Source organism: Crinia signifera, chromosome 11 (assembly GCF_055691185.1).
Source record: "Crinia signifera chromosome 11, ASM5569118v1, whole genome shotgun sequence".
Lineage (NCBI taxonomy): Eukaryota > Metazoa > Chordata > Amphibia > Anura > Myobatrachidae > Crinia > Crinia signifera.
Genome location: NC_139227.1, coordinates 22,111,935 through 22,184,023, shown reverse-complemented (window position 1 = coordinate 22,184,023; position 72,089 = coordinate 22,111,935).

The window sequence follows — 72,089 nt, the reverse complement described above, 5'->3', positions numbered from 1 at the left end:
CAGTAATACATTTTGGATGTGTACCTAGAGTTTAAAGCAGAAAAACAGGAACTTTTAGAATTTTCATTTTTTGACCAAAACGACAGCCCCGGGGGTTATAAACATGTTGATATGGATGTGATTTTTTTTCTGACTGCGGTTTCAAAACCATGCACCAGAATCCACTTCTTTCAACTCAGTAATACATTTTGGATGTGTACCTAGAGTTTAAAGCAGAAAAACAGGAACTTTTAGAATTTTTATTTTTTGACCAAAACGACAGCCCCGGGAGTTATAAAAATGTTGATATATATGTGATTTTTTTTTCTGACTGCGGTTTCAAAACCATGCACCAGAATCCACTTCTTTCAAGTCAGTAATACATTTTGGATGTGTACCTAGAGTTTAAAGCAGAAAAAACTGAACTTTTAGAATTTAAATTTTTTGACCAAAACGACAGCCCCGGGGGTTATAAAAATGTTGATATGGATGTGATTTTTTTTCTGACTGCGGTTTCAAAACCATGCACCAGAATCCACTTCTTTCAACTCAGTTATACATTTTGGATGTGTACCTAGAGTTTAAAGCAGAAAAACAGGAACTTTTAGAATTTTCATTTTTTGACCAAAACGACAGCCCCGGGGGTTATAAACATGTTGATATGGTTGTGATTTTTTTTCTGACTGCGGTTTCAAAACCATGCACCAGAATGCACTTCTTTCAAGTCAGTAATACATTTTGGATGTGTACCTAGAGTTTAAAGCAGAAAAACAGGAACTTTTAGAATTTTCAATTTTTTGACCAGAACGACAGCCCCGGGGGTTATAAACATGTTGATATGGATGTGATTTTTTTTCTGACTGCGGTTTCAAAACCATGCACCAGAATCCACTTCTTTCAACTAAGTAATATATTTTGGATGTGTAGAAAAGAGGGGGTTGGAGTAAATTGCGCTGCTGTTTAAATAGTTTCAATATCTGTAACACATTGGCTGTCTAAAAAGAAACGACTTGTGGACACACTGTTGCTTTTAAAAAAATGTTTTATCACAAATAAGTAAATAAAATACAATACATATAAATATACAGCATCTAAAAAACAAGACAATTATTAAAAAGAAGAGAATGGGATCCCAATCAATTAATTATAATCTCATTGGTGTATTTATCAATGATAATTCTTTGCTGATGGAATTAATGAACATCAATCTCCTGCCAAATAGAAAATATATTAGAAAGAAATCGGGCAAAGTTCCGGTTTTAGATGAAATAGTATCTCATTATTAGCTGGCTGGTGGCTTACAATTGGAAACAGTCACAAAATATATATTATGCTCACCCGTATAGCAGACCTCAATCCCCTAGATGTAGTGTGGGGAGAGGCAGATAGTATCCAGCAGCTGGTGGCCGGCAGCTCAGATGGAGGGAGAGCTGCTCTTCAGCTGGGGTGTATAGTAATTCAGCAGATGAAATTTAACGGTGGGCATACACTTGTGGCAATCTATCATGCGATTCTCGATCCCTTTGAGGTGGATGGGGAGAGAAGCAGGGTATAGTTGCTGATGTCCGGCGGCTCAAGGTGATAGAAAGCCGCACTTCAGCAGAATAATGTAAATGTACCTGTCCAGTCGCTGGTAATAATATGCCACAAGGTCTCGATCCCTTTAGCACAGTGTGGGGGGAGAGACGATGCAAACCCGCTGATGTCCGGCGGCACGCAGAATTGGAGAGCCGCGCTTCAGCGGGGCGGTAAATATATAACTGTTGGGTAACTTGCAGCAAGGTGCCGCAGAGGTCTCAATCCCCTCGGTGTAGTATGGGGAGAGGTGCCAGGTGACGCGGCTGATGTCCGGCGGCTCGGGAGATGGGAGAGCCGCGCTTCAGCAAGCGGGTGAGCGTACACCTGTCGGGGAGCGAGAAGGTGTTTCTATTCAGCCTGGTAGTGTAAAGCGGCTGGTTGTCGGTATTTAGCGAAATCCCAAATTTTTGCGGGGAGGCAGGAGGCAGATGAAAGTTCTGTAGATGGGATCTCCGTCTCAGGTAGGTTGATTACGTCAACGCGTTTCGTTCCGTAATGAAGCTGGGAACTTTATCAAGACGAGTGACTGTGTTCACTGAACAGACTTTATTTATAGGGCTGTGATGAATTGACTCATTAATTGATTAATTAAATGATTCTAATAACCTGTGTCAGCTTGCGCTGTATGTCTCACATTATCAAACAGATAGTACTTTCCTTTAAAATACATTTAAATTAAGCATAGCACAGTGTGTCCAGTAAGAGCTTTAATCTGGACTAGTACATATATATACGCAAAATTGAACTTGTATAACTAAATATCAAAGAGTAGGATTCAAGTGAGGAGTCTTTGTTTGTTTTATAAATATCAAATAACCAAATATATTGGATTCTTATGCGCTCAATGTGGCGCCTATATTAAACCAAAAATATCCATGAACAGGCTTAGTGTATTTAGTTTTGTATGCTTAAATAAGCATCCAAAAAAATACACATATCTGAACATGCATATCCTAAATTTAACGATAAAAAAATATATATATATATAATAATATTAAACATAAAAAATAATATACATAATAAGAAAATACACATGTTAGTCGATCTCAATTGAGCAGATATATTGCATGCAAAGTCTCAAGGAGTATATGCGTATTAATATCTGCACACGTCCGTAAGGTGTGTCAAAAATATAAACATATATATAATACTAAATATTATAAGGAATATATAATTAAATAAATAAATATATAAATAATAACAGAGGGAGAAAAATAATTAGATCATTTGATTATTTATTATTTCTAATATAGTTGAATAGCAATGAATTTATAAAAAAATAGAGGGCAAAGTTGTATGAAAATTTTATACAATTAATAATAGACCAAAAGAGAGCCGATAAAGAACAATTAGATACATATATTTTTTGTAAATATGGATAACAGATTTATTTCAACTCTTTGTGAGATCAATTACTATGAAATCCTTTTTTATTATTATTAAACTCAAATTTCTCATTTTAATTGTATTTGTAATTTTTAATTTTTATATTTTTATTGTTAGTAAATGGTGTCAACTTCTAATATAAAGTTATCTTTTCGTATTTACTATCACCAATATTCCCGGAAATGTTTTTTTATTATTTATTGTTATTATTATATTCAATGGATGAATTAGTATTTATGATATGAAGAGAAAGGGAGGGGGGGGGGGGGGAAAGGGGAAAGAGTATAAGTATATATGGGTATATCTCCCACATACAAAGATATATGTCCCATAAAATATAAAGGATAAAAATAAATATAAATATATACATATACATATAAATATAGATGGATGAATGGCTCTCAGGGGGTGGGGGGAGAGTGGTCTGCAAATCCGGGATGTCGCAATAAAATTACGCACGCCGGATAGATCACTGTCTCTCCAACCCGTGAGAGAAATGGTGTGTATTAATCTAATGAATTTTTAGTCCAGACATGAAAAATCTAGAGCTTCATTTAGTCCTTGGGGGTTTAGGGTGTCCAATTTGAAAATCCAGGCTGATTCTGCCAAACACAGTTTTCTAAATCGATCACCCCCTCTTTTTGTATTCTGGATTTGTTCAATTCCTGTCACTGTTAGGCCACTAGGGTCACCACCATGTTTTGTCAGAAAATGGCGTGGGACACTGTGATTGTGTACTTTTTTCAAGATATTGTTCCTATGTTCTCTAAATCTGCTTTTTAGGCTCCTAATTGTTCGTCCCACGTACTGGAGTTTACATGGGCACTCCAGCACGTAGACACAATAGGTTGTTTCACAATTAATAAAATGTTTTATTGGAAAAGTTTGTTTATTATGAGTAGAGCTAATGGTTTTCATTTTATTGGATGTGTATTGACATGTTAGACAGATTTTTTTATTACATTTAAAGTTACCGTTCGGTTTGGGGGGAATCCAAGTAGATACTGTGTTATTAATTGATGGTAGCAAGCTAGGGGCTATATGATCTTTAAGGCTTCTATTCCTTCTAAAGGTAATCTTAGGCTTAGTTAGTATATTTCTTAGGATTTTATCATGAGAGAGTAATTTGAAATTTTCTAGAATAATTTTCTTTATTTGTTGAGATTTATTGTTAAATTTTGAAATAAATGCGATTTGATTTGATATTTGGTTATCTTTTATTGTATGTTCTTTTGGTTCTAGAAGGCTAGTTCTTTTTATTTTATTTACCTGTACTAGGGCATCCTGCAAAATTTCCTTAGGATATCCTCTTCTCTCAAAATTTTTTATCATTATTTCTGACTGTTTTTTGTATTCTGAATCAAGTGAACAATTTCGACGAATCCGCAATAACTGATTTTTAGGGATATTGTTTATCCAGGGTTTATAGTGTCCACTGGTAAAATGTAGATAGTTGTTAGTTCCCACTGGTTTAATATAGTTAGCAGAGATTAATGAGCCATTGGAGGTGGAGAATGCGATATCCAGAAAGTTTACCGATGTGTAACTAAAAGTGTGAGTAAATTTTAAATTAAAAGTGTTTAGATTAAGAAAATTAACAAAAGCGAGTGCCAAATCGTGTCCCCCTTCCCAAATAATAAACAAATCGTCAATGAAACGGCCATAGAGGACCAGATTCTCTCTATATGGACCGCCCCATATAAGTTGTTCCTCTAGGCGGCCCATATAGAGGTTCGCGAAACTTGGCGCAAATCTGGTCCCCATGGCCGTTCCAAGGCGCTGTAAATAGTGGTGATCTTCAAAAATAAAATAATTGTGAGTGAGAATAAAAAGTATAGAATCTAAAATAAATTTCTTACGTGATGGTGAGATTTGTGTATCTAACTCTAAATAGTGACTAACTGCCCCCACACCCTTATCGTGCGGAATATTAGTGTACAGTGCCTGGACATCAAGGGTTAAGAATCCCCAACCCTTGTTCCAGGATAAATCTAAAGTTTTGTTTAAAATATGTGTCGTGTCTTTAATATGTGAAGAAAGTGAAATAACAAATTTTTGAAGGTGAGAATCAACAAAATGTGACAAATTAGAGGTGAGGGACCCAACACCCGAAATAATGGGTCTCCCTGGTGGTGAAGTGAGGTCTTTGTGAATTTTGGGTAAAAAGTAAAATGTGGGGGTGATAGGGTGATAGGGAAACAAAAATTGTGATTCCTCTCTGGATATCGCACCCTCCACCTCCGCGCAGTCTAACAGGTCTCTAAATTGAGTATGGAAAAGGGGGGTAGGGTTCGATGGTAGTTTAATATAATAGTCAACATTGTTAAGTTGTTTATAGGCTTCCAACAGGTATGCCTCTCTTTCCATCAGGACCACTCCCCCCCCCTTATCCGCCTGTTTAACCACTATGGCTAGGTCTTTCTTCAAGTTTTTAAGTTCGGCACGTTCTAATTTAGTTAGATTGTCCACTTGATATTTTTTCTTTTTGGTACATAGGTCTCTAAACTCATCCAAAGTTTTATTGTAAAAGATGGTAATGGCTGGGCTTTTTTGTTCAAGGGGAAAAAAGTTCGATTTTTTCTTAAACCGGGGTTGTGTTGTAGGGGTGTTAGTTAAATTTAGATTAAATAGTTCTATTTCCTCTGCACTATTTTCATCCAGTAAGGATTGGAGTGTCACTATACCTATTTCATCTGAACTGTCCAAAACAATGGGGCTACTTTCATCTGTGCAGTTTGTTCTTTTTAGATCCTTATTAGCAAAAAAACGTTTTCTGCACAAATCTCTAGTGAATTTATTTAAATCTGTAAACAGGTCAAAAATATTAGGGTCACTTTGTGGTGCAAAATTAAGTCCTTTACACAATAAGGACTTCTGGGCATCAGTTAATTGATGGGATGTTAAATTAAAAATGCCAGTGGTGTTTAATTCAGTCTGGGTTTTCTTTGCTCTCTTTCCCCTTCCTCTTCTCCCTCTCGGTCTCTGAACCTTTTTGGTGTATGATTTGTAAGGTTTGTATACGGGTTGTAATCCTGCCACGTTCGGGATTGAAAAACCTGGTCACTTTTTGTTCTGGTATTAGCTATTACATCAGTGGTTGGCTGTTGGGATGAACGGGTGGGGCTTCGTTCTCTCATATTAGGTTTATTATAATTTGGTCTATATTCAGAGTTATAAGTATTATTTCTATTTGGAGAGACAGTGATCTATCCGGCGTGCGTAATTTTATTGCGACATCCCGGATTTGCAGACCACTCTCCCCCCACCCCCTGAGAGCCATTCATCCATCTATATTTATATGTATATGTATATATTTATATTTATTTTTATCCTTTATATTTTATGGGACATATATCTTTGTATGTGGGAGATATACCCATATATACTTATACTCTTTCCCCTTTCCCCCCCCCCCCTCCCTTTCTCTTCATATCATAAATACTAATTCATCCATTGAATATAATAATAACAATAAATAATAAAAAAACATTTCCGGGAATATTGGTGATAGTAAATACGAAAAGATAACTTTATATTAGAAGTTGACACCATTTACTAACAATAAAAATATAAAAATTAAAAATTACAAATACAATTAAAATGAGAAATTTGAGTTTAATAATAATAAAAAAGGATTTCATAGTAATTGATCTCACAAAGAGTTGAAATAAATCTGTTATCCATATTTACAAAAAATATATGTATCTAATTGTTCTTTATCGGCTCTCTTTTGGTCTATTATTAATTGTATAAAATTTTCATACAACTTTGCCCTCTATTTTTTTATAAATTCATTGCTATTCAACTATATTAGAAATAATAAATAATCAAATGATCTAATTATTTTTCTCCCTCTGTTATTATTTATATATTTATTTATTTAATTATATATTCCTTATAATATTTAGTATTATATATATGTTTATATTTTTGACACACCTTACGGACGTGTGCAGATATTAATACGCATATACTCCTTGAGACTTTGCATGCAATATATCTGCTCAATTGAGATCGACTAACATGTGTATTTTCTTATTATGTATATTATTTTTTATGTTTAATATTATTATATATATATATATTTTTTTATCGTTAAATTTAGGATATGCATGTTCAGATATGTGTATTTTTTTGGATGCTTATTTAAGCATACAAAACTAAATACACTAAGCCTGTTCATGGATATTTTTGGTTTAATATAGGCGCCACATTGAGCGCATAAGAATCCAATATATTTGGTTATTTGATATTTATAAAACAAACAAAGACTCCTCACTTGAATCCTACTCTTTGATATTTAGTTATACAAGTTCAATTTTGCGTATATATATGTACTAGTCCAGATTAAAGCTCTTACTGGACACACTGTGCTATGCTTAATTTAAATGTATTTTAAAGGAAAGTACTATCTGTTTGATAATGTGAGACATACAGCGCAAGCTGACACAGGTTATTAGAATCATTTAATTAATCAATTAATGAGTCAATTCATCACAGCCCTATAAATAAAGTCTGTTCAGTGAACACAGTCACTCGTCTTGATAAAGTTCCCAGCTTCATTACGGAACGAAACGCGTTGACGTAATCAACCTACCTGAGACGGAGATCCCATCTACAGAACTTTCATCTGCCTCCTGCCTCCCCGCAAAAATTTGGGATTTCGCTAAATACCGACAACCAGCCGCTTTACACTACCAGGCTGAATAGAAACACCTTCTCGCTCCCCGACAGGTGTACGCTCACCCGCTTGCTGAAGCGCGGCTCTCCCATCTCCCGAGCCGCCGGACATCAGCCGCGTCACCTGGCACCTCTCCCCATACTACACCGAGGGGATTGAGACCTCTGCGGCACCTTGCTGCAAGTTACCCAACAGTTATATATTTACCGCCCCGCTGAAGCGCGGCTCTCCAATTCTGCGTGCCGCCGGACATCAGCGGGTTTGCATCGTCTCTCCCCCCACACTGTGCTAAAGGGATCGAGACCTTGTGGCATATTATTACCAGCGACTGGACAGGTACATTTACATTATTCTGCTGAAGTGCGGCTTTCTATCACCTTGAGCCGCCGGACATCAGCAACTATACCCTGCTTCTCTCCCCATCCACCTCAAAGGGATCGAGAATCGCATGATAGATTGCCACAAGTGTATGCCCACCGTTAAATTTCATCTGCTGAATTACTATACACCCCAGCTGAAGAGCAGCTCTCCCTCCATCTGAGCTGCCGGCCACCAGCTGCTGGATACTATCTGCCTCTCCCCACACTACATCTAGGGGATTGAGGTCTGCTATACGGGTGAGCATAATATATATTTTGTGACTGTTTCCAATTGTAAGCCACCAGCCAGCTAATAATGAGATACTATTTCATCTAAAACCGGAACTTTGCCCGATTTCTTTCTAATATATTTTCTATTTGGCAGGAGATTGATGTTCATTAATTCCATCAGCAAAGAATTATCATTGATAAATACACCAATGAGATTATAATTAATTGATTGGGATCCCATTCTCTTCTTTTTAATAATTGTCTTGTTTTTTAGATGCTGTATATTTATATGTATTGTATTTTATTTACTTATTTGTGATAAAACATTTTTTTAAAAGCAACAGTGTGTCCACAAGTCGTTTCTTTTTAGACAGCCAATGTGTTACAGATATTGAAACTATTTAAACAGCAGCGCAATTTACTCCAACCCCCTCTTTTCTAGTCTTCTTTTATTTGTGGGTCTGACGGGCCCACAGGAGTTACTGCAGAAGCTGTAGCAAAATTTGCCAGTTAATTATACATACCTTGGAAGTATTGATTCTTGACTGCAGAGCGCCGGGAGTTGTGTCCCAGAGAGCACCATCCTTGGTGCTACTCTGTCACGCAATAAACCCCATTGCATATTTTGGATGTGTACCTAGAGTTTAAAGCAGAAAAACAGGAACTTTTAGAATTTTCATTTTTTTGACCAAAACGACAGCGCCGGGGGTTATAAACATGTTGATATGGATGTGATTTTTTTTCTGACTGCGGTTTTAAAACCATGCACCAGAATCCACTTCTTTCAACTCAGTAATACATTTTGGATGTGTACCTAGAGTTTAAAGCAGAAAAACAGGAACTTTTAGAATTTTCATTTTTTGACCAAAACGACAGCCCCGGGGGTTATAAACATGTTGATATGGATGTGATTTTTTTTCTGACTGCGGTTTCAAAACCATGCACCAGAATCCACTTCTTTCAACTCAGTAATACATTTTGGATGTGTACCTAGAGTTTAAAGCAGAAAAACAGGAACTTTTAGAATTTTCATTTTTTGACCAAAACGACAGCGCCGGGGGTTATAAACATGTTGATATGGATGTGATTTTTTTTCTGACTGCGGTTTCAAAACCATGCACCAGAATCCACTTCTTTCAACTCAGTAATACATTTTGGATGTGTACCTAGAGTTTAAAGCAGAAAAACAGGAACTTTTAGAATTTTCATTTTTTGACCAAAACGACAGCCCCGGGAGTTATAAAAATGTTGATATATATGTGATTTTTTTTTCTGACTGCGGTTTCAAAACCATGCACCAGAATCCACTTCTTTCAACTCAGTAATACATTTTGGATGTGTACCTAGAGTTTAAAGCAGAAAAACAGGAACTTTTAGAATTTTCATTTTTTGACCAAAACGACAGCCCCGGGGGTTATAAACATGTTGATATGGATGTGATTTTTTTTCTGACTGCGGTTTCAAAACCATGCACCAGAATCCACTTCTTTCAACTCAGTAATACATTTTGGATGTGTACCTAGAGTTTAAAGCAGAAAAACAGGAACTTTTAGAATTTTCATTTTTTGACCAAAACGACAGCCCCGGGGGTTATAAACATGTTGATATGGATGTGATTTTTTTTCTGACTGCGGTTTCAAAACCATGCACCAGAATCCACTTCTTTCAACTCAGTAATACATTTTGGATGTGTACCTAGAGTTTAAAGCAGAAAAACAGGAACTTTTAGAATTTTCATTTTTTGACCACAACGACAGCCCCGGGGGTTATAAACATATTGATATGGATGTGATTTTTTTTCTGACTGCGGTTTCAAAACCATGCACCAGAATCCACTTCTTTCAACTCAGTAATACATTTTGGATGTGTACCTAGAGTTTAAAGCAGAAAAACAGGAACTTTTAGAATTTTCATTTTTTGACCAAAACGACAGCCCCGGGGGTTATAAACATGTTGATATGGATGTGATTTTTTTTCTGACTGCGGTTTCAAAACCATGCACCAGAATCCACTTCTTTCAACTCAGTAATACATTTTGGATGTGTACCTAGAGTTTAAAGCAGAAAAACAGGAACTTTTAGAATTTTCATTTTTTGACCAAAACGACAGCCCCGGGAGTTATAAAAATGTTGATATATATGTGATTTTTTTTTCTGACTGCGGTTTCAAAACCATGCACCAGAATCCACTTCTTTCAAGTCAGTAATACATTTTGGATGTGTACCTAGAGTTTAAAGCAGAAAAAACTGAACTTTTAGAATTTTAATTTTTTGACCAAAACGACAGCCCCGGGGGTTATAAAAATGTTGATATGGATGTGATTTTTTTTCTGACTGCGGTTTCAAAACCATGCACCAGAATCCACTTCTTTCAACTCAGTTATACATTTTGGATGTGTACCTAGAGTTTAAAGCAGAAAAACAGGAACTTTTAGAATTTTCATTTTTTGACCAAAACGACAGCCCCGGGGGTTATAAACATGTTGATATGGTTGTGATTTTTTGTCTGACTGCGGTTTCAAAACCATGCACCAGAATCCACTTCTTTCAACTAAGTAATATATTTTGGATGTGTACCTAGAGTTTAAAGCAGAAAAACAGGAACTTTTAGAATTTTAATTTTTTGACCAAAACGACAGCGCCGGGGGTTATAAACATGTTGATATGGATGTGATTTTTTTTCTGACTGCGGTTTCAAAACCATGCACCAGAATCCACTTCTTTCAACTCAGTAATACATTTTGGATGTGTACCTAGAGTTTAAAGCAGAAAAACAGGAACTTTTAGAATTTTCATTTTTTGACCAAAACGACAGCCCCGGGAGTTATAAAAATGTTGATATATATGTGATTTTTTTTTTCTGACTGCGGTTTCAAAACCATGCACCAGAATCCACTTCTTTCAAGTCAGTAATACATTTTGGATGTGTACCTAGAGTTTAAAGCAGAAAAAACTGAACTTTTAGAATTTTAATTTTTTGACCAAAACGACAGCCCCGGGGGTTATAAAAATGTTGATATGGATGTGATTTTTTTTCTGACTGCGGTTTCAAAACCATGCACCAGAATCCACTTCTTTCAACTCAGTTATACATTTTGAATGTGTACCTAGAGTTTAAAGCAGAAAAACAGGAACTTTTAGAATTTTCATTTTTTGACCAGAACGACAGCCCCGGGGGTTATAAACATGTTGATATGGATGTGATTTTTTTTCTGACTGCGGTTTCAAAACCATGCACCAGAATCCACTTCTTTCAACTCAGTAATACATTTTGGATGTGTACATAGAGTTTAAAGCAGAAAAACAGGAACTTTTAGAATTTTCATTTTTTGACCAAAACGACAGCCCCGGGGGTTATAAACATGTTGATATGGATGTGATTTTTTTTCTGACTGCGGTTTCAAAACCATGCACCAGAATCCACTTCTTTCAACTCAGTAATACATTTTGGATGTGTACCTAGAGTTTAAAGCAGAAAAACAGGAACTTTTAGAATTTTCATTTTTTTGACCAAAACGACAGCGCCGGGGGTTATAAACATGTTGATATGGATGTGATTTTTTTTCTGACTGCGGTTTTAAAACCATGCACCAGAATCCACTTCTTTCAACTCAGTAATACATTTTGGATGTGTACCTAGAGTTTAAAGCAGAAAAACAGGAACTTTTAGAATTTTTATTTTTTGACCAAAACGACAGCCCCGGGAGTTATAAAAATGTTGATATATATGTGATTTTTTTTTCTGACTGCGGTTTCAAAACCATGCACCAGAATCCACTTCTTTCAAGTCAGTAATACATTTTGGATGTGTACCTAGAGTTTAAAGCAGAAAAAACTGAACTTTTAGAATTTAAATTTTTTGACCAAAACGACAGCCCCGGGGGTTATAAAAATGTTGATATGGATGTGATTTTTTTTCTGACTGCGGTTTCAAAACCATGCACCAGAATCCACTTCTTTCAACTCAGTTATACATTTTGGATGTGTACCTAGAGTTTAAAGCAGAAAAACAGGAACTTTTAGAATTTTCATTTTTTGACCAAAACGACAGCCCCGGGGGTTATAAACATGTTGATATGGTTGTGATTTTTTTTCTGACTGCGGTTTCAAAACCATGCACCAGAATGCACTTCTTTCAAGTCAGTAATACATTTTGGATGTGTACCTAGAGTTTAAAGCAGAAAAACAGGAACTTTTAGAATTTTCAATTTTTTGACCAGAACGACAGCCCCGGGGGTTATAAACATGTTGATATGGATGTGATTTTTTTTCTGACTGCGGTTTCAAAACCATGCACCAGAATCCACTTCTTTCAACTAAGTAATATATTTTGGATGTGTACCTAGAGTTTAAAGCAGAAAAACAGGAACTTTTAGAATTTTCATTTTTTTGACCAAAACGACAGCGCCGGGGGTTATAAACATGTTGATATGGATGTGATTTTTTTTCTGACTGCGGTTTTAAAACCATGCACCAGAATCCACTTCTTTCAACTCAGTAATACATTTTGGATGTGTACCTAGAGTTTAAAGCAGAAAAACAGGAACTTTTAGAATTTTCATTTTTTGACCAAAACGACAGCCCCGGGGGTTATAAACATGTTGATATGGATGTGATTTTTTTTCTGACTGCGGTTTCAAAACCATGCACCAGAATCCACTTCTTTCAACTCAGTAATACATTTTGGATGTGTACCTAGAGTTTAAAGCAGAAAAACAGGAACTTTTAGAATTTTCATTTTTTGACCAAAACGACAGCCCCGGGGGTTATAAACATGTTGATATGGATGTGATTTTTTTCTGACTGCGGTTTCAAAACCATGCACCAGAATCCACTTCTTTCAACTCAGTAATACATTTTGGATGTGTACCTAGAGTTTAAAGCAGAAAAACAGGAACTTTTAGAATTTTCATTTTTTGACCAAAACGACAGCCCCGGGAGTTATAAAAATGTTGATATATATGTGATTTTTTTTTCTGACTGCGGTTTCAAAACCATGCACCAGAATCCACTTCTTTCAACTCAGTAATACATTTTGGATGTGTACCTAGAGTTTAAAGCAGAAAAACAGGAACTTTTAGAATTTTCATTTTTTGACCAAAACGACAGCCCCGGGGGTTATAAACATGTTGATATGGATGTGATTTTTTTTCTGACTGCGGTTTCAAAACCATGCACCAGAATCCACTTCTTTCAACTCAGTAATACATTTTGGATGTGTACCTAGAGTTTAAAGCAGAAAAACAGGAACTTTTAGAATTTTCATTTTTTGACCAAAACGACAGCCCCGGGGGTTATAAACATGTTGATATGGATGTGATTTTTTTTCTGACTGCGGTTTCAAAACCATGCACCAGAATCCACTTCTTTCAACTCAGTAATACATTTTGGATGTGTACCTAGAGTTTAAAGCAGAAAAACAGGAACTTTTAGAATTTTCATTTTTTGACCACAACGACAGCCCCGGGGGTTATAAACATATTGATATGGATGTGATTTTTTTTCTGACTGCGGTTTCAAAACCATGCACCAGAATCCACTTCTTTCAACTCAGTAATACATTTTGGATGTGTACCTAGAGTTTAAAGCAGAAAAACAGGAACTTTTAGAATTTTCATTTTTTGACCAAAACGACAGCCCCGGGGGTTATAAACATGTTGATATGGATGTGATTTTTTTTCTGACTGCGGTTTCAAAACCATGCACCAGAATCCACTTCTTTCAACTCAGTAATACATTTTGGATGTGTACCTAGAGTTTAAAGCAGAAAAACAGGAACTTTTAGAATTTTCATTTTTTGACCAAAACGACAGCCCCGGGAGTTATAAAAATGTTGATATATATGTGATTTTTTTTTCTGACTGCGGTTTCAAAACCATGCACCAGAATCCACTTCTTTCAAGTCAGTAATACATTTTGGATGTGTACCTAGAGTTTAAAGCAGAAAAAACTGAACTTTTAGAATTTTAATTTTTTGACCAAAACGACAGCCCCGGGGGTTATAAAAATGTTGATATGGATGTGATTTTTTTTCTGACTGCGGTTTCAAAACCATGCACCAGAATCCACTTCTTTCAACTCAGTTATACATTTTGGATGTGTACCTAGAGTTTAAAGCAGAAAAACAGGAACTTTTAGAATTTTCATTTTTTGACCAAAACGACAGCCCCGGGGGTTATAAACATGTTGATATGGTTGTGATTTTTTGTCTGACTGCGGTTTCAAAACCATGCACCAGAATGCACTTCTTTCAAGTCAGTAATACATTTTGGATGTGTACCTAGAGTTTAAAGCAGAAAAACAGGAACTTTTAGAATTTTCATTTTTTTACCAGAACGACAGCCCCGGGGATTATAAACATGTTGATATGGATGTGATTTTTTTTCTGACTGCGGTTTCAAAACCATGCACCAGAATCCACTTCTTTCAACTAAGTAATATATTTTGGATGTGTACCTAGAGTTTAAAGCAGAAAAACAGGAACTTTTAGAATTTTCATTTTTTGACCAAAACGACAGCGCCGGGGGTTATAAACATGTTGATATGGATGTGATTTTTTTTCTGACTGCGGTTTCAAAACCATGCACCAGAATCCACTTCTTTCAACTCAGTAATACATTTTGGATGTGTACCTAGAGTTTAAAGCAGAAAAACAGGAACTTTTAGAATTTTCATTTTTTGACCAAAACGACAGCCCCGGGAGTTATAAAAATGTTGATATATATGTGATTTTTTTTTTCTGACTGCGGTTTCAAAACCATGCACCAGAATCCACTTCTTTCAAGTCAGTAATACATTTTGGATGTGTACCTAGAGTTTAAAGCAGAAAAAACTGAACTTTTAGAATTTTAATTTTTTGACCAAAACGACAGCCCCGGGGGTTATAAAAATGTTGATATGGATGTGATTTTTTTTCTGACTGCGGTTTCAAAACCATGCACCAGAATCCACTTCTTTCAACTCAGTTATACATTTTGAATGTGTACCTAGAGTTTAAAGCAGAAAAACAGGAACTTTTCGAATTTTCATTTTTTGACCAAAACGACAGCGCCGGGGGTTATAAACATGTTGATATGGATGTGATTTTTTTTCTGACTGCGGTTTCAAAACCATGCACCAGAATCCACTTCTTTCAACTCAGTAATACATTTTGGATGTGTACCTAGAGTTTAAAGCAGAAAAACAGGAACTTTTAGAATTTTCATTTTTTGACCAGAACGACAGCCCCGGGGGTTATAAACATGTTGATATGGATGTGATTTTTTTTCTGACTGCGGTTTCAAAACCATGCACCAGAATCCACTTCTTTCAACTCAGTAATACATTTTGGATGTGTACATAGAGTTTAAAGCAGAAAAACAGGAACTTTTAGAATTTTCATTTTTTGACCAAAACGACAGCCCCGGGGGTTATAAACATGTTGATATGGATGTGATTTTTTTTCTGACTGCGGTTTCAAAACCATGCACCAGAATCCACTTCTTTCAACTCAGTAATACATTTTGGATGTGTACCTAGAGTTTAAAGCAGAAAAACAGGAACTTTTAGAATTTTCATTTTTTGACCAAAACGACAGCCCCGGGGGTTATAAACATGTTGATATGGATGTGATTTTTTTTCTGACTGCGGTTTCAAAACCATGCACCAGAATCCACTTCTTTCAACTCAGTAATACATTTTGGATGTGTACCTAGAGTTTAAAGCAGAAAAACAGGAACTTTTAGAATTTTTATTTTTTGACCAAAACGACAGCCCCGGGGGTTATAAACATGTTGATATGGATGTGATTTTTTTTCTGACTGCGGTTTCAAAACCATGCACCAGAATCCACTTCTTTCAACTCAGTAATACATTTTGGATGTGTACCTAGAGTTTAAAGCAGAAAAACAGGAACTTTTAGAATTTTCATTTTTTGACCAAAACGACAGCCCCGGGAGTTATAAAAATGTTGATATATATGTGATTTTTTTTTCTGACTGCGGTTTCAAAACCATGCACCAGAATCCACTTCTTTCAAGTCAGTAATACATTTTGGATGTGTACCTAGAGTTTAAAGCAGAAAAAACTGAACTTTTAGAATTTAAATTTTTTGACCAAAACGACAGCCCCGGGGATTATAAAAATGTTGATATGGATGTGATTTTTTTTCTGACTGCGGTTTCAAAACCATGCACCAGAATCCACTTCTTTCAACTCAGTTATACATTTTGGATGTGTACCTAGAGTTTAAAGCAGAAAAACAGGAACTTTTAGAATTTTCATTTTTTGACCAAAACGACAGCCCCGGGGGTTATAAACATGTTGATATGGTTGTGATTTTTTTCTGACTGCGGTTTCAAAACCATGCACCAGAATGCACTTCTTTCAAGTCAGTAATACATTTTGGATGTGTACCTAGAGTTTAAAGCAGAAAAACAGGAACTTTTAGAATTTTCAATTTTTTGACCAGAACGACAGCCCCGGGGGTTATAAACATGTTGATATGGATGTGATTTTTTTTCTGACTGCGGTTTCAAAACCATGCACCAGAATCCACTTCTTTCAACTCAGTAATACATTTTGGATGTGTACCTAGAGTTTAAAGCAGAAAAACAGGAACTTTTAGAATTTTCATTTTTTGACCAAAACGACAGCCCCGGGAGTTATAAAAATGTTGATATATATGTGATTTTTTTTTCTGACTGCGGTTTCAAAACCATGCACCAGAATCCACTTCTTTCAAGTCAGTAATACATTTTGGATGTGTACCTAGAGTTTAAAGCAGAAAAAACTGAACTTTTAGAATTTTAATTTTTTGACCAAAACGACAGCCCCGGGGGTTATAAAAATGTTGATATGGATGTGATTTTTTTTCTGACTGCGGTTTCAAAACCATGCACCAGAATCCACTTCTTTCAACTCAGTTATACATTTTGGATGTGTACCTAGAGTTTAAAGCAGAAAAACAGGAACTTTTAGAATTTTCATTTTTTGACCAAAACGACAGCCCCGGGGGTTATAAACATGTTGATATGGTTGTGATTTTTTGTCTGACTGCGGTTTCAAAACCATGCACCAGAATGCACTTCTTTCAAGTCAGTAATACATTTTGGATGTGTACCTAGAGTTTAAAGCAGAAAAACAGGAACTTTTAGAATTTTCATTTTTTGACCAGAACGACAGCCCCGGGGATTATAAACATGTTGATATGGATGTGATTTTTTTTCTGACTGCGGTTTCAAAACCATGCACCAGAATCCACTTCTTTCAACTAAGTAATATATTTTGGATGTGTACCTAGAGTTTAAAGCAGAAAAACAGGAACTTTTAGAATTTTCATTTTTTGACCAAAACGACAGCGCCGGGGGTTATAAACATGTTGATATGGATGTGATTTTTTTTCTGACTGCGGTTTCAAAACCATGCACCAGAATCCACTTCTTTCAACTCAGTAATACATTTTGGATGTGTACCTAGAGTTTAAAGCAGAAAAACAGGAACTTTTAGAATTTTCATTTTTTGACCAAAACGACAGCCCCGGGAGTTATAAAAATGTTGATATATATGTGATTTTTTTTTTCTGACTGCGGTTTCAAAACCATGCACCAGAATCCACTTCTTTCAAGTCAGTAATACATTTTGGATGTGTACCTAGAGTTTAAAGCAGAAAAAACTGAACTTTTAGAATTTTAATTTTTTGACCAAAACGACAGCCCCGGGGGTTATAAAAATGTTGATATGGATGTGATTTTTTTTCTGACTGCGGTTTCAAAACCATGCACCAGAATCCACTTCTTTCAACTCAGTTATACATTTTGAATGTGTACCTAGAGTTTAAAGCAGAAAAACAGGAACTTTTCGAATTTTCATTTTTTGACCAAAACGACAGCGCCGGGGGTTATAAACATGTTGATATGGATGTGATTTTTTTTCTGACTGCGGTTTCAAAACCATGCACCAGAATCCACTTCTTTCAACTCAGTAATACATTTTGGATGTGTACCTAGAGTTTAAAGCAGAAAAACAGGAACTTTTAGAATTTTCATTTTTTGACCAGAACGACAGCCCCGGGGGTTATAAACATGTTGATATGGATGTGATTTTTTTTCTGACTGCGGTTTCAAAACCATGCACCAGAATCCACTTCTTTCAACTCAGTAATACATTTTGGATGTGTACATAGAGTTTAAAGCAGAAAAACAGGAACTTTTAGAATTTTCATTTTTTGACCAAAACGACAGCCCCGGGGGTTATAAACATGTTGATATGGATGTGATTTTTTTTCTGACTGCGGTTTCAAAACCATGCACCAGAATCCACTTCTTTCAACTCAGTAATACATTTTGGATGTGTACCTAGAGTTTAAAGCAGAAAAACAGGAACTTTTAGAATTTTCATTTTTTGACCAAAACGACAGCCCCGGGGGTTATAAACATGTTGATATGGATGTGATTTTTTTTCTGACTGCGGTTTCAAAACCATGCACCAGAATCCACTTCTTTCAACTCAGTAATACATTTTGGATGTGTACCTAGAGTTTAAAGCAGAAAAACAGGAACTTTTAGAATTTTTATTTTTTGACCAAAACGACAGCCCCGGGGGTTATAAACATGTTGATATGGATGTGATTTTTTTTCTGACTGCGGTTTCAAAACCATGCACCAGAATCCACTTCTTTCAACTCAGTAATACATTTTGGATGTGTACCTAGAGTTTAAAGCAGAAAAACAGGAACTTTTAGAATTTTCATTTTTTGACCAAAACGACAGCCCCGGGAGTTATAAAAATGTTGATATATATGTGATTTTTTTTTCTGACTGCGGTTTCAAAACCATGCACCAGAATCCACTTCTTTCAAGTCAGTAATACATTTTGGATGTGTACCTAGAGTTTAAAGCAGAAAAAACTGAACTTTTAGAATTTAAATTTTTTGACCAAAACGACAGCCCCGGGGATTATAAAAATGTTGATATGGATGTGATTTTTTTTCTGACTGCGGTTTCAAAACCATGCACCAGAATCCACTTCTTTCAACTCAGTTATACATTTTGGATGTGTACCTAGAGTTTAAAGCAGAAAAACAGGAACTTTTAGAATTTTCATTTTTTGACCAAAACGACAGCCCCGGGGGTTATAAACATGTTGATATGGTTGTGATTTTTTTCTGACTGCGGTTTCAAAACCATGCACCAGAATGCACTTCTTTCAAGTCAGTAATACATTTTGGATGTGTACCTAGAGTTTAAAGCAGAAAAACAGGAACTTTTAGAATTTTCAATTTTTTGACCAGAACGACAGCCCCGGGGGTTATAAACATGTTGATATGGATGTGATTTTTTTTCTGACTGCGGTTTCAAAACCATGCACCAGAATCCACTTCTTTCAACTAAGTAATATATTTTGGATGTGTACCTAGAGTTTAAAGCAGAAAAACAGGAACTTTTAGAATTTTCATTTTTTTGACCAAAACGACAGCGCCGGGGGTTATAAACATGTTGATATGGATGTGATTTTTTTTCTGACTGCGGTTTTAAAACCATGCACCAGAATCCACTTCTTTCAACTCAGTAATACATTTTGGATGTGTACCTAGAGTTTAAAGCAGAAAAACAGGAACTTTTAGAATTTTCATTTTTTGACCAAAACGACAGCCCCGGGAGTTATAAAAATGTTGATATATATGTGATTTTTTTTTCTGACTGCGGTTTCAAAACCATGCACCAGAATCCACTTCTTTCAAGTCAGTAATACATTTTGGATGTGTACCTAGAGTTTAAAGCAGAAAAAACTGAACTTTTAGAATTTTAATTTTTTGACCAAAACGACAGCCCCGGGGGTTATAAAAATGTTGATATGGATGTGATTTTTTTTCTGACTGCGGTTTCAAAACCATGCACCAGAATCCACTTCTTTCAACTCAGTTATACATTTTGGATGTGTACCTAGAGTTTAAAGCAGAAAAAACTGAACTTTTAGAATTTTAATTTTTTGACCAAAACGACAGCGCCGGGGGTTATAAACATGTTGATATGGATGTGATTTTTTTTCTGACTGCGGTTTCAAAACCATGCACCAGAATCCACTTCTTTCAACTCAGTAATACATTTTGGATGTGTACCTAGAGTTTAAAGCAGAAAAACAGGAACTTTTAGAATTTTCATTTTTTGACCAAAACGACAGCGCCGGGGGTTATAAACATGTTGATATGGATGTGATTTTTTTACTGACTGCGGTTTCAAAACCATGCACCAGAATCCACTTCTTTCAACTCAGTAATACATTTTGGATGTGTACCTAGAGTTTAAAGCAGAAAAACAGGAACTTTTAGAATTTTCATTTTTTGACCAAAACGACAGCCCCGGGGGTTATAAACATGTTGATATGGTTGTGATTTTTTTTCTGACTGCGGTTTCAAAACCATGCACCAGAATCCACTTCTTTCAACTCAGTAATACATTTTGGATGTGTACCTAGAGTTTAAAGCAGAAAAACAAGAACTTTTAGAATTTTCATTTTTTGACCAAAACGACAGCCCCGGGGGTTATAAACATGTTGATATGGATGTGATTTTTTTTCTGACTGCGGTTTCAAAACCATGCACCAGAATCCACTTCTTTCAACTCAGTAATACATTTTGGATGTGTACCTAGAGTTTAAAGCAGAAAAACAGGAACTTTTAGAATTTTCATTTTTTGACCAAAACGACAGCTCCGGGAGTTATAAAAATGTTGATATATATGTGATTTTTTTTTCTGACTGCGGTTTCAAAACCATGCACCAGAATCCACTTCTTTCAAGTCAGTAATACATTTTGGATGTGTACCTAGAGTTTAAAGCAGAAAAAACTGAACTTTTAGAATTTTCATTTTTTGACCAAAACGACAGCCCCGGGGGTTATAAAAATGTTGATATGGATGTGATTTTTTTCTGACTGCAGTTTCAAAACCATGCACCAGAATCCACTTCTTTCAACTCAGTAATACATTTTGGATGTGTACCTAGAGTTTAAAGCAGAAAAACAGGAACTTTTAGAATTTTCATTTTTTGACCAAAACGACAGCCCCGGGGGTTATAAACATGTTGATATGGATGTGATTTTTTTTCTGACTGCGGTTTCAAAACCATGCACCAGAATCCACTTCTTTCAACTCAGTAATACATTTTGGATGTGTACCTAGAGTTTAAAGCAGAAAAAACGGAACTTTTAGAATTTTCATTTTTTGACCAAAACGACAGCCCCGGGGGTTATAAACATGTTGATATGGTTGTGATTTTTTTCTGACTGCGGTTTCAAAACCATGCACCAGAATCCACTTCTTTCAACTCAGTAATACATTTTGGATGTGTACCTAGAGTTTAAAGCAGAAAAACAGGAACTTTTAGAATTTTCATTTTTTGACCAAAACGACAGCCCCGGGGGTTATAAATATGTTGATATGGATGTGATTTTTTTTCTGACTGCGGTTTCAAAACCATGCACCAGAATCCACTTCTTTCAACTCAGTAATACATTTTGGATTTGTACCTAGAGTTTAAAGCAGAAAAAACTGAACTTTTAGAATTTTCATTTTTTGACCAAAACGACAGCCCCGGGGGTTATAAACATGTTGATATGGTTGTGATTTTTTTTCTGACTGCGGTTACAAAACCATGCACCAGAATCCACTTCTTTCAACTCAGTAATACATTTTGGATGTGTACCTAGAGTTTAAAGCAGAAAAACAGGAACTTTTAGAATTTTCATTTTTTGACCAAAACGACAGCCCCGGGAGTTATAAAAATGTTGATATATATGTGATTTTTTTTTTCTGACAGCGGTTTCAAAACCATGCACCAGAATCCACTTCTTTCAACTCAGTTATACATTTTGGATGTGTACCTAGAGTTTAAAGCAGAAAAACAGGAACTTTTAGAATTTTCATTTTTTGACCAGAACGACAGCCCCGGGGGTTATAAACATGTTGATATGGATGTGATTTTTTTTCTGACTGCGGTTTCAAAACCATGCACCAGAATCCACTTCTTTCAACTCAGTAATACATTTTGGATGTGTACCTAGAGTTTAAAGCAGAAAAACAGGAACTTTTCGAATTTTCATTTTTTGACCAAAACGACAGCGCCGGGGGTTATAAACATGTTGATATGGATGTGATTTTTTTTCTGACTGCGGTTTCAAAACCATGCACCAGAATGCACTTCTTTCAAGTCAGTAATACATTTTGGATGTGTACCTAGAGTTTAAAGCAGAAAAACAGGAACTTTTAGAATTTTCAATTTTTTGACCAGAACGACAGCCCCGGGGGTTATAAACATGTTGATATGGATGTGATTTTTTTTCTGACTGCGGTTTCAAAACCATGCACCAGAATCCACTTCTTTCAACTAAGTAATATATTTTGGATGTGTACCTAGAGTTTAAAGCAGAAAAACAGGAACTTTTAGAATTTTCATTTTTTTGACCAAAACGACAGCGCCGGGGGTTATAAACATGTTGATATGGATGTGATTTTTTTTCTGACTGCGGTTTTAAAACCATGCACCAGAATCCACTTCTTTCAACTCAGTAATACATTTTGGATGTGTACCTAGAGTTTAAAGCAGAAAAACAGGAACTTTTAGAATTTTCATTTTTTGACCAAAACGACAGCCCCGGGAGTTATAAAAATGTTGATATATATGTGATTTTTTTTTCTGACTGCGGTTTCAAAACCATGCACCAGAATCCACTTCTTTCAAGTCAGTAATACATTTTGGATGTGTACCTAGAGTTTAAAGCAGAAAAAACTGAACTTTTAGAATTTTAATTTTTTGACCAAAACGACAGCCCCGGGGGTTATAAAAATGTTGATATGGATGTGATTTTTTTTCTGACTGCGGTTTCAAAACCATGCACCAGAATCCACTTCTTTCAACTCAGTTATACATTTTGGATGTGTACCTAGAGTTTAAAGCAGAAAAAACTGAACTTTTAGAATTTTAATTTTTTGACCAAAACGACAGCGCCGGGGGTTATAAACATGTTGATATGGATGTGATTTTTTTTCTGACTGCGGTTTCAAAACCATGCACCAGAATCCACTTCTTTCAACTCAGTAATACATTTTGGATGTGTACCTAGAGTTTAAAGCAGAAAAACAGGAACTTTTAGAATTTTCATTTTTTGACCAAAACGACAGCGCCGGGGGTTATAAACATGTTGATATGGATGTGATTTTTTTACTGACTGCGGTTTCAAAACCATGCACCAGAATCCACTTCTTTCAACTCAGTAATACATTTTGGATGTGTACCTAGAGTTTAAAGCAGAAAAACAGGAACTTTTAGAATTTTCATTTTTTGACCAAAACGACAGCCCCGGGGGTTATAAACATGTTGATATGGTTGTGATTTTTTTTCTGACTGCGGTTTCAAAACCATGCACCAGAATCCACTTCTTTCAACTCAGTAATACATTTTGGATGTGTACCTAGAGTTTAAAGCAGAAAAACAAGAACTTTTAGAATTTTCATTTTTTGACCAAAACGACAGCCCCGGGGGTTATAAACATGTTGATATGGATGTGATTTTTTTTCTGACTGCGGTTTCAAAACCATGCACCAGAATCCACTTCTTTCAACTCAGTAATACATTTTGGATGTGTACCTAGAGTTTAAAGCAGAAAAACAGGAACTTTTAGAATTTTCATTTTTTGACCAAAACGACAGCTCCGGGAGTTATAAAAATGTTGATATATATGTGATTTTTTTTTCTGACTGCGGTTTCAAAACCATGCACCAGAATCCACTTCTTTCAAGTCAGTAATACATTTTGGATGTGTACCTAGAGTTTAAAGCAGAAAAAACTGAACTTTTAGAATTTTCATTTTTTGACCAAAACGACAGCCCCGGGGGTTATAAAAATGTTGATATGGATGTGATTTTTTTCTGACTGCAGTTTCAAAACCATGCACCAGAATCCACTTCTTTCAACTCAGTAATACATTTTGGATGTGTACCTAGAGTTTAAAGCAGAAAAACAGGAACTTTTAGAATTTTCATTTTTTGACCAAAACGACAGCCCCGGGGGTTATAAACATGTTGATATGGATGTGATTTTTTTTCTGACTGCGGTTTCAAAACCATGCACCAGAATCCACTTCTTTCAACTCAGTAATACATTTTGGATGTGTACCTAGAGTTTAAAGCAGAAAAAACGGAACTTTTAGAATTTTCATTTTTTGACCAAAACGACAGCCCCGGGGGTTATAAACATGTTGATATGGTTGTGATTTTTTTCTGACTGCGGTTTCAAAACCATGCACCAGAATCCACTTCTTTCAACTCAGTAATACATTTTGGATGTGTACCTAGAGTTTAAAGCAGAAAAACAGGAACTTTTAGAATTTTCATTTTTTGACCAAAACGACAGCCCCGGGGGTTATAAATATGTTGATATGGATGTGATTTTTTTTCTGACTGCGGTTTCAAAACCATGCACCAGAATCCACTTCTTTCAACTCAGTAATACATTTTGGATTTGTACCTAGAGTTTAAAGCAGAAAAAACTGAACTTTTAGAATTTTCATTTTTTGACCAAAACGACAGCCCCGGGGGTTATAAACATGTTGATATGGTTGTGATTTTTTTTCTGACTGCGGTTACAAAACCATGCACCAGAATCCACTTCTTTCAACTCAGTAATACATTTTGGATGTGTACCTAGAGTTTAAAGCAGAAAAACAGGAACTTTTAGAATTTTCATTTTTTGACCAAAACGACAGCCCCGGGAGTTATAAAAATGTTGATATATATGTGATTTTTTTTTTCTGACAGCGGTTTCAAAACCATGCACCAGAATCCACTTCTTTCAACTCAGTTATACATTTTGGATGTGTACCTAGAGTTTAAAGCAGAAAAACAGGAACTTTTAGAATTTTCATTTTTTGACCAGAACGACAGCCCCGGGGGTTATAAACATGTTGATATGGATGTGATTTTTTTTCTGACTGCGGTTTCAAAACCATGCACCAGAATCCACTTCTTTCAACTCAGTAATACATTTTGGATGTGTACCTAGAGTTTAAAGCAGAAAAACAGGAACTTTTCGAATTTTCATTTTTTGACCAAAACGACAGCGCCGGGGGTTATAAACATGTTGATATGGATGTGATTTTTTTTCTGACTGCGGTTTCAAAACCATGCACCAGAATCCACTTCTTTCAACTCAGTAATACATTTTGGATGTGTACCTAGAGTTTAAAGCAGAAAAACAGGAACTTTTAGAATTTTCATTTTTTGACCAAAACGACAGCCCCGGGAGTTATAAAAATGTTGATATATATGTGATTTTTTTTTCTGACTGCGGTTTCAAAACCATGCACCAGAATCCACTTCTTTCAACTCAGTTATACATTTTGGATGTGTACCTAGAGTTTAAAGCAGAAAAACAGGAACTTTTAGAATTTTCATTTTTTGACCAGAACGACAGCCCCGGGGGTTATAAACATGTTGATATGGATGTGATTTTTTTTCTGACTGCGGTTTCAAAACCATGCACCAGAATCCACTTCTTTCAACTAAGTAATATATTTTGGATGTGTACCTAGAGTTTAAAGCAGAAAAACAGGAACTTTTAGAATTTTCATTTTTTGACCAAAACGACAGCGCCGGGGTTATAAACATGTTGATATGGATGTGATTGTTTTTCTGACTGCGGTTTCAAAACCATGCACCAGAATCCACTTCTTTCAACTCAGTAATACATTTTGGATGTGTACCTAGAGTTTAAAGCAGAAAAACAGGAACTTTTAGAATTTTCATTTTTTGACCAAAACGACAGCCCCGGGAGTTATAAAAATGTTGATATATATATGTGATTTTTTTTTTCTGACTGCGGTTTCAAAACCATGCACCAGAATCCACTTCTTTAAAGTCAGTAATACATTTTGGATGTGTACCTAGAGTTTAAAGCAGAAAAACAGGAACTTTTCGAATTTTCATTTTTTGACCAAAACGACAGCGCCGGGGGTTATAAACATGTTGATATGGATGTGATTTTTTTTCTGACTGCGGTTTCAAAACCATGCACCAGAATCCACTTCTTTCAACTCAGTAATACATTTTGGATGTGTACCTAGAGTTTAAAGCAGAAAAACAGGAACTTTTAGAATTTTCATTTTTTGACCAAAACGACAGCTCCGGGAGTTATAAAAATGTTGATATATATGTGATTTTTTTTTCTGACTGCGGTTTCAAAACCATGCACCAGAATCCACTTCTTTCAAGTCAGTAATACATTTTGGATGTGTACCTAGAGTTTAAAGCAGAAAAAACTGAACTTTTAGAATTTTCATTTTTTGACCAAAACGACAGCCCCGGGGGTTATAAAAATGTTGATATGGATGTGATTTTTTTCTGACTGCAGTTTCAAAACCATGCACCAGAATCCACTTCTTTCAACTCAGTAATACATTTTGGATGTGTACCTAGAGTTTAAAGCAGAAAAACAGGAACTTTTAGAATTTTCATTTTTTGACCAAAACGACAGCCCCGGGGGTTATAAACATGTTGATATGGATGTGATTTTTTTTCTGACTGCGGTTTCAAAACCATGCACCAGAATCCACTTCTTTCAACTCAGTAATACATTTTGGATGTGTACCTAGAGTTTAAAGCAGAAAAAACGGAACTTTTAGAATTTTCATTTTTTGACCAAAACGACAGCCCCGGGGGTTATAAACATGTTGATATGGTTGTGATTTTTTTCTGACTGCGGTTTCAAAACCATGCACCAGAATCCACTTCTTTCAACTCAGTAATACATTTTGGATGTGTACCTAGAGTTTAAAGCAGAAAAACAGGAACTTTTAGACGTTTCATTTTTTGACCAAAACGACAGCCCCGGGGGTTATAAATATGTTGATATGGATGTGATTTTTTTTCTGACTGCGGTTTCAAAACCATGCACCAGAATCCACTTCTTTCAACTCAGTAATACATTTTGGATTTGTACCTAGAGTTTAAAGCAGAAAAAACTGAACTTTTAGAATTTTCATTTTTTGACCAAAACGACAGCCCCGGGGGTTATAAACATGTTGATATGGTTGTGATTTTTTTTCTGACTGCGGTTACAAAACCATGCACCAGAATCCACTTCTTTCAACTCAGTAATACATTTTGGATGTGTACCTAGAGTTTAAAGCAGAAAAACAGGAACTTTTAGAATTTTCATTTTTTGACCAAAACGACAGCCCCGGGAGTTATAAAAATGTTGATATATATGTGATTTTTTTTTTCTGACAGCGGTTTCAAAACCATGCACCAGAATCCACTTCTTTCAACTCAGTTATACATTTTGGATGTGTACCTAGAGTTTAAAGCAGAAAAACAGGAACTTTTAGAATTTTCATTTTTTGACCAGAACGACAGCCCCGGGGGTTATAAACATGTTGATATGGATGTGATTTTTTTTCTGACTGCGGTTTCAAAACCATGCACCAGAATCCACTTCTTTCAACTCAGTAATACATTTTGGATGTGTACCTAGAGTTTAAAGCAGAAAAACAGGAACTTTTCGAATTTTCATTTTTTGACCAAAACGACAGCGCCGGGGGTTATAAACATGTTGATATGGATGTGATTTTTTTTCTGACTGCGGTTTCAAAACCATGCACCAGAATCCACTTCTTTCAACTCAGTAATACATTTTGGATGTGTACCTAGAGTTTAAAGCAGAAAAACAGGAACTTTTAGAATTTTCATTTTTTGACCAAAACGACAGCCCCGGGAGTTATAAAAATGTTGATATATATGTGATTTTTTTTTCTGACTGCGGTTTCAAAACCATGCACCAGAATCCACTTCTTTCAACTCAGTTATACATTTTGGATGTGTACCTAGAGTTTAAAGCAGAAAAACAGGAACTTTTAGAATTTTCATTTTTTGACCAGAACGACAGCCCCGGGGGTTATAAACATGTTGATATGGATGTGATTTTTTTTCTGACTGCGGTTTCAAAACCATGCACCAGAATCCACTTCTTTCAACTAAGTAATATATTTTGGATGTGTACCTAGAGTTTAAAGCAGAAAAACAGGAACTTTTAGAATTTTCATTTTTTGACCAAAACGACAGCGCCGGGGTTATAAACATGTTGATATGGATGTGATTGTTTTTCTGACTGCGGTTTCAAAACCATGCACCAGAATCCACTTCTTTCAACTCAGTAATACATTTTGGATGTGTACCTAGAGTTTAAAGCAGAAAAACAGGAACTTTTAGAATTTTCATTTTTTGACCAAAACGACAGCCCCGGGAGTTATAAAAATGTTGATATATATATGTGATTTTTTTTTTCTGACTGCGGTTTCAAAACCATGCACCAGAATCCACTTCTTTAAAGTCAGTAATACATTTTGGATGTGTACCTAGAGTTTAAAGCAGAAAAACAGGAACTTTTCGAATTTTCATTTTTTGACCAAAACGACAGCGCCGGGGGTTATAAACATGTTGATATGGATGTGATTTTTTTTCTGACTGCGGTTTCAAAACCATGCACCAGAATCCACTTCTTTCAACTCAGTAATACATTTTGGATGTGTACCTAGAGTTTAAAGCAGAAAAACAGGAACTTTTAGAATTTTCATTTTTTGACCAAAACGACAGCCCCGGGGGTTATAAACATGTTGATATGGTTGTGATTTTTTTTCTGACTGCGGTTTCAAAACCATGCACCAGAATCCACTTCTTTCAACTCAGTAATACATTTTGGATGTGTACCTAGAGTTTAAAGCAGAAAAACAGGAACTTTTAGAATTTTCATTTTTTGACCAAAACGACAGCCCCGGGAGTTATAAAAATGTTGATATATATGTGATTTTTTTTTCTGACTGCGGTTTCAAAACCATGCACCAGAATCCACTTCTTTCAAGTCAGTAATACATTTTGGATGTGTACCTAGAGTTTAAAGCAGAAAAAACTGAACTTTTAGAATTAAAATTTTTTGACCAAAACGACAGCCCCGGGGGTTATAAAAATGTTGATATGGATGTGATTTTTTTTCTGACTGCGGTTTCAAAACCATGCACCAGAATCCACTTCTTTCAACTCAGTTATACATTTTGGATGTGTACCTAGAGTTTAAAGCAGAAAAACAGGAACTTTTAGAATTTTCATTTTTTGACCAGAACGACAGCCCCGGGGGTTATAAACATGTTGATATGGATGTGATTTTTTTTCTGACTGCGGTTTCAAAACCATGCACCAGAATCCACTTCTTTCAACTAAGTAATATATTTTGGATGTGTACCTAGAGTTTAAAGCAGAAAAACAGGAACTTTTAGAATTTTCATTTTTTGACCAAAACGACAGCGCCGGGGTTATAAACATGTTGATATGGATGTGATTGTTTTTCTGACTGCGGTTTCAAAACCATGCACCAGAATCCACTTCTTTCAACTCAGTAATACATTTTGGATGTGTACCTAGAGTTTAAAGCAGAAAAACAGGAACTTTTAGAATTTTCATTTTTTGACCAAAACGACAGCCCCGGGAGTTATAAAAATGTTGATATATATATGTGATTTTTTTTTTCTGACTGCGGTTTCAAAACCATGCACCAGAATCCACTTCTTTAAAGTCAGTAATACATTTTGGATGTGTACCTAGAGTTTAAAGCAGAAAAACAGGAACTTTTCGAATTTTCATTTTTTGACCAAAACGACAGCGCCGGGGGTTATAAACATGTTGATATGGATGTGATTTTTTTTCTGACTGCGGTTTCAAAACCATGCACCAGAATCCACTTCTTTCAACTCAGTAATACATTTTGGATGTGTACCTAGAGTTTAAAGCAGAAAAACAGGAACTTTTAGAATTTTCATTTTTTGACCAAAACGACAGCCCCGGGGGTTATAAACATGTTGATATGGTTGTGATTTTTTTTCTGACTGCGGTTTCAAAACCATGCACCAGAATCCACTTCTTTCAACTCAGTAATACATTTTGGATGTGTACCTAGAGTTTAAAGCAGAAAAACAGGAACTTTTAGAATTTTCATTTTTTGACCAAAACGACAGCCCCGGGGGTTATAAACATGTTGATATGGATGTGATTTTTTTTCTGACTGCGGTTTCAAAACCATGCACCAGAATCCACTTCTTTCAACTCAGTAATACATTTTGGATGTGTACCTAGAGTTTAAAGCAGAAAAACAGGAACTTTTAGAATTTTCATTTTTTGACCAAAACGACAGCCCCGGGAGTTATAAAAATGTTGATATATATGTGATTTTTTTTTCTGACTGCGGTTTCAAAACCATGCACCAGAATCCACTTCTTTCAAGTCAGTAATACATTTTGGATGTGTACCTAGAGTTTAAAGCAGAAAAAACTGAACTTTTAGAATTTTCATTTTTTGACCAAAACGACAGCCCCGGGGGTTATAAAAATGTTGATATGGATGTGATTTTTTTTCTGACTGCGGTTTCAAAACCATGCACCAGAATCCACTTCTTTCAACTCAGTAATACATTTTGGATGTGTACCTAGAGTTTAAAGCAGAAAAAACGGAACTTTTAGAATTTTCATTTTTTGACCAAAACGACAGCCCCGGGGGTTATAAACATGTTGATATGGTTGTGATTTTTTTTCTGACTGCGGTTTCAAAACCATGCACCAGAATCCACTTCTTTCAACTCAGTAATACATTTTGGATGTGTACCTAGAGTTTAAAGCAGAAAAACAGGAACTTTTAGAATTTTCATTTTTTGACCAAAACGACAGCCCCGGGGCTTATAAACATGTTGATATGGATGTGATTTTTTTTCTGACTGCGGTTTCAAAACCATGCACCAGAATCCACTTCTTTCAACTCAGTAATACATTTTGGATGTGTACCTAGAGTTTAAAGCAGAAAAACAGGAACTTTTAGAATTTTCATTTTTTGACCAAAACGACAGCCCCGGGAGTTATAAAAATGTTGATATATATGTGATTTTTTTTTTCTGACTGCGGTTTCAAAACCATGCACCAGAATCCACTTCTTTCAAGTCAGTAATACATTTTGGATGTGTACCTAGAGTTTAAAGCAGAAAAAACTGAACTTTTAGAATTTTCATTTTTTGACCAAAACGACAGCCCCGGGGGTTATAAAAATGTTGATATGGATGTGATTTTTTTTCTGACTGCAGTTTCAAAACCATGCACCAGAATCCACTTCTTTCAACTCAGTAATACATTTTGGATGTGTACCTAGAGTTTAAAGCAGAAAAACAGGAACTTTTCGAATTTTCATTTTTTGACCAAAACGACAGCGCCGGGGGTTATAAACATGTTGATATGGATGTGATTTTTTTTCTGACTGCGGTTTCAAAACCATGCACCAGAATCCACTTCTTTCAACTCAGTAATACATTTTGGATGTGTACCTAGAGTTTAAAGCAGAAAAACAGGAACTTTTAGAATTTTCATTTTTTGACCAAAACGACAGCCCCGGGAGTTATAAAAATGTTGATATATATGTGATTTTTTTTTCTGACTGCGGTTTCAAAACCATGCACCAGAATCCACTTCTTTCAACTCAGTAATACATTTTGGATGTGTACCTAGAGTTTAAAGCAGAAAAAACGGAACTTTTAGAATTTTCATTTTTTGACCAAAACGACAGCCCCGGGGGTTATAAACATGTTGATATGGTTGTGATTTTTTTTCTGACTGCGGTTTCAAAACCATGCACCAGAATCCACTTCTTTCAACTCAGTAATACATTTTGGATGTGTACCTAGAGTTTAAAGCAGAAAAACAGGAACTTTTAGAATTTTCATTTTTTGACCAAAACGACAGCCCCGGGGGTTATAAACATGTTGATATGGATGTGATTTTTTTTCTGACTGCGGTTTCAAAACCATGCACCAGAATCCACTTCTTTCAACTCAGTAATACATTTTGGATGTGTACCTAGAGTTTAAAGCAGAAAAACAGGAACTTTTAGAATTTTCATTTTTTGACCAAAACGACAGCCCCGGGAGTTATAAAAATGTTGATATATATGTGATTTTTTTTTTCTGACTGCGGTTTCAAAACCATGCACCAGAATCCACTTCTTTCAACTCAGTAATACATTTTGGATGTGTACCTAGAGTTTAAAGCAGAAAAAACGGAACTTTTAGAATTTTCATTTTTTGACCAAAACGACAGCCCCGGGGGTTATAAACATGTTGATATGGATGTGATTTTTTTTCTGACTGCGGTTTCAAAACCATGCACCAGAATCCACTTCTTTCAACTCAGTAATACATTTTGGATGTGTACCTAGAGTTTAAAGCAGAAAAAACGGAACTTTTAGAATTTTCATTTTTTGACCAAAACGACAGCCCCGGGGGTTATAAACATGTTGATATGGTTGTGATTTTTTTCTGACTGCGGTTTCAAAACCATGCACCAGAATCCACTTCTTTCAACTCAGTAATACATTTTGGATTTGTACCTAGAGTTTAAAGCAGAAAAAACTGAACTTTTAGAATTTTCATTTTTTGACCAAAACGACAGCCCCGGTGGTTATAAACATGTTGATATGGTTGTGATTTTTTTTCTGACTGCGGTTTCAAAACCATGCACCAGAATCCACTTCTTTCAACTCAGTAATACATTTTGGATGTGTACCTAGAGTTTAAAGCAGAAAAACAGGAACTTTTAGAATTTTCATTTTTTGACCAAAACGACAGCCCCGGGAGTTATAAAAATGTTGATATATATGTGATTTTTTTTTTCTGACTGCGGTTTCAAAACCATGCACCAGAATCCACTTCTTTCAAGTCAGTAATACATTTTGGATGTGTACCTAGAGTTTAAAGCAGAAAAAACTGAACTTTTAGAATTTTCATTTTTTGACCAAAACGACAGCCCCGGGGGTTATAAAAATGTTGATATGGATGTGATTTTTTTTCTGACTGCAGTTTCAAAACCATGCACCAGAATCCACTTCTTTCAACTCAGTAATACATTTTGGATGTGTACCTAGAGTTTAAAGCAGAAAAACAGGAACTTTTAGAATTTTCATTTTTTGACCAAAACGACAGCCCCGGGGGGATAAACATGTTGATATGGATGTGATATTTTTTCTGACTGCGGTTTCAAAACCATGCACCAGAATCCACTTCTTTCAACTCAGTAATACATTTTGGATGTGTACCTAGAGTTTAAAGCAGAAAAACAGGAACTTTTAGAATTTTCATTTTTTGACCAAAACGACAGCCCCGGGGGTTATAAACATGTTGATATGGATGTGATTTTTTTTCTGACTGCGGTTTCAAAACCATGCACCAGAATCCACTTCTTTCAACTCAGTAATACATTTTGGATGTGTACCTAGAGTTTAAAGCAGAAAAAACGGAACTTTTAGAATTTTCATTTTTTGACCAAAACGACAGCCCCGGGGGTTATAAACATGTTGATATGGTTGTGATTTTTTTCTGACTGCGGTTTCAAAACCATGCACCAGAATCCACTTCTTTCAACTCAGTAATACATTTTGGATGTGTACCTAGAGTTTAAAGCAGAAAAACAGGAACTTTTAGAATTTTCATTTTTTGACCAAAACGACAGCCCCGGGGGTTATAAATATGTTGATATGGATGTGATTTTTTTTCTGACTGCGGTTTCAAAACCATGCACCAGAATCCACTTCTTTCAACTCAGTAATACATTTTGGATTTGTACCTAGAGTTTAAAGCAGAAAAAACTGAACTTTTAGAATTTTCATTTTTTGACCAAAACGACAGCCCCGGTGGTTATAAACATGTTGATATGGTTGTGATTTTTTTTTCTGACTGCGGTTTCAAAACCATGCACCAGAATCCACTTCTTTCAACTCAGTAATACATTTTGGATGTGTACCTAGAGTTTAAAGCAGAAAAACAGGAACTTTTAGAATTTTCATTTTTTGACCAAAACGACAGCCCCGGGAGTTATAAAAATGTTGATATATATGTGATTTTTTTTTTTCTGACTGCGGTTTCAAAACCATGCACCAGAATCCACTTCTTTCAAGTCAGTAATACATTTTGGATGTGTACCTAGAGTTTAAAGCAGAAAAAACTGAACTTTTAGAATTTTCATTTTTTGACCAAAACGACAGCCCCGGGGGTTATAAAAATGTTGATATGGATGTGATTTTTTTTCTGACTGCAGTTTCAAAACCATGCACCAGAATCCACTTCTTTCAACTCAGTAATACATTTTGGATGTGTACCTAGAGTTTAAAGCAGAAAAACAGGAACTTTTAGAATTTTCATTTTTTGACCAAAACGACAGCCCCGGGAGTTATAAAAATGTTGATATATATGTGATTTTTTTTTCTGACTGCGGTTTCAAAACCATGCACCAGAATCCACTTCTTTCAAGTCAGTAATACATTTTGGATGTGTACCTAGAGTTTAAAGCAGAAAAACAGGAACTTTTAGAATTTTCATTTTTTGACCAAAACGACAGCCCCGGGAGTTATAAAAATGTTGATATATATGTGATTTTTTTTTCTGACTGCGGTTTCAAAACCATGCACCAGAATCCACTTCTTTCAACTCAGTAATACATTTTGGATGTGTACCTAGAGTTTAAAGCAGAAAAAACTGAACTTTTAGAATTTTCATTTTTTGACCAAAACGACAGCCCCGGGGGTTATAAACATGTTGATATGGATGTGATTTTTTTTCTGACTGCGGTTTCAAAACCATGCACCAGAATCCACTTCTTTCAACTCAGTAATACATTTTGGATGTGTACCTAGAGTTTAAAGCAGAAAAACAGGAACTTTTAGAATTTTAATTTTTTGACCAAAACGACAGCCCCGGGGGTTATAAACATGTTGATATGGATGTGATTTTTTTCTGACTGCGGTTTCAAAACCATGCACCAGAATGCACTTCTTTCAAGTCAGTAATACATTTTGGATGTGTACCTAGAGTTTAAAGCAGAAAAACAGGAACTTTTAGAATTTTCATTTTTTGACCAGAACGACAGCCCCGGGGCTTATAAACATGTTGATATGGATGTGATTTTTTTTTTGACTGCGGTTTCAAAACCATGCACCAGAATCCACTTCTTTCAACTCAGTAATACATTTTGGATGTGTACCTAGAGTTTAAAGCAGAAAAACAGGAACTTTTAGAATTTTCATTTTTTGACCAGAACGACAGCCCCGGGGATTATAAACATGTTGATATGGATGTGATTTTTTTTCTGACTGCGGTATCAAAACCATGCACCAGAATCCATTTCTTTCAACTCAGTAATACATTTTGGATGTGTACCTAGAGTTTAAAGCAGAAAAACAGGAACTTTTAGAATTTTCATTTTTTGACCAAAACAACAGCCCTGGGGGTTATAAACATGTTGATATGGATGTGATTTTTTTTCTGACTGCGGTTTCAAAACCATGCACCAGAATCCACTTCTTTCAAGTCAGTAATACATTTTGGATGTGTACCTAGAGTTTAAAGCAGAAAAACAGGAACTTTTAGAATTTTCATCTTTTGACCAAAACGACAGCCCCGGGAGTTATAAAAATGTTGATATATATGTGATTTTTTTTTCTGACTGCGGTTTCAAAACCATGCACCAGAATCCACTTCTTTCAAGTCAGTAATACATTTTGGATGTGTACCTAGAGTTTAAAGCAGAAAAAACTAAACTTTTAGTATTTTCATTTTTTGACCAAAACGACAGCCCCGGGGGTTATAAACATGTTGATATGGATGTGATTTTTTTTCTGACTGCAGTTTCAAAACCATGCACCAGAATCCACTTCTTTCAACTCAGTAATACATTTTGGATGTGTACCTAGAGTTTAAAGCAGAAAAACAGGAACTTTTAGAATTTTCATTTTTTGACCAAAATGACAGCCCCGGGAGTTATAAAAATGTTGATATATATGTGATTTTTTTTTCTGACTGCGGTTTCAAAACCATGCACCAGAATCCACTTCTTTCAAGTCAGTAATACATTTTGGATGTGTACCTAGAGCTTAAAGCAGAAAAACAGGAACTTTTAGAATTTTCATTTTTTGACCAAAACGACAGCCCCGGGAGTTATAAAAATGTTGATATATATGTGATTTTTTTTTCTGACTGCGGTTTCAAAACCATGCACCAGAATCCACTTCTTTCAACTCAGTAATACATTTTGGATGTGTACCTAGAGTTTAAAGCAGAAAAAACGGAACTTTTAGAATTTTCATTTTTTGACTAAAACGACAGACCCGGGGGTTATAAAAATGTTGATATGGATGTGATTTTTTTTCTGACTTTGGTTTCAAAACCATGCACCAGAATCCACTTCTTTCAACTCAGTAATACATTTTGGATGTGTACCTAGAGTTTAAAGCAGAAAAACCGGAACTTTTAGAATGTTCATTTTTTGACCAAAACGACAGCCCCGGGGGTTATAAACATGTTGATATGGATGTGATTTTTTTTCTGACTGCGGTTTCAAAACCATGCACCAGAATCCACTTCTTTCAACTCAGTAATACATTTTGGATGTGTACCTAGAGTTTAAAGCAGAAAAACAGGAACTTTTAGAATTTTCATTTTTTGACCAGAACGACAGCCCCGGGGGTTATAAACATGTTGATATGGATGTGATTTTTTTTCTGACTGCGGTTTCAAAACCATGCACCAGAATCCACTTCTTTCAACTCAGTAATACATTTTGGATGTGTACCTAGAGTTTAAAGCAGAAAAACAGGAACTTTTAGAATTTTCATCTTTTGACCAAAACGACAGCCCCGGGAGTTATAAAAATGTTGATATATATGTGATTTTTTTTTCTGACTGCGGTTTCAAAACCATGCACCAGAATCCACTTCTTTCAAGTCAGTAATACATTTTGGATGTGTACCTAGAGTTTAAAGCAGAAAAACAGGAACTTTTAGAATTTTCATCTTTTGACCAAAACGACAGCCCCGGGAGTTATAAAAATGTTGATATATATGTGATTTTTTTTTCTGACTGCGGTTTCAAAACCATGCACCAGAATCCACTTCTTTCAAGTCAGTAATACATTTTGGATGTGTACCTAGAGTTTAAAGCAGAAAAAACTGAACTTTTAGTATTTTCATTTTTTGACCAAAACGACAGCCCCGGGGGTTATAAACATGTTGATATGGATGTGATTTTTTTTCTGACTGCAGTTTCAAAACCATGCACCAGAATCCACTTCTTTCAACTCAGTAATACATTTTGGATGTGTACCTAGAGTTTAAAGCAGAAAAACAGGAACTTTTAGAATTTTCATTTTTTGACCAAAATGACAGCCCCGGGAGTTATAAAAATGTTGATATATATGTGATTTTTTTTTCTGACTGCGGTTTCAAAACCATGCACCAGAATCCACTTCTTTCAAGTCAGTAATACATTTTGGATGTGTACCTAGAGCTTAAAGCAGAAAAACAGGAACTTTTAGAATTTTCATTTTTTGACCAAAACGACAGCCCCGGGAGTTATAAAAATGTTGATATATATGTGATTTTTTTTTCTGACTGCGGTTTCAAAACCATGCACCAGAATCCACTTCTTTCAACTCAGTAATACATTTTGGATGTGTACCTAGAGTTTAAAGCAGAAAAAACGGAACTTTTAGAATTTTCATTTTTTGACTAAAACGACAGACCCGGGGGTTATAAAAATGTTGATATGGATGTGATTTTTTTTCTGACTTTGGTTTCAAAACCATGCACCAGAATCCACTTCTTTCAACTCAGTAATACATTTTGGATGTGTACCTAGAGTTTAAAGCAGAAAAACCGGAACTTTTAGAATGTTCATTTTTTGACCAAAACGACAGCCCCGGGGGTTATAAACATGTTGATATGGATGTGATTTTTTTTCTGACTGCGGTTTCAAAACCATGCACCAGAATCCACTTCTTTCAACTCAGTAATACATTTTGGATGTGTACCTAGAGTTTAAAGCAGAAAAACAGGAACTTTTAGAATTTTCATTTTTTGACCAGAACGACAGCCCCGGGGGTTATAAACATGTTGATATGGATGTGATTTTTTTTCTGACTGCGGTTTCAAAACCATGCACCAGAATCCACTTCTTTCAACTCAGTAATACATTTTGGATGTGTACCTAGAGTTTAAAGCAGAAAAACAGGAACTTTTAGAATTTTCCTTTTTTGACCAAAACGACAGCCCCGGGGGTTATAAACATGTTGATATGGATGTGATTTTTTTCTGACTGCGGTTTCAAAACCATGCACCAGAATGCACTTCTTTCAAGTCAGTAATACATTTTGGATGTGTACCTAGAGTTTAAAGCAGAAAAAACGGAACTTTTAGAATTTTCATTTTTTGACCAAAACGACAGCCCCGGGGGTTATAAAAATGTTGATATGGATGTGATTTTTTTTCTGACTGCAGTTTCAAAACCATGCACCAGAATCCACTTCTTTCAACTCAGTAATACATTTTGGATGTGTACCTAGAGTTTAAAGCAGAAAAACAGGAACTTTTAGAATTTTCATTTTTTGACCAAAACGACAGCCCCGGGGGGATAAACATGTTGATATGGATGTGATATTTTTTCTGACTGCGGTTTCAAAACCATGCACCAGAATCCACTTCTTTCAACTCAGTAATACATTTTGGATGTGTACCTAGAGTTTAAAGCAGAAAAAACGGAACTTTTAGAATTTTAATTTTTTGACCAAAACGACAGCCCCGGGGGTTATAAACATGTTGATATGGTTGTGATTTTTTTCTGACTGCGGTTTCAAAACCATGCACCAGAATCCACTTCTTTCAACTCAGTAATACATTTTGGATGTGTACCTAGATTTTAAAGCAGAAAAACAGGAACTTTTAGAATTTTCATTTTTTGACCAAAACGACAGCCCCGGGAGTTATAAAAATGTTGATATATATGTGATTTTTTTTTCTGACTGCGGTTTCAAAACCATGCACCAGAATCCACTTCTTTCAAGTCAGTAATACATTTTGGATGTGTACCTAGAGTTTAAAGCAGAAAAAACGGAACTTTTAGAATTTTCATTTTTTGACCAAAACGACAGCCCCGGGGGTTATAAAAATGTTGATATGGATGTGATTTTTTTTCTGACTGCAGTTTCAAAACCATGCACCAGAATCCACTTCTTTCAACTCAGTAATACATTTTGGATGTGTACCTAGAGTTTAAAGCAGAAAAACAGGAACTTTTAGAATTTTCATTTTTTGACCAAAACGACAGCCCCGGGGGGATAAACATGTTGATATGGATGTGATATTTTTTCTGACTGCGGTTTCAAAACCATGCACCAGAATCCACTTCTTTCAACTCAGTAATACATTTTGGATGTGTACCTAGAGTTTAAAGCAGAAAAACAGGAACTTTTAGAATTTTCATTTTTTGACCAAAACGACAGCCCCGGGGGTTATAAACATGTTGATATGGATGTGATTTTTTTTCTGACTGCGGTTTCAAAACCATGCACCAGAATCCACTTCTTTCAACTCAGTAATACATTTTGGATGTGTACCTAGAGTTTAAAGCAGAAAAAACGGAACTTTTAGAATTTTCATTTTTTGACCAAAACGACAGCCCCGGGGGTTATAAACATGTTGATATGGTTGTGATTTTTTTCTGACTGCGGTTTCAAAACCATGCACCAGAATCCACTTCTTTCAACTCAGTAATACATTTTGGATGTGTACCTAGAGTTTAAAGCAGAAAAACAGGAACTTTTAGAATTTTCATTTTTTGACCAAAACGACAGCCCCGGGTTTTATAAATATGTTGATATGGATGTGATTTTTTTTCTGACTGCGGTTTCAAAACCATGCACCAGAATCCACTTCTTTCAACTCAGTAATACATTTTGGATTTGTACCTAGAGTTTAAAGCAGAAAAAACTGAACTTTTAGAATTTTCATTTTTTGACCAAAACGACAGCCCCGGGGGTTATAAACATGTTGATATGGTTGTGATTTTTTTTCTGACTGCGGTTTCAAAACCATGCACCAGAATCCACTTCTTTCAACTCAGTAATACATTTTGGATGTGTACCTAGAGTTTAAAGCAGAAAAACAGGAACTTTTAGAATTTTCATTTTTTGACCAAAACGACAGCCCCGGGAGTTATAAAAATGTTGATATATGTGATTTTTTTCTCTGACTGCGGTTTCAAAACCATGCACCAGAATCCACTTCTTTCAAGTCAGTAATACATTTTGGATGTGTACCTAGAGTTTAAAGCAGAAAAAACGGAACTTTTAGAATTTTCATTTTTTGACCAAAACGACAGCCCCGGGGGTTATAAAAATGTTGATATGGATGTGATTTTTTTTCTGACTGCAGTTTCAAAACCATGCACCAGAATCCACTTCTTTCAACTCAGTAATACATTTTGGATGTGTACCTAGAGTTTAAAGCAGAAAAACAGGAACTTTTAGAATTTTCATTTTTTGACCAAAACGACAGCCCCGGGGGGATAAACATGTTGATATGGATGTGATATTTTTTCTGACTGCGGTTTCAAAACCATGCACCAGAATCCACTTCTTTCAACTCAGTAATACATTTTGGATGTGTACCTAGAGTTTAAAGCAGAAAAACAGGAACTTTTAGAATTTTCATTTTTTGACCAAAACGACAGCCCCGGGGGTTATAAACATGTTGATATGGATGTGATTTTTTTTCTGACTGCGGTTTCAAAACCATGCACCAGAATCCACTTCTTTCAACTCAGTAATACATTTTGGATGTGTACCTAGAGTTTAAAGCAGAAAAAACGGAACTTTTAGAATTTTCATTTTTTGACCAAAACGACAGCCCCGGGGGTTATAAACATGTTGATATGGTTGTGATTTTTTTCTGACTGCGGTTTCAAAACCATGCACCAGAATCCACTTCTTTCAACTCAGTAATACATTTTGGATGTGTACCTAGAGTTTAAAGCAGAAAAACAGGAACTTTTAGAATTTTCATTTTTTGACCAAAACGACAGCCCCGGGGGTTATAAATATGTTGATATGGATGTGATTTTTTTTCTGACTGTGGTTTCAAAACCATGCACCAGAATCCACTTCTTTCAACTCAGTAATACATTTTGGATTTGTACCTAGAGTTTAAAGCAGAAAAAACTGAACTTTTAGAATTTTCATTTTTTGACCAAAACGACAGCCCCGGGGGTTATAAACATGTTGATATGGTTGTGATTTTTTTTCTGACTGCGGTTTCAAAACCATGCACCAGAATCCACTTCTTTCAACTCAGTAATACATTTTGGATGTGTACCTAGAGTTTAAAGCAGAAAAACAGGAACTTTTAGAATTTTCATTTTTTGACCAAAACGACAGCCCCGGGAGTTATAAAAATGTTGATATATATGTGATTTTTTTTTTTCTGACTGCGGTTTCAAAACCATGCACCAGAATCCACTTCTTTCAAGTCAGTAATACATTTTGGATGTGTACCTAGAGTTTAAAGCAGAAAAAACTGAACTTTTAGAATTTTCATTTTTTGACCAAAACGACAGCCCCGGGGGTTATAAAAATGTTGATATGGATGTGATTTTTTTTCTGACTGCAGTTTCAAAACCATGCACCAGAATCCACTTCTTTCAACTCAGTAATACATTTTGGATGTGTACCTAGAGTTTAAAGCAGAAAAACAGGAACTTTTAGAATTTTCATTTTTTGACCAAAACGACAGCCCCGGGAGTTATAAAAATGTTGATATATATGTGATTTTTTTTTCTGACTGCGGTTTCAAAACCATGCACCAGAATCCACTTCTTTCAAGTCAGTAATACATTTTGGATGTGTACCTAGAGTTTAAAGCAGAAAAACAGGAACTTTTAGAATTTTCATTTTTTGACCAAAACGACAGCCCCGGGAGTTATAAAAATGTTGATATATATGTGATTTTTTTTTCTGACTGCGGTTTCAAAACCATGCACCAGAATCCACTTCTTTCAACTCAGTAATACATTTTGGATGTGTACCTAGAGTTTAAAGCAGAAAAACAGGAACTTTTAGAATTTTCATTTTTTGACCAAAACGACAGCCCCGGGGGTTATAAACATGTTGATATGGATGTGATTTTTTTCTGACTGCGGTTTCAAAACCATGCACCAGAATGCACTTCTTTCAAGTCAGTAATACATTTTGGATGTGTACCTAGAGTTTAAAGCAGAAAAACAGGAACTTTTAGAATTTTCATTTTTTGACCAGAACGACAGCCCCGGGGGTTATAAACATGTTGATATGGATGTGATTTTTTTTTTGACTGCGGTTTCAAAACCATGCACCAGAATCCACTTCTTTCAACTCAGTAATACATTTTGGATGTGTACCTAGAGTTTAAAGCAGAAAAACAGGAACTTTTAGAATTTTCATTTTTTGACCAGAACGACAGCCCCGGGGATTATAAACATGTTGATATGGATGTGATTTTTTTTCTGACTGCGGTATCAAAACCATGCACCAGAATCCATTTCTTTCAACTCAGTAATACATTTTGGATGTGTACCTAGAGTTTAAAGCAGAAAAACAGGAACTTTTAGAATTTTCATTTTTTGACCAAAACGACAGCACCGGGGGTTATAAACATGTTGATATGGATGTGATTTTTTTTCTGACTGCGGTTTCAAAACCATGCACCAGAATCCACTTCTTTCAACTCAGTAATACATTTTGGATGTGTACCTAGAGGTTAAAGCAGAAAAACCGGAACTTTTAGAATTTTCATTTTTTGACCAAAACAACAGCCCTGGGGGTTATAAACATGTTGATATGGATGTGATTTTTTTTCTGACTGCGGTTTCAAAACCATGCACCAGAATCCACTTCTTTCAAGTCAGTAATACATTTTGGATGTGTACCTAGAGTTTAAAGCAGAAAAACAGGAACTTTTAGAATTTTCATCTTTTGACCAAAACGACAGCCCCGGGAGTTATAAAAATGTTGATATATATGTGATTTTTTTTTCTGACTGCGGTTTCAAAACCATGCACCAGAATCCACTTCTTTCAAGTCAGTAATACATTTTGGATGTGTACCTAGAGTTTAAAGCAGAAAAAACTGAACTTTTAGTATTTTCATTTTTTGACCAAAACGACAGCCCCGGGGGTTATAAACATGTTGATATGGATGTGATTTTTTTTCTGACTGCAGTTTCAAAACCATGCACCAGAATCCACTTCTTTCAACTCAGTAATACATTTTGGATGTGTACCTAGAGTTTAAAGCAGAAAAACAGGAACTTTTAGAATTTTCATTTTTTGACCAAAATGACAGCCCCGGGAGTTATAAAAATGTTGATATATATGTGATTTTTTTTTCTGACTGCGGTTTCAAAACCATGCACCAGAATCCATTTCTTTCAACTCAGTAATACATTTTGGATGTGTACCTAGAGTTTAAAGCAGAAAAACAGGAACTTTTAGAATTTTCATTTTTTGACCAAAACGACAGCCCCGGGGGTTATAAACATGTTGATATGGTTGTGATTTTTTTTCTGACTGCGGTTTCAAAACCATGCACCAGAATCCACTTCTTTCAACTCAGTAATACATTTTGGATGTGTACCTAGAGTTTAAAGCAGAAAAACAGGAACTTTTAGAATTTTCATTTTTTGACCAAAACGACAGCCCCGGGAGTTATAAAAATGTTGATATATATGTGATTTTTTTTTTTCTGACTGCGGTTTCAAAACCATGCACCAGAATCCACTTCTTTCAAGTCAGTAATACATTTTGGATGTGTACCTAGAGTTTAAAGCAGAAAAAACTGAACTTTTAGAATTTTCATTTTTTGACCAAAACGACAGCCCCGGGGGTTATAAAAATGTTGATATGGATGTGATTTTTTTTCTGACTGCAGTTTCAAAACCATGCACCAGAATCCACTTCTTTCAACTCAGTAATACATTTTGGATGTGTACCTAGAGTTTAAAGCAGAAAAACAGGAACTTTTAGAATTTTCATTTTTTGACCAAAACGACAGCCCCGGGAGTTATAAAAATGTTGATATATATGTGATTTTTTTTTCTGACTGCGGTTTCAAAACCATGCACCAGAATCCACTTCTTTCAAGTCAGTAATACATTTTGGATGTGTACCTAGAGTTTAAAGCAGAAAAACAGGAACTTTTAGAATTTTCATTTTTTGACCAAAACGACAGCCCCGGGAGCTATAAAAATGTTGATATATATGTGATTTTTTTTTCTGACTGCGGTTTCAAAACCATGCACCAGAATCCACTTCTTTCAACTCATTAATACATTTTGGATGTGTACCTAGAGTTTAAAGCAGAAAAAACTGAACTTTTAGAATTTTCATTTTTTGACCAAAACGACAGCCCCGGGGGTTATAAACATGTTGATATGGATGTGATTTTTTTTCTGACTGCGGTTTCAAAACCATGCACCAGAATCCACTTCTTTCAACTCAGTAATACATTTTGGATGTGTACCTAGAGTTTAAAGCAGAAAAACAGGAACTTTTAGAATTTTCATTTTTTGACCAAAACGACAGCCCCGGGGGTTATAAACATGTTGATATGGATGTGATTTTTTTCTGACTGCGGTTTCAAAACCATGCACCAGAATGCACTTCTTTCAAGTCAGTAATACATTTTGGATGTGTACCTAGAGTTTAAAGCAGAAAAACAGGAACTTTTAGAATTTTCATTTTTTGACCAGAACGACAGCCCCGGGGGTTATAAACATGTTGATATGGATGTGATTTTTTTTTTGACTGCGGTTTCAAAACCATGCACCAGAATCCACTTCTTTCAACTCAGTAATACATTTTGGATGTGTACCTAGAGTTTAAAGCAGAAAAACAGGAACTTTTAGAATTTTCATTTTTTGACCAGAACGACAGCCCCGGGGATTATAAACATGTTGATATGGATGTGATTTTTTTTCTGACTGCGGTATCAAAACCATGCACCAGAATCCATTTCTTTCAACTCAGTAATACATTTTGGATGTGTACCTAGAGTTTAAAGCAGAAAAACAGGAACTTTTAGAATTTTCATTTTTTGACCAAAACGACAGCACCGGGGGTTATAAACATGTTGATATGGATGTGATTTTTTTTCTGACTGCGGTTTCAAAACCATGCACCAGAATCCACTTCTTTCAACTCAGTAATACATTTTGGATGTGTACCTAGAGGTTAAAGCAGAAAAACCGGAACTTTTAGAATTTTCATTTTTTGACCAAAACAACAGCCCTGGGGGTTATAAACATGTTGATATGGATGTGATTTTTTTTCTGACTGCGGTTTCAAAACCATGCACCAGAATCCACTTCTTTCAAGTCAGTAATACATTTTGGATGTGTACCTAGAGTTTAAAGCAGAAAAACAGGAACTTTTAGAATTTTCATTTTTTGACCAAAATGACAGCCCCGGGAGTTATAAAAATGTTGATATATATGTGATTTTTTTTTCTGACTGCGGTTTCAAAACCATGCACCAGAATCCACTTCTTTCAAGTCAGTAATACATTTTGGATGTGTACCTAGAGCTTAAAGCAGAAAAACAGGAACTTTTAGAATTTTCATTTTTTGACCAAAACGACAGCCCCGGGAGTTATAAAAATGTTGATATATATGTGATTTTTTTTTCTGACTGCGGTTTCAAAACCATGCACCAGAATCCACTTCTTTCAACTCAGTAATACATTTTGGATGTGTACCTAGAGTTTAAAGCAGAAAAAACGGAACTTTTAGAATTTTCATTTTTTGACTAAAACGACAGACCCGGGGGTTATAAAAATGTTGATATGGATGTGATTTTTTTTCTGACTTTGGTTTCAAAACCATGCACCAGAATCCACTTCTTTCAACTCAGTAATACATTTTGGATGTGTACCTAGAGTTTAAAGCAGAAAAACCGGAACTTTTAGAATGTTCATTTTTTGACCAAAACGACAGCCCCGGGGGTTATAAACATGTTGATATGGATGTGATTTTTTTTCTGACTGCGGTTTCAAAACCATGCACCAGAATCCACTTCTTTCAACTCAGTAATACATTTTGGATGTGTACCTAGAGTTTAAAGCAGAAAAACAGGAACTTTTAGAATTTTCATTTTTTGACCAGAACGACAGCCCCGGGGGTTATAAACATGTTGATATGGATGTGATTTTTTTCTGACTGCGGTTTCAAAACCATGCACCAGAATGCACTTCTTTCAAGTCAGTAATACATTTTGGATGTGTACCTAGAGTTTAAAGCAGAAAAACAGGAACTTTTAGAATTTTAATTTTTTGACCAGAACGACAGCCCCGGGGGTTATAAACATGTTGATATGGATGTGATTTTTTTTCTGACTGCGGTTTCAAAACCATGCACCAGAATCCACTTCTTTCAACTCAGTAATACATTTTGGATGTGTACCTAGTTTAAAGCAGAAAAACAGGAACTTTTAGAATTTTCATTTTTTGACCAGAACGACAGCCCCGGGGATTATAAACATGTTGATATGGATGTGATTTTTTTTCTGACTGCGGTTTCAAAACCATGCACCAGAATCCACTTCTTTCAACTCAGTAATACATTTTGGATTTGTACCTAGAGTTTAAAGCAGAAAAAACTGAACTTTTAGAATTTTCATTTTTTGACCAAAAGGACAGCCCCGGGGGTTATAAAAATGTTGATATGGATGTGATTTTTTTTCTGACTGCGGTTTCAAAACCATGCACCAGAATCCACTTCTTTCAACTCAGTAATACATTTTGGATGTGTACCTAGAGTTTAAAGCAGAAAAAACGGAACTTTTAGAATTTTCATTTTTTGACCAAAACGACAGCCCCGGGGGTTATAAACATGTTGATATGGTTGTGATTTTTTTCTGACTGCGGTTTCAAAACCATGCACCAGAATCCACTTCTTTCAACTCAGTAATACATTTTGGATGTGTACCTAGAGTTTAAAGCAGAAAAACAGGAACTTTTAGAATTTTCCTTTTTTGACCAAAACGACAGCCCCGGGGGTTATAAACATGTTGATATGGATGTGATTTTTTTCTGACTGCGGTTTCAAAACCATGCACCAGAATGCACTTCTTTCAAGTCAGTAATACATTTTGGATGTGTACCTAGAGTTTAAAGCAGAAAAACAGGAACTTTTAGAATTTTAATTTTTTGACCAGAACGACAGCCCCGGGGGTTATAAACATGTTGATATGGATGTGATTTTTTTTCTGACTGCGGTTTCAAAACCATGCACCAGAATCCACTTCTTTCAACTCAGTAATACATTTTGGATGTGTACCTAGTTTAAAGCAGAAAAACAGGAACTTTTAGAATTTTCATTTTTTGACCAGAACGACAGCCCCGGGGATTATAAACATGTTGATATGGATGTGATTTTTTTTCTGACTGCGGTTTCAAAACCATGCACCAGAATCCACTTCTTTCAACTCAGTAATACATTTTGGATTTGTACCTAGAGTTTAAAGCAGAAAAAACTGAACTTTTAGAATTTTCATTTTTTGACCAAAAGGACAGCCCCGGGGGTTATAAAAATGTTGATATATATGTGATTTTTTTTTCTGACTGCGGTTTCAAAACCATGCACCAGAATCCACTTCTTTCAACTCAGTAATACATTTTGGATGTGTACCTAGAGTTTAAAGCAGAAAAAACTGAACTTTTAGAATTTTCATTTTTTGACCAAAACGACAGCCCCGGGGGTTATAAACATGTTGATATGGATGTGATTTTTTTTCTGACTGCGGTTTCAAAACCATGCACCAGAATCCACTTCTTTCAACTCAGTAATACATTTTGGATGTGTACCTAGAGTTTAAAGCAGAAAAACAGGAACTTTTAGAATTTTAATTTTTTGACCAAAACGACAGCCCCGGGGGTTATAAACATGTTGATATGGATGTGATTTTTTTCTGACTGCGGTTTCAAAACCATGCACCAGAATGCACTTCTTTCAAGTCAGTAATACATTTTGGATGTGTACCTAGAGTTTAAAGCAGAAAAACAGGAACTTTTAGAATTTTCATTTTTTGACCAGAACGACAGCCCCGGGGGTTATAAACATGTTGATATGGATGTGATTTTTTTTTTGACTGCGGTTTCAAAACCATGCACCAGAATCCACTTCTTTCAACTCAGTAATACATTTTGGATGTGTACCTAGAGTTTAAAGCAGAAAAACAGGAACTTTTAGAATTTTCATTTTTTGACCAGAACGACAGCCCCGGGGATTATAAACATGTTGATATGGATGTGATTTTTTTTCTGACTGCGGTATCAAAACCATGCACCAGAATCCATTTCTTTCAACTCAGTAATACATTTTGGATGTGTACCTAGAGTTTAAAGCAGAAAAACAGGAACTTTTAGAATTTTCATTTTTTGACCAAAACGACAGCACCGGGGATTATAAACATGTTGATATGGATGTGATTTTTTTTCTGACTGCGGTATCAAAACCATGCACCAGAATCCATTTCTTTCAACTCAGTAATACATTTTGGATGTGTACCTAGAGTTTAAAGCAGAAAAAACGGAACTTTTAGAATTTTCATTTTTTGACCAAAACGACAGCCCCGGGGGTTATAAACATGTTGATATGGTTGTGATTTTTTTCTGACTGCGGTTTCAAAACCATGCACCAGAATCCACTTCTTTCAACTCAGTAATACATTTTGGATGTGTACCTAGAGTTTAAAGCAGAAAAACAGGAACTTTTAGAATTTTCCTTTTTTGACCAAAACGACAGCCCCGGGGGTTATAAACATGTTGATATGGATGTGATTTTTTTCTGACTGCGGTTTCAAAACCATGCACCAGAATGCACTTCTTTCAAGTCAGTAATACATTTTGGATGTGTACCTAGAGTTTAAAGCAGAAAAACAGGAACTTTTAGAATTTTAATTTTTTGACCAGAACGACAGCCCCGGGGGTTATAAACATGTTGATATGGATGTGATTTTTTTTCTGACTGCGGTTTCAAAACCATGCACCAGAATCCACTTCTTTCAACTCAGTAATACATTTTGGATGTGTACCTAGAGTTTAAAGCATAAAAACAGGAACTTTTAGAATTTTAATTTTTTGACCAGAACGACAGCCCCGGGGATTATAAACTTGTTGATATGGATGTGATTTTTTTTCTGACTGCGGTTTCAAAACCATGCACCAGAATCCACTTCTTTAAACTCAGTAATACATTTTGGATTTGTACCTAGAGTTTAAAGCAGAAAAAACTGAACTTTTAGAATTTTCATTTTTTGACCAAAAGGACAGCCCCGGGGGTTATAAAAATGTTGATATGGATGTGATTTTTTTTCTGACTGCGGTTTCAAAACCATGCACCAGAATCCACTTCTTTCAACTCAGTAATACATTTTGGATGTGTACCTAGAGTTTAAAGCAGAAAAAACAGAACTTTTAGAATTTTCATTTTTTGACCAAAACGACAGCCCCGGGGGTTATAAACATGTTGATATGGTTGTGATTTTTTTCTGACTGCGGTTTCAAAACCATGCACCAGAATCCACTTCTTTCAAGTCAGTAATACATTTTGGATGTGTACCTAGAGTTTAAAGCAGAAAAACAGGAACTTTTAGAATTTTCATTTTTTGACCAAAACGACAGCCCCGGGAGTTATAAAAATGTTGATATATATGTGATTTTTTTTTCTGACTGCGGTTTCAAAACCATGCACCAGAATCCACTTCTTTCAACTCAGTAATACATTTTGGATGTGTACCTAGAGTTTAAAGCAGAAAAAACTGAACTTTTAGAATTTTCATTTTTTGACCAAAACGACAGCCCCGGGGGTTATAAACATGTTGATATGGATGTGATTTTTTTTCTGACTGCGGTTTCAAAACCATGCACCAGAATCCACTTCTTTCAACTCAGTAATACATTTTGGATGTGTACCTAGAGTTTAAAGCAGAAAAACAGGAACTTTTAGAATTTTAATTTTTTGACCAAAACGACAGCCCCGGGGGTTATAAACATGTTGATATGGATGTGATTTTTTTCTGACTGCGGTTTCAAAACCATGCACCAGAATGCACTTCTTTCAAGTCAGTAATACATTTTGGATGTGTACCTAGAGTTTAAAGCAGAAAAACAGGAACTTTTAGAATTTTCATTTTTTGACCAGAACGACAGCCCCGGGGGTTATAAACATGTTGATATGGATGTGATTTTTTTTTTGACTGCGGTTTCAAAACCATGCACCAGAATCCACTTCTTTCAACTCAGTAATACATTTTGGATGTGTACCTAGAGTTTAAAGCAGAAAAACAGGAACTTTTAGAATTTTCATTTTTTGACCAGAACGACAGCCCCGGGGATTATAAACATGTTGATATGGATGTGATTTTTTTTCTGACTGCGGTATCAAAACCATGCACCAGAATCCATTTCTTTCAACTCAGTAATACATTTTGGATGTGTACCTAGAGTTTAAAGCAGAAAAACAGGAACTTTTAGAATTTTCATTTTTTGACCAAAACGACAGCACCGGGGGTTATAAACATGTTGATATGGATGTGATTTTTTTTCTGACTGCGGTTTCAAAATAATGCACCAGAATCCACTTCTTTCAACTCAGTAATACATTTTGGATGTGTACCTAGAGGTTAAAGCAGAAAAACCGGAACTTTTAGAATTTTCATTTTTTGACCAAAACAACAGCCCCGGGGGTTATAAACATGTTGATATGGATGTGATTTTTTTTCTGACTGCGGTTTCAAAACCATGCACCAGAATCCACTTCTTTCAAGTCAGTAATACATTTTGGATGTGTACCTAGAGTTTAAAGCAGAAAAACAGGAACTTTTAGAATTTTCATCTTTTGACCAAAACGACAGCCCCGGGAGTTATAAAAATGTTGATATATATGTGATTTTTTTTTCTGACTGCGGTTTCAAAACCATGCACCAGAATCCACTTCTTTCAAGTCAGTAATACATTTTGGATGTGTACCTAGAGTTTAAAGCAGAAAAAACTGAACTTTTAGTATTTTCATTTTTTGACCAAAACGACAGCCCCGGGGGTTATAAACATGTTGATATGGATGTGATTTTTTTTCTGACTGCGGTTTCAAAACCATGCACCAGAATCCACTTCTTTCAAGTCAGTAATACATTTTGGATGTGTACCTAGAGCTTAAAGCAGAAAAACAGGAACTTTTAGAATTTTCATTTTTTGACCAAAACGACAGCCCCGGGAGTTATAAAAATGTTGATATATATGTGATTTTTTTTTCTGACTGCGGTTTCAAAACCATGCACCAGAATCCACTTCTTTCAACTCAGTAATACATTTTGGATGTGTACCTAGAGTTTAAAGCAGAAAAAACGGAACTTTTAGAATTTTCATTTTTTGACTAAAACGACAGACCCGGGGGTTATAAAAATGTTGATATGGATGTGATTTTTTTTCTGACTTTGGTTTCAAAACCATGCACCAGAATCCACTTCTTTCAACTCAGTAATACATTTTGGATGTGTACCTAGAGTTTAAAGCAGAAAAAACGGAACTTTTAGAATGTTCATTTTTTGACCAAAACGACAGCCCCGGGGGTTATAAACATGTTGATATGGATGTGATTTTTTTTCTGACTGCGGTTTCAAAACCATGCACCAGAATCCACTTCTTTCAACTCAGTAATACATTTTGGATGTGTACCTAGAGTTTAAAGCAGAAAAACAGGAACTTTTAGAATTTTCATTTTTTGACCAGAACGACAGCCCCGGGGGTTATAAACATGTTGATATGGATGTGATTTTTTTTCTGACTGCGGTTTCAAAACCATGCACCAGAATCCACTTCTTTCAACTCAGTAATACATTTTGGATGTGTACCTAGAGTTTAAAGCAGAAAAACAGGAACTTTTAGAATTTTCCTTTTTTGACCAAAACGACAGCCCCGGGGGTTATAAACATGTTGATATGGATGTGATTTTTTTCTGACTGCGGTTTCAAAACCATGCACCAGAATGCACTTCTTTCAAGTCAGTAATACATTTTGGATGTGTACCTAGAGTTTAAAGCAGAAAAACAGGAACTTTTAGAATTTTAATTTTTTGACCAGAACGACAGCCCCGGGGGTTATAAACATGTTGATATGGATGTGATTTTTTTTCTGACTGCGGTTTCAAAACCATGCACCAGAATCCACTTCTTTCAACTCAGTAATACATTTTGGATGTGTACCTAGTTTAAAGCAGAAAAACAGGAACTTTTAGAATTTTCATTTTTTGACCAGAACGACAGCCCCGGGGATTATAAACATGTTGATATGGATGTGATTTTTTTTCTGACTGCGGTTTCAAAACCATGCACCAGAATCCACTTCTTTCAACTCAGTAATACATTTTGGATTTGTACCTAGAGTTTAAAGCAGAAAAAACTGAACTTTTAGAATTTTCATTTTTTGAACAAAAGGACAGCCCCGGGGGTTATAAAAATGTTGATATGGATGTGATTTTTTTTCTGACTGCGGTTTCAAAACCATGCACCAGAATCCACTTCTTTCAACTCAGTAATACATTTTGGATGTGTACCTAGAGTTTAAAGCAGAAAAAACGGAACTTTTAGAATTTTCATTTTTTGACCAAAACGACAGCCCCGGGGGTTATAAACATGTTGATATGGTTGTGATTTTTTTCTGACTGCGGTTTCAAAACCATGCACCAGAATCCACTTCTTTCAACTCAGTAATACATTTTGGATGTGTACCTAGAGTTTAAAGCAGAAAAACAGGAACTTTTAGAATTTTCCTTTTTTGACCAAAACGACAGCCCCGGGGGTTATAAACATGTTGATATGGATGTGATTTCTTTCTGACTGCGGTTTCAAAACCATGCACCAGAATGCACTTCTTTCAAGTCAGTAATACATTTTGGATGTGTACCTAGAGTTTAAAGCAGAAAAACAGGAACTTTTAGAATTTTAATTTTTTGACCAGAACGACAGCCCCGGGGATTATAAACTTGTTGATATGGATGTGATTTCTTTCTGACTGCGGTTTCAAAACCATGCACCAGAATGCACTTCTTTCAAGTCAGTAATACATTTTGGATGTGTACCTAGAGTTTAAAGCAGAAAAACAGGAACTTTTAGAATTTTAATTTTTTGACCAGAACGACAGCCCCGGGGATTATAAACTTGTTGATATGGATGTGATTTTTTTTCTGACTGCGGTTTCAAAACCATGCACCAGAATCCACTTCTTTCAACTCAGTAATACATTTTGGATTTGTACCTAGAGTTTAAAGCAGAAAAAACTGAACTTTTAGAATTTTCATTTTTTGACCAAAAGGACAGCCCCGGGGGTTATAAAAATGTTGATATGGATGTGATTTTTTTTCTGACTGCGGTTTCAAAACCATGCACCAGAATCCACTTCTTTCAACTCAGTAATACATTTTGGATGTGTACCTAGAGTTTAAAGCAGAAAAAACAGAACTTTTAGAATTTTCATTTTTTGACCAAAACGACAGCCCCGGGGGTTATAAACATGTTGATATGGTTGTGATTTTTTTCTGACTGCGGTTTCAAAACCATGCACCAGAATCCACTTCTTTCAACTCAGTAATACATTTTGGATGTGTACCTAGAGTTTAAAGCAGAAAAACAGGAACTTTTAGAATTTTCATTTTTTGACCAAAATGACAGACCCGGGGGTTATAAAAATGTTGATATGGATGTGATTTTTTTTCTGACTTTGGTTTCAAAACCATGCACCAGAATCCACTTCTTTCAACTCAGTAATACATTTTGGATGTGTACCTAGAGTTTATAGCAGAAAAACCGGAACTTTTAGAATGTTCATTTTTTGACCAAAACGACAGCCCCGGGGGTTATAAAAATGTTGATATGGTTGTGATTTTTTTTTCTGACTTTGGTTTCAAAACCATGCACCAGAATCCACTTCTTTCAACTCAGTAATACATTTTGGATGTGTACCTAGAGTTTAAAGCAGAAAAACAGGAACTTTTAGAATTTTCATTTTTTGACCAGAACGACAGCCCCGGGGGTTATAAACATGTTGATATGGATGTGATTTTTTTTCTGACTGCGGTTTCAAAACCATGCACCAGAATCCACTTCTTTCAACTCAGTAATACATTTTGGATGTGTACCTAGAGTTTAAAGCAGAAAAACAGGAACTTTTAGAATTTTCATTTTTTGACCAGAACGACAGCCCCGGGGGTTATAAACATGTTGATATGGATGTGATTTTTTTTCTGACTGCGGTTTCAAAACCATGCACCAGAATCCACTTCTTTCAACTCAGTAATACCTTTTGGATGTGTACCTAGAGTTTAAAGCAGAAAAACAGGAACTTTTAGAATTTTCCTTTTTTGACCAAAACGACAGCCCCGGGGGTTATAAACATGTTGATATGGATGTGATTTTTTTCTGACTGCGGTTTCAAAACCATGCACCAGAATGCACTTCTTTCAAGTCAGTAATACATTTTGGATTTGTACCTAGAGTTTAAAGCAGAAAAAACTGAACTTTTAGAATTTTCATTTTTTGACCAAAACGACAGCCCCGGGGGTTATAAAAATGTTGATATGGATGTGATTTTTTTTCTGACTGCGGTTTCAAAACCATGCACCAGAATCCACTTCTTTCAACTCAGTAATACATTTTGGATGTGTACCTAGAGTTTAAAGCAGAAAAACAGGAACTTTTAGAATTTTCATTTTTTGACCAAAACGACAGCCCCGGGGGTTATAAACATGTTGATATGGTTGTGATTTTTTTTCTGACTGCGGTTTCAAAACCATGCACCAGAATCCACTTCTTTCAACTCAGTAATACATTTTGGATGTGTACCTAGAGTTTAAAGCAGAAAAACAGGAACTTTTAGAATTTTCATTTTTTGACCAAAACGACAGCCCCGGGAGTTATAAAAATGTTGATATATATGTGATTTTTTTTTCTGACTGCGGTTTCAAAACCATGCACCAGAATCCACTTCTTTCAAGTCAGTAATACATTTTGGATGTGTACCTAGAGTTTAAAGCAGAAAAAAACTGAACTTTTAGAATTTTCATTTTTTGACCAAAACGACAGCCCCGGGGGTTATAAAAATGTTGATATGGATGTGATTTTTTTTCTGACTGCAGTTTCAAAACCATGCACCAGAATCCACTTCTTTCAACTCAGTAATACATTTTGGATGTGTACCTAGAGTTTAAAGCAGAAAAAACTGAACTTTTAGAATTTTCATTTTTTGACCAAAACGACAGCCCCGGGGGTTATAAAAATGTTGATATGGATGTGATTTTTTTTCTGACTGCAGTTTCAAAACCATGCACCAGAATCCACTTCTTTCAACTCAGTAATACATTTTGGATGTGTACCTAGAGTTTAAAGCAGAAAAACCGGAACTTTTAGAATGTTCATTTTTTGACCAAAACGACAGCCCCGGGGGTTATAAAAATGTTGATATGGTTGTGATTTTTTTTTCTGACTGCGGTTTCAAAACCATGCACCAGAATCCACTTCTTTCAACTCAGTAATACATTTTGGATGTGTACCTAGAGTTTAAAGCAGAAAAACAGGAACTTTTAGAATTTTCCTTTTTTGACCAAAACGACAGCCCCGGGGGTTATAAACATGTTGATATGGATGTGATTTTTTTCTGACTGCGGTTTCAAAACCATGCACCAGAATGCACTTCTTTCAAGTCAGTAATACATTTTGGATGTGTACCTAGAGTTTAAAGCAGAAAAAAACTGAACTTTTAGAATTTTCATTTTTTGACCAAAACGACAGCCCCGGGGGTTATAAAAATGTTGATATGGATGTGATTTTTTTTCTGACTGCAGTTTCAAAACCATGCACCAGAATCCACTTCTTTCAACTCAGTAATACATTTTGGATGTGTACCTAGAGTTTAAAGCAGAAAAAACTGAACTTTTAGAATTTTCATTTTTTGACCAAAACGACAGCCCCGGGGGTTATAAAAATGTTGATATGGATGTGATTTTTTTTCTGACTGCAGTTTCAAAACCATGCACCAGAATCCACTTCTTTCAACTCAGTAATACATTTTGGATGTGTACCTAGAGTTTAAAGCAGAAAAACAGGAACTTTTAGAATTTTAATTTTTTGACCAAAACGACAGACCCGGGGGTTATAAAAATGTTGATATGGATGTGATTTTTTTTCTGACTTTGGTTTCAAAACCATGCACCAGAATCCACTTCTTTCAACTCAGTAATACATTTTGGATGTGTACCTAGAGTTTAAAGCAGAAAAACCGGAACTTTTAGAATGTTCATTTTTTGACCAAAACGACAGCCCCGGGGGTTATAAAAATGTTGATATGGTTGTGATTTTTTTTTCTGACTGCGGTTTCAAAACCATGCACCAGAATCCACTTCTTTCAACTCAGTAATACATTTTGGATGTGTACCTAGAGTTTAAAGCAGAAAAACAGGAACTTTTAGAATTTTCATTTTTTGACCAGAACGACAGCCCCGGGGATTATAAACATGTTGATATGGATGTGATTTTTTTTCTGACTGCGGTTTCAAAACCATGCACCAGAATCCACTTCTTTCAACTCAGTAATACATTTTGGATGTGTACCTAGAGTTTAAAGCAGAAAAACAGGAACTTTTAGAATTTTCATTTTTTGACCAGAACGACAGCCCCGGGGGTTATAAACATGTTGATATGGATGTGATTTTTTTTCTTACTGCGGTTTCAAAACCATGCACCAGAATCCACTTCTTTCAACTCAGTAATACATTTTGGATGTGTACCTAGAGTTTAAAGCAGAAAAACAGGAACTTTTAGAATTTTCCTTTTTTGACCAAAACGACAGCCCCGGGGGTTATAAACATGTTGATATGGATGTGATTTTTTTCTGACTGCGGTTTCAAAACCATGCACCAGAATGCACTTCTTTCAAGTCAGTAATACATTTTGGATTTGTACCTAGAGTTTAAAGCAGAAAAAACTGAACTTTTAGAATTTTCATTTTTTGACCAAAACGACAGCCCCGGGGGTTATAAAAATGTTGATATGGATGTGATTTTTTTTCTGACTGCGGTTTCAAAACCATGCACCAGAATCCACTACTTTCAACTCAGTAATACATTTTGGATGTGTACCTAGAGTTTAAAGCAGAAAAAACGGAACTTTTAGAATTTTCATTTTTTGACCAAAACGACAGCCCCGGGGTTTATAAACATGTTGATATGGTTGTGATTTTTTTTCTGACTGCGGTTTCAAAACCATGCACCAGAATCCACTTCTTTCAACTCAGTAATACATTTTGGATGTGTACCTAGAGTTTAAAGCAGAAAAACAGGAACTTTTAGAATTTTCATTTTTTGAACAAAACGACAGCCCCGGGAGTTATAAAAATGTTGATATATATGTGATTTTTTTTTCTGACTGCGGTTTCAAAACCATGCACCAGAATCCACTTCTTTCAAGTCAGTAATACATTTGGAAGTGTACCTAGAGTTTAAAGCAGAAAAAACTGAACTTTTAGAATTTTCATTTTTTGACCAAAACGACAGCCCCGGGGGTTATAAAAATGTTGATATGGATGTGATTTTTTTTCTGACTGCAGTTTCAAAACCATGCACCAGAATCCACTTCTTTCAACTCAGTAATACATTTTGGATGTGTACCTAGAGTTTAAAGCAGAAAAACAGGAACTTTTAGAATTTTCATTTTTTGACCAAAACGACAGCCCCGGGAGTTATAAAAATGTTGATATATATGTGATTTTTTTTTCTGACTGCGGTTTCAAAACCATGCACCAGAATCCACTTCTTTCAAGTCAGTAATACATTTTGGATGTGTACCTAGAGTTTAAAGCAGAAAAACAGGAACTTTTAGAATTTTCATTTTTTGACCAAAACGACGGCCCCGGGAGTTATAAAAATGTTGATATATATGTGATTTTTTTTTCTGACTGCGGTTTCAAAACCATGCACCAGAATCCACTTCTTTCAACTCAGTAATACATTTTGGATGTGTACCTAGAGTTTAAAGCAGAAAAAACTGAACTTTTAGAATTTTCATTTTTTGACCAAAACGACAGCCCCGGGGGTTATAAACATGTTGATATGGATGTGATTTTTTTTCTGACTGCGGTTTCAAAACCATGCACCAGAATCCACTTCTTTCAAGTCAGTAATACATTTTGGATGTGTACCTAGAGTTTAAAGCAGAAAAACAGGAACTTTTAGAATTTTCATTTTTTGACCAAAACGACAGCCCCGGGAGTTATAAAAATGTTGATATATATGTGATTTTTTTTTCTGACTGCGGTTTCAAAACCATGCACCAGAATCCACTTCTTTCAAGTCAGTAATACATTTTGGATGTGTACCTAGAGTTTAAAGCAGAAAAACAGGAACTTTTAGAATTTTCATTTTTTGACCAAAAAGACAGCCCCGGGGGTTATAAACATGTTGATATGGATGTGATTTTTTTTCTGACTGCGGTTTCAAAACCATGCACCAGAATGCACTTCTTTCAAGTCAGTAATACATTTTGGATGTGTACCTAGAGTTTAAAGCAGAAAAACAGGAACTTTTAGAATTTTCATTTTTTGACCAGAACGACAGCCCCGGGGGTTATAAACATGTTGATATGGATGTGATTTTTTTTTTGACTGCGGTTTCAAAACCATGCACCAGAATCCACTTCTTTCAACTCAGTAATACATTTTGGATGTGTACCTAGAGTTTAAAGCAGAAAAACAGGAACTTTTAGAATTTTCATTTTTTGACCAGAACGACAGCCCCGGGGATTATAAACATGTTGATATGGATGTGATTTTTTTTCTGACTGCGGTTTCAAAACCATGCACCAGAATCCACTTCTTTCAACTCAGTAATACATTTTGGATGTGTACCTAGAGTTTAAAGCAGAAAAACAGGAACTTTTAGAATTTTCATTTTTTGACCAAAACGACAGCCCCGGGGTTATAAACATGTTGATATGGATGTGATTTTTTACTGACTGCGGTTTCAAAACCATGCACCAGAATGCACTTCTTTCAAGTCAGTAATACATTTTGGATGTGTACCTAGAGTTTAAAGCAGAAAAACAGGAACTTTTAGAATTTTCATTTTTTGACCAGAACGACAGCCCCGGGGGTTATAAACATGTTGATATGGATGTGATTTTTTTTTTGACTGCGGTTTCAAAACCATGCACCAGAATCCACTTCTTTCAACTCAGTAATACATTTTGGATGTGTACCTAGAGTTTAAAGCAGAAAAACAGGAACTTTTAGAATTTTCATTTTTTGACCAGAACGACAGCCCCGGGGATTATAAACATGTTGATATGGATGTGATTTTTTTTCTGACTGCGGTTTCAAAACCATGCACCAGAATCCACTTCTTTCAACTCAGTAATACATTTTGGATGTGTACCTAGAGTTTAAAGCAGAAAAACAGGAACTTTTAGAATTTTCATTTTTTGACCAAAACGACAGCCCCGGGGGTTATAAACATGTTGATATGGATGTGATTTTTTTTCTGACTGCGGTTTCAAAACCATGCACCAGAATCCACTTCTTTCAACTCAGTAATACATTTTGGATGTGTACCTAGAGGTTAAAGCAGAAAAACCGGAACTTTTAGAATTTTCATTTTTTGACCAAAACAACAGCCCCGGGGGTTATAAACATGTTGATATGGATGTGATTTTTTTTCTGACTGCGGTTTCAAAACCATGCACCAGAATCCACTTCTTTCAAGTCAGTAATACATTTTGGATGTGTACCTAGTGTTTAAAGCAGAAAAACAGGAACTTTTAGAATTTTCATCTTTTGACCAAAACGACAGCCCCGGGAGTTATAAAAATGTTGATATATATGTGATTTTTTTTCTGACTGCGGTTTCAAAACCATGCACCAGAATCCACTTCTTTCAAGTCAGTTATACATTTTGGATGTGTACCTAGAGTTTAAAGCAGAAAAAACTGAACTTTTAGTATTTTCATTTTTTGACCAAAACGACAGCCCCGGGGGTTATAAACATGTTGATATGGATGTGATTTTTTTTCTGACTGCAGTTTCAAAACCATGCACCAGAATCCACTTCTTTCAACTCAGTAATACATTTTGGATGTGTACCTAGAGTTTAAAGCAGAAAAACAGGAACTTTTAGAATTTTCATTTTTTGACCAAAACGACAGCCCCGGGAGTTATAAAAATGTTGATATATATGTGATTTTTTTTTCTGACTGCGGTTTCAAAACCATGCACCAGAATCCACTTCTTTCAAGTCAGTAATACATTTTGGATGTGTACCTAGAGCTTAAAGCAGAAAAACAGGAACTTTTAGAATTTTCATTTTTTGACCAAAACGACAGCCCCGGGAGTTATAAAAATGTTGATATGGATGTGATTTTTTTTCTGACTGCGGTTTCAAAACCATGCACCAGAATCCACTTCTTTCAACTCAGTAATACATTTTGGATGTGTACCTAGAGTTTAAAGCAGAAAAAACGGAACTTTTAGAATTTTCATTTTTTGACTAAAACGACAGACCCGGGGGTTATAAAAATGTTGATATGGATGTGATTTTTTTTCTGACTTTGGTTTCAAAACCATGCACCAGAATCCACTTCTTTCAACTCAGTAATACATTTTGGATGTGTACCTAGAGTTTAAAGCAGAAAAAACGGAACTTTTAGAATGTTCATTTTTTGACCAAAACGACAGCCCCGGGGGTTATAAACATGTTGATATGGATGTGATTTTTTTTCTGACTGCGGTTTCAAAACCATGCACCAGAATCCACTTCTTTCAACTCAGTAATACATTTTGGATGTGTACCTAGAGTTTAAAGCAGAAAAACAGGAACTTTTAGAATTTTCATTTTTTGACCAGAACGACAGCCCCGGGGGTTATAAACATGTTGATATGGATGTGATTTTTTTTCTGACTGCGGTTTCAAAACCATGCACCAGAATCCACTTCTTTCAACTCAGTAATACATTTTGGATGTGTACCTAGAGGTTAAAGCAGAAAAACAGGAACTTTTAGAATTTTCCTTTTTTGACCAAAACGACAGCCCCGGGGGTTATAAACATGTTGATATGGATGTGATTTTTTTCTGACTGCGGTTTCAAAACCATGCACCAGAATGCACTTCTTTCAAGTCAGTAATACATTTTGGATGTGTACAGATAGCGCCGGGCTTGTCGTTGCTGGGGATGGCGGAGGACTCGCCACCCGCCATCCCCCGCCCCTCGCCATCTGTATGTCGGAAGGGGACGCGCGTGCACGAGGTGCACGCGCGTCCCGTTCCGACGGTGCCTTTCCCCGGGTCCCCGCCGGCTTCCCCGGGTCCCCGCCGGTCCACACCGCCACCCCGCAGCCCCCCGCAGCCCTGCCCGTCTCCCTGAAGCTGGAGACGGGCAGGACTGCACCCGCCGCGCCGCCTCGCCGCCCGGCTATTGAGACGCTCGTGCGTGGGAGACGCACGAGCGTCTCATTCAGCCAGAGCGCCAGATTGCTGGCGGATCGCCAGGGACACGGTCCTGGCGCTCCGCCAGCAATAATAAGGCCAGCTCCATCTGTACCTAGAGTTTAAAGCAGAAAAACAGGAACTTTTAGAATTTTAATTTTTTGACCAGAACGACAGCCCCGGGGGTTATAAACATGTTGATATGGATGTGATTTTTTTTCTGACTGCGGTTTCAAAACCATGCACCAGAATCCACTTCTTTCAACTCAGTAATACATTTTGGATGTGTACCTAGAGTTTAAAGCAGAAAAACAGGAACTTTTAGAATTTTCATTTTTTGACCAGAACGACAGCCCCGGGGATTATAAACATGTTGATATGGATGTGATTTTTTTTCTGACTGCGGTTTCAAAACCATGCACCAGAATCCACTTCTTTCAACTCAGTAATACATTTTGGATTTGTACCTAGAGTTTAAAGCAGAAAAAACGGAACTTTTAGAATTTTCATTTTTTGACCAAAACGACAGCCCCGGGGGTTATAAAAATGTTGATATGGATGTGATTTTTTTTCTGACTGCGGTTTCAAAACCATGCACCAGAATCCACTTCTTTCAACTCAGTAATACATTTTGGATGTGTACCTAGAGTTTAAAGCAGAAAAAACGGAACTTTTAGAATTTTCATTTTTTGACCAAAACGACAGCCCCGGGGGTTATAAACATGTTGATATGGTTGTGATTTTTTTCTGACTGCGGTTTCAAAACCATGCACCAGAATCCACTTCTTTCAACTCAGTAATACATTTTGGATGTGTACCTAGAGTTTAAAGCAGAAAAACAGGAACTTTTAGAATTTTAATTTTTTGACCAAAACGACAGCCCCGGGGGTTATAAACATGTTGATATGGTTGTGATTTTTTTTCTGACTGCGGTTTCAAAACCATGCACCAGAATCCACTTCTTTCAACTCAGTAATACATTTTGGATGTGTACCTAGAGTTTAAAGCAGAAAAACAGGAACTTTTAGAATTTTCATTTTTTGACCAAAACGACAGCCCCGGGAGTTATAAAAATGTTGATATATATGTGATTTTTTTTTCTGACTGCGGTTTCAAAACCATGCACCAGAATCCACTTCTTTCAAGTCAGTAATACATTTTGGATGTGTACCTAGAGTTTAAAGCAGAAAAAACTGAACTTTTAGAATTTTCATTTTTTGACCAAAACGACAGCCCCGGGGGTTATAAAAATGTTGATATGGATGTGATTTTTTTTCTGACTGCAGTTTCAAAACCATGCACCAGAATCCACTTCTTTCAACTCAGTAATACATTTTGGATGTGTACCTAGAGTTTAAAGCAGAAAAACAGGAACTTTTAGAATTTTCATTTTTTGACCAAAACGACAGACCCGGGGGTTATAAAAATGTTGATATGGATGTGATTTTTTTTCTGACTTTGGTTTCAAAACCATGCACCAGAATCCACTTCTTTCAACTCAGTAATACATTTTGGATGTGTACCTAGAGTTTAAAGCAGAAAAACCGGAACTTTTAGAATGTTCATTTTTTGACCAAAACGACAGCCCCGGGGGTTATAAAAATGTTGATATGGTTGTGATTTTTTTTTCTGACTGCGGTTTCAAAACCATGCACCAGAATCCACTTCTTTCAACTCAGTAATACATTTTGGATGTGTACCTAGAGTTTAAAGCAGAAAAACAGGAACTTTTAGAATTTTCATTTTTTGACCAGAACGACAGCCCCGGGGGTTATAAACATGTTGATATGGATGTGATTTTTTTTCTGACTGCGGTTTCAAAACCATGCACCAGAATCCACTTCTTTCAACTCAGTAATACATTTTGGATGTGTACCTAGAGTTTAAAGCAGAAAAACAGGAACTTTTAGAATTTTCATTTTTTGACCAGAACGACAGCCCCGGGGGTTATAAACATGTTGATATGGATGTGATTTTTTTTCTGACTGCGGTTTCAAAACCATGCACCAGAATCCACTTCTTTCAACTCAGTAATACATTTTGGATGTGTACCTAGAGTTTAAAGCAGAAAAACAGGAACTTTTAGATTTTTCCTTTTTTGACCAAAACGACAGCCCCGGGGGTTATAAACATGTTGATATGGATGTGATTTTTTTCTGACTGCGGTTTCAAAACCATGCACCAGAATGCACTTCTTTCAAGTCAGTAATACATTTTGGATTTGTACCTAGAGTTTAAAGCAGAAAAAACTGAACTTTTAGAATTTTCATTTTTTGACCAAAACGACAGCCCCGGGGGTTATAAAAATGTTGATATGGATGTGATTTTTTTTCTGACTGCGGTTTCAAAACCATGCACCAGAATCCACTTCTTTCAACTCAGTAATACATTTTGGATGTGTACCTAGAGTTTAAAGCAGAAAAAACGGAACTTTTAGAATTTTCATTTTTTGACCAAAACGACAGCCCCGGGGGTTATAAACATGTTGATATGGTTGTGATTTTTTTTCTGACTGCGGTTTCAAAACCATGCACCAGAATCCACTTCTTTCAAGTCAGTAATACATTTTGGATGTGTACCTAGAGTTTAAAGCAGAAAAACAGGAACTTTTAGAATTTTCATTTTTTGACCAGAACGACAGCTCCGGGGGTTATAAACATGTTGATATGGATGTGATTTTTTTTTTGACTGCGGTTTCAAAACCATGCACCAGAATCCACTTCTTTCAACTCAGTAATACATTTTGGATGTGTACCTAGAGTTTAAAGCAGAAAAACAGGAACTTTTAGAATTTTCATTTTTTGACCAGAACGACAGCCCCGGGGATTATAAACATGTTGATATGGATGTGATTTTTTTTCTGACTGCGGTATCAAAACCATGCACCAGAATCCATTTCTTTCAACTCAGTAATACATTTTGGATGTGTACCTAGAGTTTAAAGCAGAAAAACAGGAACTTTTAGAATTTTCATTTTTTGACCAAAACGACAGCACCGGGGATTATAAACATGTTGATATGGATGTGATTTTTTTTCTGACTGCGGTATCAAAACCATGCACCAGAATCCATTTCTTTCAACTCAGTAATACATTTTGGATGTGTACCTAGAGTTTAAAGCAGAAAAAACGGAACTTTTAGAATTTTCATTTTTTGACCAAAACGACAGCCCCGGGGGTTATAAACATGTTGATATGGTTGTGATTTTTTTCTGACTGCGGTTTCAAAACCATGCACCAGAATCCACTTCTTTCAACTCAGTAATACATTTTGGATGTGTACCTAGAGTTTAAAGCAGAAAAACAGGAACTTTTAGAATTTTCCTTTTTTGACCAAAACGACAGCCCCGGGGGTTATAAACATGTTGATATGGATGTGATTTTTTTCTGACTGCGGTTTCAAAACCATGCACCAGAATGCACTTCTTTCAAGTCAGTAATACATTTTGGATGTGTACCTAGAGTTTAAAGCAGAAAAACAGGAACTTTTAGAATTTTAATTTTTTGACCAGAACGACAGCCCCGGGGGTTATAAACATGTTGATATGGATGTGATTTTTTTTCTGACTGCGGTTTCAAAACCATGCACCAGAATCCACTTCTTTCAACTCAGTAATACATTTTGGATGTGTACCTAGAGTTTAAAGCATAAAAACAGGAACTTTTAGAATTTTAATTTTTTGACCAGAACGACAGCCCCGGGGATTATAAACTTGTTGATATGGATGTGATTTTTTTTCTGACTGCGGTTTCAAAACCATGCACCAGAATCCACTTCTTTAAACTCAGTAATACATTTTGGATTTGTACCTAGAGTTTAAAGCAGAAAAAACTGAACTTTTAGAATTTTCATTTTTTGACCAAAAGGACAGCCCCGGGGGTTATAAAAATGTTGATATGGATGTGATTTTTTTTCTGACTGCGGTTTCAAAACCATGCACCAGAATCCACTTCTTTCAACTCAGTAATACATTTTGGATGTGTACCTAGAGTTTAAAGCAGAAAAAACAGAACTTTTAGAATTTTCATTTTTTGACCAAAACGACAGCCCCGGGGGTTATAAACATGTTGATATGGTTGTGATTTTTTTCTGACTGCGGTTTCAAAACCATGCACCAGAATCCACTTCTTTCAAGTCAGTAATACATTTTGGATGTGTACCTAGAGTTTAAAGCAGAAAAACAGGAACTTTTAGAATTTTCATTTTTTGACCAAAACGACAGCCCCGGGAGTTATAAAAATGTTGATATATATGTGATTTTTTTTTCTGACTGCGGTTTCAAAACCATGCACCAGAATCCACTTCTTTCAACTCAGTAATACATTTTGGATGTGTACCTAGAGTTTAAAGCAGAAAAAACTGAACTTTTAGAATTTTCATTTTTTGACCAAAACGACAGCCCCGGGGGTTATAAACATGTTGATATGGATGTGATTTTTTTTCTGACTGCGGTTTCAAAACCATGCACCAGAATCCACTTCTTTCAACTCAGTAATACATTTTGGATGTGTACCTAGAGTTTAAAGCAGAAAAACAGGAACTTTTAGAATTTTAATTTTTTGACCAAAACGACAGCCCCGGGGGTTATAAACATGTTGATATGGATGTGATTTTTTTCTGACTGCGGTTTCAAAACCATGCACCAGAATGCACTTCTTTCAAGTCAGTAATACATTTTGGATGTGTACCTAGAGTTTAAAGCAGAAAAACAGGAACTTTTAGAATTTTCATTTTTTGACCAGAACGACAGCCCCGGGGGTTATAAACATGTTGATATGGATGTGATTTTTTTTTTGACTGCGGTTTCAAAACCATGCACCAGAATCCACTTCTTTCAACTCAGTAATACATTTTGGATGTGTACCTAGAGTTTAAAGCAGAAAAACAGGAACTTTTAGAATTTTCATTTTTTGACCAGAACGACAGCCCCGGGGATTATAAACATGTTGATATGGATGTGATTTTTTTTCTGACTGCGGTATCAAAACCATGCACCAGAATCCATTTCTTTCAACTCAGTAATACATTTTGGATGTGTACCTAGAGTTTAAAGCAGAAAAACAGGAACTTTTAGAATTTTCATTTTTTGACCAAAACGACAGCACCGGGGGTTATAAACATGTTGATATGGATGTGATTTTTTTTCTGACTGCGGTTTCAAAATAATGCACCAGAATCCACTTCTTTCAACTCAGTAATACATTTTGGATGTGTACCTAGAGGTTAAAGCAGAAAAACCGGAACTTTTAGAATTTTCATTTTTTGACCAAAACAACAGCCCCGGGGGTTATAAACATGTTGATATGGATGTGATTTTTTTTCTGACTGCGGTTTCAAAACCATGCACCAGAATCCACTTCTTTCAAGTCAGTAATACATTTTGGATGTGTACCTAGAGTTTAAAGCAGAAAAACAGGAACTTTTAGAATTTTCATCTTTTGACCAAAACGACAGCCCCGGGAGTTATAAAAATGTTGATATATATGTGATTTTTTTTTCTGACTGCGGTTTCAAAACCATGCACCAGAATCCACTTCTTTCAAGTCAGTAATACATTTTGGATGTGTACCTAGAGTTTAAAGCAGAAAAAACTGAACTTTTAGTATTTTCATTTTTTGACCAAAACGACAGCCCCGGGGGTTATAAACATGTTGATATGGATGTGATTTTTTTTCTGACTGCGGTTTCAAAACCATGCACCAGAATCCACTTCTTTCAAGTCAGTAATACATTTTGGATGTGTACCTAGAGCTTAAAGCAGAAAAACAGGAACTTTTAGAATTTTCATTTTTTGACCAAAACGACAGCCCCGGGAGTTATAAAAATGTTGATATATATGTGATTTTTTTTTCTGACTGCGGTTTCAAAACCATGCACCAGAATCCACTTCTTTCAACTCAGTAATACATTTTGGATGTGTACCTAGAGTTTAAAGCAGAAAAAACGGAACTTTTAGAATTTTCATTTTTTGACTAAAACGACAGACCCGGGGGTTATAAAAATGTTGATATGGATGTGATTTTTTTTCTGACTTTGGTTTCAAAACCATGCACCAGAATCCACTTCTTTCAACTCAGTAATACATTTTGGATGTGTACCTAGAGTTTAAAGCAGAAAAAACGGAACTTTTAGAATGTTCATTTTTTGACCAAAACGACAGCCCCGGGGGTTATAAACATGTTGATATGGATGTGATTTTTTTTCTGACTGCGGTTTCAAAACCATGCACCAGAATCCACTTCTTTCAACTCAGTAATACATTTTGGATGTGTACCTAGAGTTTAAAGCAGAAAAACAGGAACTTTTAGAATTTTCATTTTTTGACCAGAACGACAGCCCCGGGGGTTATAAACATGTTGATATGGATGTGATTTTTTTTCTGACTGCGGTTTCAAAACCATGCACCAGAATCCACTTCTTTCAACTCAGTAATACATTTTGGATGTGTACCTAGAGTTTAAAGCAGAAAAACAGGAACTTTTAGAATTTTCCTTTTTTGACCAAAACGACAGCCCCGGGGGTTATAAACATGTTGATATGGATGTGATTTTTTTCTGACTGCGGTTTCAAAACCATGCACCAGAATGCACTTCTTTCAAGTCAGTAATACATTTTGGATGTGTACCTAGAGTTTAAAGCAGAAAAACAGGAACTTTTAGAATTTTAATTTTTTGACCAGAACGACAGCCCCGGGGGTTATAAACATGTTGATATGGATGTGATTTTTTTTCTGACTGCGGTTTCAAAACCATGCACCAGAATCCACTTCTTTCAACTCAGTAATACATTTTGGATGTGTACCTAGTTTAAAGCAGAAAAACAGGAACTTTTAGAATTTTCATTTTTTGACCAGAACGACAGCCCCGGGGATTATAAACATGTTGATATGGATGTGATTTTTTTTCTGACTGCGGTTTCAAAACCATGCACCAGAATCCACTTCTTTCAACTCAGTAATACATTTTGGATTTGTACCTAGAGTTTAAAGCAGAAAAAACTGAACTTTTAGAATTTTCATTTTTTGAACAAAAGGACAGCCCCGGGGGTTATAAAAATGTTGATATGGATGTGATTTTTTTTCTGACTGCGGTTTCAAAACCATGCACCAGAATCCACTTCTTTCAACTCAGTAATACATTTTGGATGTGTACCTAGAGTTTAAAGCAGAAAAAACGGAACTTTTAGAATTTTCATTTTTTGACCAAAACGACAGCCCCGGGGGTTATAAACATGTTGATATGGTTGTGATTTTTTTCTGACTGCGGTTTCAAAACCATGCACCAGAATCCACTTCTTTCAACTCAGTAATACATTTTGGATGTGTACCTAGAGTTTAAAGCAGAAAAACAGGAACTTTTAGAATTTTCCTTTTTTGACCAAAACGACAGCCCCGGGGGTTATAAACATGTTGATATGGATGTGATTTCTTTCTGACTGCGGTTTCAAAACCATGCACCAGAATGCACTTCTTTCAAGTCAGTAATACATTTTGGATGTGTACCTAGAGTTTAAAGCAGAAAAACAGGAACTTTTAGAATTTTAATTTTTTGACCAGAACGACAGCCCCGGGGATTATAAACTTGTTGATATGGATGTGATTTTTTTTCTGACTGCGGTTTCAAAACCATGCACCAGAATCCACTTCTTTCAACTCAGTAATACATTTTGGATTTGTACCTAGAGTTTAAAGCAGAAAAAACTGAACTTTTAGAATTTTCATTTTTTGACCAAAAGGACAGCCCCGGGGGTTATAAAAATGTTGATATGGATGTGATTTTTTTTCTGACTGCGGTTTCAAAACCATGCACCAGAATCCACTTCTTTCAACTCAGTAATACATTTTGGATGTGTACCTAGAGTTTAAAGCAGAAAAAACAGAACTTTTAGAATTTTCATTTTTTGACCAAAACGACAGCCCCGGGGGTTATAAACATGTTGATATGGTTGTGATTTTTTTCTGACTGCGGTTTCAAAACCATGCACCAGAATCCACTTCTTTCAACTCAGTAATACATTTTGGATGTGTACCTAGAGTTTAAAGCAGAAAAACAGGAACTTTTAGAATTTTCATTTTTTGACCAAAATGACAGACCCGGGGGTTATAAAAATGTTGATATGGATGTGATTTTTTTTCTGACTTTGGTTTCAAAACCATGCACCAGAATCCACTTCTTTCAACTCAGTAATACATTTTGGATGTGTACCTAGAGTTTATAGCAGAAAAACCGGAACTTTTAGAATGTTCATTTTTTGACCAAAACGACAGCCCCGGGGGTTATAAAAATGTTGATATGGTTGTGATTTTTTTTTCTGACTTTGGTTTCAAAACCATGCACCAGAATCCACTTCTTTCAACTCAGTAATACATTTTGGATGTGTACCTAGAGTTTAAAGCAGAAAAACAGGAACTTTTAGAATTTTCATTTTTTGACCAGAACGACAGCCCCGGGGGTTATAAACATGTTGATATGGATGTGATTTTTTTTCTGACTGCGGTTTCAAAACCATGCACCAGAATCCACTTCTTTCAACTCAGTAATACATTTTGGATGTGTACCTAGAGTTTAAAGCAGAAAAACAGGAACTTTTAGAATTTTCATTTTTTGACCAGAACGACAGCCCCGGGGGTTATAAACATGTTGATATGGATGTGATTTTTTTTCTGACTGCGGTTTCAAAACCATGCACCAGAATCCACTTCTTTCAACTCAGTAATACCTTTTGGATGTGTACCTAGAGTTTAAAGCAGAAAAACAGGAACTTTTAGAATTTTCCTTTTTTGACCAAAACGACAGCCCCGGGGGTTATAAACATGTTGATATGGATGTGATTTTTTTCTGACTGCGGTTTCAAAACCATGCACCAGAATGCACTTCTTTCAAGTCAGTAATACATTTTGGATTTGTACCTAGAGTTTAAAGCAGAAAAAACTGAACTTTTAGAATTTTCATTTTTTGACCAAAACGACAGCCCCGGGGGTTATAAAAATGTTGATATGGATGTGATTTTTTTTCTGACTGCGGTTTCAAAACCATGCACCAGAATCCACTTCTTTCAACTCAGTAATACATTTTGGATGTGTACCTAGAGTTTAAAGCAGAAAAACAGGAACTTTTAGAATTTTCATTTTTTGACCAAAACGACAGCCCCGGGGGTTATAAACATGTTGATATGGTTGTGATTTTTTTTCTGACTGCGGTTTCAAAACCATGCACCAGAATCCACTTCTTTCAACTCAGTAATACATTTTGGATGTGTACCTAGAGTTTAAAGCAGAAAAACAGGAACTTTTAGAATTTTCATTTTTTGACCAAAACGACAGCCCCGGGAGTTATAAAAATGTTGATATATATGTGATTTTTTTTTCTGACTGCGGTTTCAAAACCATGCACCAGAATCCACTTCTTTCAAGTCAGTAATACATTTTGGATGTGTACCTAGAGTTTAAAGCAGAAAAAAACTGAACTTTTAGAATTTTCATTTTTTGACCAAAACGACAGCCCCGGGGGTTATAAAAATGTTGATATGGATGTGATTTTTTTTCTGACTGCAGTTTCAAAACCATGCACCAGAATCCACTTCTTTCAACTCAGTAATACATTTTGGATGTGTACCTAGAGTTTAAAGCAGAAAAAACTGAACTTTTAGAATTTTCATTTTTTGACCAAAACGACAGCCCCGGGGGTTATAAAAATGTTGATATGGATGTGATTTTTTTTCTGACTGCAGTTTCAAAACCATGCACCAGAATCCACTTCTTTCAACTCAGTAATACATTTTGGATGTGTACCTAGAGTTTAAAGCAGAAAAACCGGAACTTTTAGAATGTTCATTTTTTGACCAAAACGACAGCCCCGGGGGTTATAAAAATGTTGATATGGTTGTGATTTTTTTTTCTGACTGCGGTTTCAAAACCATGCACCAGAATCCACTTCTTTCAACTCAGTAATACATTTTGGATGTGTACCTAGAGTTTAAAGCAGAAAAACAGGAACTTTTAGAATTTTCCTTTTTTGACCAAAACGACAGCCCCGGGGGTTATAAACATGTTGATATGGATGTGATTTTTTTCTGACTGCGGTTTCAAAACCATGCACCAGAATGCACTTCTTTCAAGTCAGTAATACATTTTGGATGTGTACCTAGAGTTTAAAGCAGAAAAAAACTGAACTTTTAGAATTTTCATTTTTTGACCAAAACGACAGCCCCGGGGGTTATAAAAATGTTGATATGGATGTGATTTTTTTTCTGACTGCAGTTTCAAAACCATGCACCAGAATCCACTTCTTTCAACTCAGTAATACATTTTGGATGTGTACCTAGAGTTTAAAGCAGAAAAAACTGAACTTTTAGAATTTTCATTTTTTGACCAAAACGACAGCCCCGGGGGTTATAAAAATGTTGATATGGATGTGATTTTTTTTCTGACTGCAGTTTCAAAACCATGCACCAGAATCCA